Source organism: Aotus nancymaae, unplaced genomic scaffold (assembly GCF_030222135.1).
Source record: "Aotus nancymaae isolate 86718 unplaced genomic scaffold, 86718_ANA_hifiasm-v0.15.2.pri h1tg000108l, whole genome shotgun sequence".
NCBI classification, from domain to species: Eukaryota; Metazoa; Chordata; class Mammalia; order Primates; family Aotidae; genus Aotus; species Aotus nancymaae.
The window spans coordinates 17,629,875-17,701,963 of NW_026988523.1; the positions used below are offsets into that span (position 1 = coordinate 17,629,875).

The following is a 72,089-nucleotide window of genomic DNA, read 5'->3' on the forward strand; positions in this document are numbered from 1 at the left end:
CTATTGCCTATACACCCCATCTGTGAAGGCATAAAGGCATAGTTAAATGTTTACCTTGTAATAAAGCAAAAGTCTATACACATTATTCCATTTTTAATCTTCAAAAAGTCAAGTGCATTGATAAGTGGACTGTGTTTTAGAGAAGTAAACACTGATTTTTACAAAATGAAATTTTGCTAAGAGGCATATGCTATGGTTTTAATAGATATGTTCCTCCAGAATTCATATGTTAGAATGTAATATCCACTCTGAGAATATTAAGAGGTAGGGCCCATGGGGAAGCGATTAAGTCATGAGTGCTCCCAGTCTATGGTGTTTCGTCGTAACAGCAAGAATGGACTAACACTGCCTGTATTAGAATCTAACAATTGTTTTTGCAACATTAAGTCCTTCCTACTTCCACAGTAATGGAACTTTCAGGTGAGCATACCACTGCCCGAAATAATGACTAGATTTTCCATGCTCCATTGCAACTAGGCACGGCCATTTGCTGAGTTCTGGGCCCTGAGATGTGTATAGAATTGTAGAGTGGTAGCTTTGGGGGAGCGTTTATTAAAAGCTAGTCCTTTTAATAAAGCTTTTAATAAAGCACTTTGTTTTTCTCTTCCTTTTTTCCTCCTGGAATATGAATGCTACCATCTTGGAAAGTGAGTGAATAAATTGAAAGAAGAAGCCTGGTCTATAGTTGTCAGATTTAGCAAATAAAAATACAAGCTGGTGAATAAATATTGCATGGGACATACTGGTGTTGAAATGTCACTCAATGTTTACCTGAAATTCAGATTTTACTGAGTATTCTGTGTTTTAGCTGGCAGCCCTAACTGGAACCCCACCATGGAATGCAGGACTTTTATACATGAGAGAACTACCCCACCATTATATTTTTCAGTCACTTACAACCAAATAGAATTTAACAAATTCATAGCAGAAAAAGAGGCCAACCTATGTTTTCTCATCCTAGATCTCATGATTGTAGCATTTTATCACAATGCCTCTTCAGTGAAATGACTGTAGATCTGCTAAGTTCTTCAGGGTCACCAGTAACTGCAATATTTTGTATTTCATATACTCTTTCATTTTTTTAAAGAACTTTCATACTTTTGAGTTAACTATTTTCAATGATCTCACTTCTTAATTTTGCAGAGGAAGCTTAGAGATTTGCCCAGGTTCATTTAACTAGGAAGAAGTTGGTGTGGGCCTTGAATTTGGAACTTCTGACTCTGAGTTTGCTGGTCTTCCTGCTAGTTCACAGATTCCCCTCTTAAATTGGTAAATTCAGTAGGGATAAAATGGCAGAGAAGGTGCCTCCTGTTGCAGGGATTTATTGGAAGAAAAGAGAGGTCATGCTCTGTATCACACCCGGTACCACAGGTGCAGCATCTGAGTCCCCTAACGTTCATGGAGAATGAGTGTGCCACAGAAATAATGTGTTTTGCTGGGAGGGACCAGGACCTTAATTCTGTCACACTACTGCATAAAAATAGAAGTTATCTTGATTATATTATTGTTTTTACTACTTGCTAAAAGCCCTACTAACTTTTTGGTGGCTTTGAGTAAGTTCATTTTGCCCTGCAGCAAGGAAGTCATGCCTCTACACAGAAGTTTGGATCAAAACTCTAGTTTTTCTGCCGGGTGCGGTGGCTGATGCCTGTAATCCCAGCACTTTGGGAGGCCAAGATGGGCTGATCACCTGAGTTTAGGAGTTCCAAACCAGCCTGGTCAACATGGCAAAACCTAGTCTCTACTAAAAATACAAAAAAGTACCCAGGCATGGTGGTGTACACCTGTAATCCCAGCTACTTGGGAGGCTGAGACAGGAGAATTGCTGGAACTCAGGAGGAGGAGGTTGCAGTGAGCTGAGATCGCACCACTGCTTCCCAGCCTGGGTGACAGAGCAAGACTCTATCACAAACAAACAAACAAAAACAAAACTGTTTTTTCAAACCATGGTTTCTGGACAGGTGCTTTAGGGGTTCAGCAAACATTTGATTCAAACGTTGTTTTCATATTTATCTTAACCATGATATCTACAGTATTAATTAGTAGGGGCAAATAATGCTAGTTGTTGTAACAAAGACCCAAACATTAGTTGTTTAACATAAGACAAGTGTATTTCTTCTATTCCAAACCTATTGAAGATGTTCCCATCCTTCAGGTGGCTTGCTACATGGTCCTTCAGAAACCAAGCTCCTTCCATATTATAGCTCTGTCCTCCTCGAGATCCTCAGTCCTTTCCAGCCATCCAGTTGTTGAGGAAAGGGTTGGAGGGTTGCCTTGGGAGCTTTGCAGGTGCCAGGTCTGGAAGTGGTGCATGTCAGCTCTACTCACATTCACTAGCTGGAGCTCAGACAAATGGCCATAGGAAGGCTGGTAAATATGGTTGAGCTGTGAACCCAGGGAGAAAAGGAGCTGATTTTTGTTAAGAACACAGCTTTCTGTCTGTACCACAATTTTCTAAAATACCTTTTAACTCTTTGGATACTACATACAACTTATTAATATGTTGCCAATGTTAATAACTTGTTTCAGTGCAGATTTTGGAATTAAGCTTCTTTCATTTCATTTAGTTAAAGAATATCTTAAGGTTGCAAGAAAGGCTATTACAAAAACATCTGTTAGCATTTACAGTGATTTATCTGTGGAATCACTGTCATCATTGACAAAAGTCATTGCAAAAACAAAACCAAAGTAAATTATAATCTGAAACTGATGTGTAAGTCATCTATGAACTCTGATCTCCTTCATCTAAAAAAAATTCCGCGTTCTCAGTGACTGACTTTCTAACATTTAACAGATATGTGAACTTACAAAATAAACATATTAATAGAATATTTTTATCTGTCCTGGATATATTGAGGTTGCATATAGCATTTATCTTAAAAAGGATTCCATTGCTTAACAAATTTAAAACAGTAATATCTAAAGTCTCTTCTTGCTCTAACATGTATAATGTTTTCTATTTTTGTATGCCATTGGAAGGAAGACTAACTCCTGATTGCATATAAATGGTGCAGTGCAAGTTAAGTTATTTTCCTTAGTAGAAAAGTTAAGTTGCAATGGGAAACCTGCTGCATAATGTTCTTCCCCAGTTAACTGAAAGCACTTAAATACATTATTTTACAAATTCCTAGAGACTTGAAATCTCCCAAGGTATCTACCAACTGATAACCCTTGCAAATAATTTCCACAGCTTATTTGATATTTGCAAGTGAAACATGCTTTTGCTTGTTCATAATTAAGCTCATCTCTCCTGTATTAACTATAATGTCAAGTCAGGGGGGTCTGTTTAATTAAAGAGCCCCAGACCTTCCAAGGACCAGCATTGATTGTCTCCTGCTTCAGATCCCTTCTTGCTTAGGTTTAAATGTCCTTTTTGGGACCTACAGGCTCCTTTGCTGCTCCTTGAAGGGAGTAGCCCCCTGCCTACCTCACTCAGAGGCTGCCTTGGGCCTGAAATATACAACCAGACAATCGTGCTATATATCTGATATTGTGGAGGCTAGAGGTGCTATGGCTTTCATTTTCAGGGTTGCAGATGGAGATGAAGGTCGTAATTCCTTTTCCCATGACTGCTGGAGGCAGCTGCAGGGTTACTAAGGGAGCAGCCACAGACCACAGTGTGATGACAGAAGTAAACTCAGGTGACTCTGTCTTGCTTGGATAAAGCCTTAGAGTCCTGCCTTCACGGGGGCGGGTCCTTGCATAGGGCCAGCCAGGCTCCTGGAACCATCACTGCTGTCTACTAGATCAGCATAGGAGTCCTAGAAACACTGTGGGTACTTGTGATGAACTGCGTGTGAGCCTTTGAGCTCTGAGGAAGTGGCGACCACAGAACTTATCCTCAGTTCACCTCATGCACATAGCCAGTGACAGTGGCTTGCTTGGTTTAACATCTGCCTGTACTGAAACTAGTCACATCTGTGAGATCTGCCAGATGTGGGCTCTACTCAATTTGGTACACTTGCACAAAAGATACCATTCGGGGTTTGAAAGCAGATATGTTTAGATCAGAGACATGAAAAGACAAAATGGCTTTAGAATGCTGAAAAAGGCCTTGGCAACTCTGAAATGGTGTTTTCATTTAAGGCTAATTTGTATGTCAAAGCAGACTCAGGGAAGTCCATTTGAAAAAAATCCCCTTAGAAATGACTATTATTTCCATTACGATCAGTCTTTAATGTGCAGAACGCCATGGAGCTGGGACAGTGAGACTTGGGGGCCCACTTGCTTTGCCACCAAATGTGACTTTTTATGTCCCCAGAGTTAACTTCTGTCACTTTTCCCAGAATCTCTCATCATCCCCTTCTGCTTATTTTCAGTCTTTTTTTTTGACCCACGTCTCCATTTTATTTTTTATCCAACCCTCTGCAATTAATGACAAAAATGGACTACCACAGGAGAAAGTAACTTAAAACCATGAAATACACGTTTGATCTACATGTTCCTTGGAGAAAGTGTGGAACATTCAGACAAGAATAAAGAGGAAGATTAGATCCCCCTGTTTGCTGTCTGCACCCATCCTTCTCCGCTTGCTGAGTGCCTGGGGAAGCTGAGCTGCTCCAAAGGCCCCCTTGCCTTCTGACTTCCGCTGGAGTTTTGTCCTTGTGAGTGAAGTTGGGCCTCACTTCCTTCCTGTGGGGTTGCCGCTGGCTGCCTTGACTGAAGGGCACAGCTCTGTCCAGCAGCCCTCTTTCTAAAGGTTCAGGAAACCACTCCTTCCTCCAACCCCTTCTGGCTGAGGCTGCTAATACGGTTGACCCTAGGAACCTGTACCATTCTTCACCCATACCTCACAAGTAATCCCTTAAGACACTCTCCTTAAATTACTCAGTGTACGAGTTTTATCAGTTTTCTGCTGAAACCCAGGATGGTACAATCATAATCCCTACTTAGATGTAAATATGAGTAATCATGTTGGAGTATCTCCTTAGCTACCTTTATTTATTATCCTCTGGGATGAGATAAAATCATGAGTTACAGATTTAGCCTAATTCTGTGTATACATTTTTATATCTTTACATCTTACCCCTCCCACATGTAATTACTTATGAGAGTGATCCCCTATTGTTAAAATCTTCCATATCTCAAATAATGAATTATATTGACTACATTTTGTTTCACTGTATGGATAGAACTGAATTTGTTTTAGGATTCGAGAGCAACTCTGTGATCTATCTTCTGAATCCCCTCAAACTTAATGTCTCCCTACTTCTTATATGTATTTATCTGCTGGTTCAACTTTGTAAGATAGGGGGTTAGACTGGCTCAGCGTGTCACCTGCCCCCCCAGTCTAGGGTACCCCTATTAGGCGAAAGCTCAAGCTGAATTCCCTCATGGACAATTAAGCCTCTTTATGTTCATCCTTCACTGACCTCAGTGGTTAAGTGAGTTCTCCTAGTTCCCATCCTAGTAAATTGCAGAGCTGAAACTTGAACCCACGACTGCAATCTCTAAATCCAGGGCTTAACTACTCCAAGATGTATTTACCAATGTGTAAAACTCAACCTCTGCATCTAACCACAGAAACCACAGTTGTAAGTCACAGAAGAATGTCCATTTTTAAAAAATGTGTGTGGTTCAAAAGAAATGAGCTATCAAGCCACAAAAAGACCTGGAGAAAATGTCAGTGCATATCACTATATGAAAGAAGTCCATTTGCAAAGTCTACACACTGAAGGTTTCCAACTATATAAAATTCCAGAGATGGCAAGACTATGGAGACAGTGAAATGATCAGTGGTTGCCAGGGATAGAGAGAAGAGATGAATAGGTATAGCACAGAGGATTTTTAGGACAGTGAAACTACTCTGTATGATGCTGTAATGGTGGATTCATGTCACTAGACATTAGCAAAAATTCATAGACTGTACACCACTGAGAGTGATCCCAACCATAAACTATAGTCTTTGGGTGATGATGATGTGCCAATGTAGGTTTATAATTGTCACAATGGTACCATTCTCATGGGGGATGTTGACAATGGGGAGGCCGTGCATATGTGGGGAAGGGGTTATTTGGGAATCTCTGTACCTTCTGCTCAATTTTACTGTCAACCTAAAACTGCTTTAAAAACTAAGATTTCTTCCTTTTTTTTTTTTTAATGTGTGGTTCCTTTTAAATTGATATACTATTAATTTCCATTGCCAACAGATTTACTGTGTCTGACTCTAGTTTTCATTTAAGAAAAATGACCAACTTTTCTATCACAAATGTCTGCAATCAATTGACATTCCCTTCACAGAAGCTTTCTTACTAGAAACCAATTTTTCTATTATTTTAAAACAGTGTCAGCATCCGTCTCCTACATTCAGATAATGTGGACACATAGTCGATTACCAAACATAATTCTGAGGCCTACTGAAGCACTTCGCACTTGAATCTTGTAGTGAAAATATAAGAGATTGTTTTTATTTAAAGCCCTAGAGATTTAGAGGAATAAACTAGAAGCTTAATTCGAGACTCCAAATCCTGAGATCTATCCAGGCATCCATCATACATGGCAGAATGATTATACCACCTCCAGAACTAGGTGCACAAGCCCTCACTGAGTTCATCTCTTTCTATTCCAATGTATACTGCATGTATCTTTTATTCAATATATTGAGAGATTTAGAGGAACAAACTAGAGACTCCAAATCCTGAGATCTATCCAGGCATCCATCATACGTGACAGAATGATTATACCACCTCCAGAACTAGGTGCACAAGCCCTCACTGAGTTCATCTCTTTCTATTCCAATGTATACTGCATGTATCTTTTATTCAATATATTGAGTACAGAAACTTAAAGCTCATATCTTTGGCATTCTCATACATTAATTTCTTCTTGCATAAGCAACATTAAGAGATAGTCTTCATTAGAGCAAATCATAATGGACATATGTGGATACGTTTTCCTGTTGGTAGCTTTAAAAAAATGGCAAAAATACGTGTCTGTATATAAACATGTTTTCTGAAATTGGGTCAAAAGGATCCATGACTAATTTGTGCTGTGTGAGTCCTGTTGCGATGTGTGTACTGACCACTCATGCTTCCAGAACCTCCCTTCTGTTGATCAGAGATTATGAAAATGGTATTTGAGAAATTTGGTCACTTGGCTTGTAAAGTAAGGTCTCCCTGGGCAGTTTTGCTTTTCCCTTTGTCTTCTGAGGTAGATTTAGAGGCAACTCTTGTTATTTACACTAAAGGAAGGAGGAGAGAGAGAGAAAAATTTGACAAAACTGGATAATCTTAAAATCATTTTGGGGGGGTTTAGAATTCATAGTTTGTTTTAGACAACAGGTATACTTCCTTAACTTCATTTTCTTTGGACTGATTTTAGACATTTATTCCTATTACTTGAACATACAGTGGTAAAAGGCAGCAGAGGCATTTCTGAAGCATGAAGGATCACGGGGGAAGAGAATGAGATGAACATTTTGCTATGGATATTGCCATGTTGTTCTTACACAGTTAAATAGCTTAGTTCTGTGAAATTTGCTCAGAGTTGTCTTTTAAGAAGTTATATACTGTAAAATATATATGCATATGTAAATTTTGTGAATGTCTATTTCTGTATATATATATTTTTTATTCCTTTATATATAATATACTTATCTATTATATTCCTGTATATTTTTATATGCATATCAAAATATATAATTAATAATACATGTTATATAACATATAATTGTTATAGTCATTTATGTGTTATTATATGTGCTATATAATAATATATAAAGGAATAAAGTAAGTAAGGTTCTGGTTCTGGTTCTGCCATTGATTTGTTGCACAATCAGTGTGGACTGGGAGTAGGGTGACCAACCATCCCTCCTTTGCCTAGGACTGAGAAGTTTCCAGGGATGTGGGACTTCCAGTTTTAAAGCCAGGGTGAGCTGTTCAGCTGAGCTCAGGGGAGTAACCATGACTTGGACAGGAGTGAGTTTTTCTTGGTTGCCCAAGCCAAGTATATATTGCAAAAATATAGTGAGCAAAATAGTGGGTCGAGAAAAGGGCCAGAACAGAGTTAAGGAGCAAGGCTGAAGTTCACAGCCACCCAAAGTTTTGGACAATGAAGAGTGTTCTGCATGGAGCCAAATGAAATTAGAACAAGGTGGGCCCATTCTAGGTGGCTAATGAGGTACAGTTCTCCCAGGAATTCTAGCATAGGAAATTGGCCAAAATACTATTCTTTAATTTTTGCTATTCTTTTATTTTTACTATTATTTTATTTCACTAAAAGTAAGGGTCTTCTCATTCAGCTCCCTCTGCTGCAGGGACGGCCTGCTCCAGGACTTACAGAGCCCACAGAGGAAGTCAGCACTTTCCTTCAGGGACGAGTAGATTGTTTTCATTCCTATGCAAGGGATAAAGTCAACATTAGAGTTTAATAATGTTTCTTATTTTCATTTTTTTCTTATTTTCTTTTGTTTCTTTCATTTTTGAAAAGTACTGAGTCTTTAATCTTACGAGTCTACAGGAAAATTGGGTAGTATTACACGACACTCCAAAATACTTTCCCTACAGGTTACCCTACCGCGGATGAAGGCGGTCTGACAGGTGGCGGTGGTCTGAAATTTGACTCTGCCCCTTCTCTGTGAGGAGAGAGACTCAGGTTTCTTTCTGGATCTAAATGGGTAGAATATGTGTCCAGTCCCTGTGGGGTATATTGCCTCTCTCCATCCTCTGGCAGGACAGGTACTACTCTGAACTCATGGTATATTTATTTAGTGTACTATATAGATTAGCAAATTTAAAAATGTACAAAGTGGAGATTTTTGAATACAGAAAACATAGGGGTAGGGAAAGAATGGCAAATCCAGAAGTGAATCAAAATGCATGCTGAGGGGTTCTGTGTGGTAGATGGGCAAGGGCCCCAAGTTGGCTTTGTACCCAGAGGAAAACATGGTCCAATACATGAATCAGTGCCCATAAGATACAACAAGTCAGTTTCAGAAGAGAAGCTCAATGCTTCTTTGTATGAAGGCAAGGGGGAAGTTTTTCCAGCGGGTCTTCATAAGGAGGATACTTTGAAATGTAATGAGCCACATTCCCAATAGTATCTTGACAGGCATTTCATAGAAGGGCTTCCTGTAATGTTCCTCAGATAAAGGCTGATGACATAAATTCAAGCTCAATTCAATAAAAATTCCTATCTTAAATTCTTTACAGAACAAAGTAAGGTATGAATATACACATTTTAAAATGTCTTCAAAAGGTGGGAAGAACTGAACGAGACAGTCTAGGTATGAAAATCTCTGCTGGCCTGGGACAACCCAAAGACAGATTTTGGAGTATGCAGGGGCATGTCTGGATTTCCTTTCCTTCAGGCAATTCTCCATAATGGTGTTTCTAAAACAAGCTTTTGAAGTATTGAAAGAAATGAGTTTGATGAGATCCTGCCTGACACATACCTCCTGGAATTCACTCTGCTCTGTGGCCGATGATGTCCAGAGCCCATTGATAATTCTTCATGTGCATGTTGGGAATGCAAGCACAGACAACACCTAGACAGAGGCCAGCCTGCCTTTTCTTGGAGGTGGGCCAAGGAATGACTGTGGCAGTGCCAAAGCTCTTCTCCCAATTCCGATTCTTCCCCAGTGCCTGGAGAAATGGAAGGGCCCCAGCATTCTAAACCTGTAGAACATTATGGTAAGAATTGAAGTATGTGAAAAAAGTTAAACTCTTTTTGAGTTCTCTGGGTCCATGGAGAACTGGGGTTCTTTTTCGACCAGGCCTCAGATACATCTCTTTGGCTTCATTTTAACACTGTTCTCAAAATCGCTTAGAATGGTACCTGGGACCTCCATTTAACTCACTCCCTGACTTATACTTCGGTTGCTCTATGACCACCACCCCACTCTGAGCAGCTTGGCCCATGTTTTCCCTTCATCTCTCTCTTCATTTCCTTTCTTTCAGCCTCCCCTCCACTCCCCTCCCCTGCCTTCCTTCCTTCCTTCCTTATGCCTGCCTTTCCCCCACCGTAATTCATAACCTAACCTTAATTTGGCTGTTAAGCAAAATTCCGTAAGCAGAAACTCTCTGTATAATTTTTTTTCACTTGCTGCTCAACCTACCTGGTAACCCGGATCTCCGGTGTCTCATAAGAGTTACCACTACCTCTCTTGATTAAATTTCCGGGTTCATATTTTTGCACAATTATTTTCTATAAACGTGCATGAACACAAATATGATCATTTATGTTATTTATTTCAGTCAAATTACTCTGATTCTAACCAATCTGAAGACATCTCCAACTTAACCATGGTTTTGGACAAGATGGGGTTGGGAGAGCAGTACACTGTTCTTCATTATATCCTGTCTTTGACAGATATTAGGAGGCTAGACCAGTGTGGAGTTACATGCCCTTGTTAGTGACTTTTTCTTCGGATGCTTATCACATTGTACACAATCTCCTGTTGCTCTAATTTTTTTTTTTTGTAATCCATGCAAGCTGTATATTTTCTTGTAAAAAACTGGTATTTGGGAAAATACTTTTTATCCTGAGAAGTTCCCAGAAATAGATATTTTTTGAATCATATGAGCTAGGAGACATTTTTTTTGCCAAAGAAATTTTTCAAAAACTATTTTAAATGAATGCTCCATATGCATTGTGCTTAATTTTGTCAAGAGACATAGTCTTAGGAGCACTTTTGACCAAATATCTGGTGTTCTGAAGAGGTCACCTTGAAGCTGACCTCTTTCCTATTAGAGAATTAGCATTTGGCATGTTTATATGAATGAATAAAACTGCAATGCCACTTTCCATTTAAGCAATCTTTTTCACTTCTTTGCCATTTCTAGCCACTCTTTGTTTTTAACTTGTGTCCTTGAGGGAGTCATTCATTTTGGATGTTAAATATCAAGCTCTCAACGTTTGTCCTTTTAGAGACTGTGTCACGAGGCTGAACGCTAATACCAGAAAGTGATTAGAGTTTACTACTTTACAACTGTTCTGATAGTTTATCACCTGCTTGGCTTTCAGCTTGCTCTGTAAATTTAGGTATTTCATACCTGACTCTGAATAAAAGTGTTTTGAACTGTTTTAGCAATCACACAAACCATGCAGTGAGAAAGAGGTGCAGATGACTTGCTTGTGGTTATGGTTGTCAAGGAAACCATTTCCTTATATAGTGTTTAACAACAGCCTTGGTTTTTTTTAAAGGCCATAAAAACAAAACTTGCCCAGAAGCATGAAGAAGAAAGCATACAATGAAATGAGCCACAGTCAACTAGAGTTATGACAATGCATTAGATACAAATGCTAGATATCAACTGATGAGATATCTTATAACATAGAAACAAAACTCAAGAGGGATAATGTTGAAAAGTGTGGCAGAATGCGGATGGGAGCAAAATGCCCTTGTGGAAGCAAGTTCAGAGTCTCACTATGTTCTCAAAATATACTGTGTACATTTTTAGAGAAATTGTTGAATTAAACAAACAGCTTCAACTTTGCCATACGCAAACTCATGGAATGGAATTTAAACAGCTTTGATAACATAATCAGTGGAAGGTTTGAATATATTGCCCAGCAATAGAATAGACTGCCAGAGCGACAAAAGCTGCAAGAAATGGATAGCTTATTTGGGGGTTTTGTCTAGTTTGTGCTACATTTTGCTTTAAAAGAGGAGTGAACCTGGTGCATAGTGATGCTGAAGATCCTTATGGAGGAAAAAAGATTCTAAGACGTTGATTATGGATAAAGTCTATTTTGAAAGCACTTTCTCAAGGCCTATACATATAGAGCAAAACCCCAAGGAGGAAAGATGGTCGGGCACGGTGGCTCATGCCTGTAATTCCATTACTTGGAAAGACCGAGGCGGCAGATCACTTGAGGTCAAGAGTTCAAGACCAGCGTGGCCAACATGGTGAAACCCCCATCTCTACTTAAGAAAATACAATAATTAGCTGGGCATGATGGTGCATGCCTGTAATCCCAGCTACTCGGGAGGCTGAGACAGGAGAATCACTTGAACTCAGGAGGCAGAGTTTACAGTGAGCTGAGATCGTGCCACTGCACTCCAGCCTGGGCAAGAGAGCACAACTCTGTCTCAAAAAAAAAAAAAAAAAGCGAAAAGATGATGTTGGTTTGACTTTGCATCTTTTTATTCTAAAGTGTGGATTCCTAAACATAAAATGTGAGACATAAAGTATGAAAGATGTGGCGAAGTGGAACTGTAAGGCACGTGATTCTATAGAGAAAAGAGGTAAATTGAGCCTAGTCTGAAGCTATCCAACCTACAAAAAAAGAACATGTGATTTAAAAGATACATGATTTGACATGCTGGAAGTCAGATGAAAGTCTAACGGAAAAACCTGATTTCTGAAAAGATTCTAATATCTAAAAGAAATGGTTTCTTCCTTGCTTGAGTAATTTCTTTTCTTCAAAAACTATTAGGGTAGCTATTTATGTAAGCAAAAAAGTTGAGTTTATACTTCTCCCTTCCTTTTTCTTTGATATGTACAAGTAACTGCAGCATATGACATAGTAAATGTTCACTTCTTTTTTCTTTACAATTTACCACAAAGGAAATGTTGTTTGGGCAACTTATGATGTGCAAAGATAGAGCCAACTCACTACTCCCTGTTGCCTCACATTTAAGTATTACTTATTTCTAAAGATTATGAAGGACTTACTTCATCCTAATGCCTCTTTCACATTATTTCATCAGTATTTTAATACAGAGTAAGAAAAGCAAGGCAGAATTAATGTATTTTAAGGGCAAGATGACTGACCTCAGGATGACTGATTCTCTTTTATGAGAATGCTGCATGGAAGTAAGTGGGAAGTGAACTGGAGGAGGAGAACAAGGCATCACACAATGTCTTCAGCTCCTTGTGGCATTTTAGTCTGTACAAAAAGGACCTAACCTGGCTGGGCATTGTGGCTCACACTTATAATCCCAGCACTTTAGGAGGCCGAGGTAGGCAGATCACGAAGTCAGGAGTTCGAGACCAGCCTGGCCAGCACAGTGAAACCCCTTCTTTGCTAAAAATGCAAAAATTAGTTGGGCATGGTGCCAGGCACCTGTAGTCTCAGCTACTTGGGAGGCTGAGACAGGAGAATTGCTTGAACCCGGGAGGCAGAGGTTGCAGTGAGCCGAGATCACACCACGCACTCCAGCCTGGGTGACAGAGCTAGAATCCATCTCAAAATATGTTTTCAAACTCTCTCCAACTCATTTAAAAATTCCATTTAGTCTAACAGACATTTGTTTGGTTATTCCTTTCCAAGTTTTAAGATCATTTAAATGCCTATACTCTTTGGAAATCCTCCTCCATCTTTTCCTTTTCATTGAGAATTAAATTAAATTCTACTATCATTTATTGTTCACCCTCAGCATACCAAAATTGGCATCTCTGGTGATTTTCTGTTTCCATAGGAATGAAAGTGCCCTTGAGAAAATATCACCTTTCCAAGGATTACATTGAATACAGCATAGAGAATAGAGGCAACATGGAGGAAAGGGGACCACTGGGTGTGGTAACCTAGAGAAATGACAAAGCCTGGTATGGTGCAGTAGTAGTGGGGAACAGAGATACATGTAGGAAGTAAAATAACACAGGACTTAGTGATGGATTCTATGGTGGGAGAAGAAAGTGTGGGGTTTTCTGGAGCTTGGAACCAGTTCTTACTTACTCTGGTTTTGTATTCTAACTTTTCTAGACTAAAAACTCCAGAAGGATAGAAAGCATGGAGTATAATTTCTCCCTACTCATTTGGTCTGTGAAAGAACCAACATAACAATTGAGTTTGAATGACAGCTCTGTAATTTAATAACTTGGATATGGTATGAAGATACTTAATGTTTAATCAGAGCCCACTACATTTTGGGCTCTAGTAAGACAAGAGTGGTGAGAATGAAAAATCTTTACCTTTATCAAACTCTAGTTCAGAAGACAGACAATAAGGAAATACAGAAACATCAAATAAACATACACTGTTCAAGTCATTCTCCTGCTTCAGTCTCTGGAGTAGCTGGGATTACAGGCATGCGCCACCACACCCAGCTAATTTTTTGTATTTTAGTAGAGATGGGGTTTCACCATATTGGTCAGGCTGGTCTTGAACTCTTGACCTCTGGTGATCCACCCACCTCAGCCTCCCAAAGTGATGTAATTACAGGTTTGAGCCACTGCACCCAGCTCAAAGAACTTCTTGAGATATAATTTGATTAATTTTCAAAGAACTTCTTAAGATCTGGAGATCTAATTTGATTGCACTGTGGTCTGAGAGACTGTTATGATCTCAGTTATTTTGCATTTGCTGAGGAGTGTTTTACTTCCAACTATGTGATCAATTTTAGAGTAAGTGCCATGTGGTGATGAGAAGAATGTATATTCTTTTGTCTTTGGATGAAAAGCTTTGTGGCTATGTATCAAGTCCACTTGATCCAGAGCTGAGTTCAGGTCCTAAGTATCTTTGTTAATTTTCTGTCTCAATGATTTGTCTAATATTGTCAGTTGGATGTTGAAGTCTCCCACTATTACTGTGTAAGAGTCTAAATTTCTTTGTTGGTCTCTAAGAACTTGCTTTATGAATCTGGGTGCTCCTGTATTGGGTGCATATATATTTAGGATAGTTAGATCTTACTGAATGGAAGCCTTTACCATTATATAATGCCCTTTGTCTTTTTTTTATCTTTGTTGGCTTAAAAATCTGTTTCAGGCCGGGCGCGGTGGCTCAAGCCTGTAATCCCAGCACTTTGGGAGGCCAAGGCGGGTGGATCACGAGGTCAAGAGATCGAGACCATCCTGGTCAACATGGTGAAACCCCGTCTCTACTAATACAAAAAATTAGCTGGGCACGGTGGCGCGTGCCTGTAATCCCAGCTACTCAGGAGGCTGAGGCAGGAGAATTGCCTGAACCCAGGAGGCGGAGGTTGCGGTGAGCCGAGATCGCGCCATTGCACTCCAGCCTGGGTATCAAGAGCGAAAACTCCGTCTCAAAAAAAAAAAAAAGAAAAAAAAAAAGAAAAATCTGTTTCGTCAGAAACTAGAATTGTGACACATGCTTTTTTCTGTTTTCCATTTGCTTGGTGAATTTTCCTCCATCCTTTTATTTTGAGCCTATATGTGTCTTTGAACATGAGATGGGTCTCTCAAAGACAGCATACTCATGGACCTTGGCTCTTTATCCAACTTGCCATTCTGTGTCTTTTAATTGAGGCATTTAGCCCATTTATATTTAAGGTTAATATTGTTATATATGAATTTGATCCTGTCATCATGATGCTGGCTGGTTATTTTGAAGACATTTTTATGTGGTTGCTTCATAGTGTCACTGGTCTGCATACATCAGAGTGTTTTTGTAGTGGCTGGTAATGGTTTGTGTGATTTCTATTTTAATACTTCCTTTGGGAGCTCTTGCATGGCAGGCCTGCTGGTGATGAATTCCCTCAACATCCGCTTGTCTGAAAAGGATCTTATATCTCCTTTGCTTATGAAGCTTAGTTTGGCTGGATATGAAATTCTGGGTTCGAAATTGTTTTCTTTAAGATTGTTGAATATTTGCCCTCAATCTCTTCTGGCTTGTGGGGTTTCTTTGGAGAGATCTGCTGTTAGTCTGATGGGCTTCCCTTTGTAGGTGATCTGGACTTTCTCTCTGGTTGCTCTTAACATATTTTCTTTCATTTTGACCTTGGAGAATTTGAAGATTATGTGTCTTGGGGTTGATCTTCTTGTACAGTGTCATACTGGGGTTCTTTGGATTTCCTGAATTTGAATGTTGGCCTGTCTTGCTAGGTTGGAGAAGTTCTACTAGAGAATATCCTGAAGCATGTTTCCCAACTTGATTCTATTCTTCCCATCTCTTTCAGGTACTCCAATCAGTCATAGGTTCAAGCTTTTTACATAATCTCATATTTCTTTTTTTTCTTTTTCTTTTATTGTACTTTAGGTTCTGGGGTACATGTGCTGATCATGCAGGATTGTTGGATAGGTACATACTTGCCCAGGTGGTTTGCTTCCTCCATCCTCCCATTACCTGCAACTGGCATTTCTCCCCATGTTATCCTGCCCAGCCTCCCCTCCCCCCACTGTCCGTCCCTTAGCACCCCCTATACCAACCCCAGTGTGTAAAGCTCCTCTCCCTGTGTTCTCATTGTTCAACATCCGCCTATGAGTGAGAACATGTGGTGTTTGGTTTTCTGTTCTTGTGTCAGTTTGCTGAGAATGATGGTTTCCAGATTCATCCATGTCCCTACAAAGGACACAAACTTGTTGTTTTTTATAGCAGCATAGCATTCCATGATGTATATATGTTACATTTTCTTTGTCTAGTCTGTCATTGATGGGTATTTGGGTTGGTTCCAAGTTTTTGCTGTTGTAAACAGTGTCACAATGAACATACCTGTGCGTGTGTCTTTATTATAGAACAATTTATAATCCTTTGGTATATACCCAGTAATGAGATTGCTGGGTCAAATGGAATTTTTATTTCTAGATCCTTGAGGTATCACCACCCTCTCTTCCACAATAGTTAAACTAATTTACACTCCTACCAACAGTGTAAAAGTGTTCTTTTTTCTCTACATCCTTTCCAGCATCTGTTGTCTCCTGATTTTTTAATGATCAACATTCTAACTGGTGTGAGATGGCATCTCAGTGTGGTTTTGATTTGCATTTCTCTGATGACCAGCGATGATGAACATTTTTTCATATGTTTGTTGGCCTTATAAATGTCTTCTTTTGAAAAGTGTCTGTTCATATCCTTTGCCCACTTTTGAATGGGTTTGTTTGTTTTTCTTTGTAAATCTGTTTTAGTTCTTTATAGATTCTGGATATTATTAGGCCTTTGTCAGATGGGTAGATTGCAAAGATTTTTTTCTCATACTGTTGGTTGCGGGTTCACTCTAATGATTGTTTCTTTTGCTGTACAGAAGCTCTGGAGTTTAATTAGATCTCATTTGTCTGTTTTGGCTTTTGTTGCCAATCCTTTTGGTGTTTTAGTCATGAAGTCCTTGCCTATGCCTATGTCCTGAATGGTTTTGCCTAGGTTTTCTTCTAAGGTTTTTATGGTGTTAGGTTTTAAGTTTAAATCTTTAATCCATCTGGAGTTAATTTTAGTGTAAGGTATAAGGAAGGGGTCCAGTTCTCATATTTCACAGAGATTTTGTTTCCTTTTCATTCTTTTTTCTCCATTCTTGTCTTTCTGTCTTACATCGGAAAGATAGTCTTCAAGCTCAGAGATTCTTTTCTCTACTGCTATTGATACTTGTGGTTGCATTGTGAATCTCTCGTGTTGTGTTTTTCAGCTATATCAGGTCAGTTATGCTCCTTTCTATACTGGCTATTCTTGTTACCATCTCCCATATTATTTTATCATGATTCTTAGCTTCTTTGCATTGGGTTAGAACATGCTCCTTTAGTGAAGTTCATTATTACCCACTTTCTGAAGCCTGCTTCTGTCAATTCAGCCATCTCAGCCTCAGCCCACTTTCTTGCCCTTTCTGGAGAGGTATTGCAGTCATTTGGAGGAGAAGCAGCATTCTGTCTTTCTGGGGTTTCATCATTTTTGCATTGATTTTCTTTCTCATCTTTATGGGCTCATATTCCTTCAATCTTTGAGGTTGCTGACCTTTGAGTGGGTTTTTTACGGGGTCTTTTTTGTTGATGCTGTTGTTGTTGCTTTTTATATGTTTGTTTTTCTTTTGTCAGGCCACTCTTCCATAGGGCTGTTGTGGTTTGCTGGGGTCTCACTCCAGACTCTAGTCACTTCTGTTTCTCTTGCACCTGGAGGTATCATCAGTGAAATCTGCAAAACAGCAAAAATGGCAGCCTGCTCCTTCCTCTGGGAGCTCAATCCCAAGGTGGAACCAAATTGATGCCACCTGAATGCTCCTGTCGGGGGTGTCCAGAAGCCCCTGTTGGGAGGTCTCACCCAGCCAGGAGAAATGGGGTCAGGGACCCATTTGAAGAAGCAGTCTGGCTTCCCCTTGGCAGAGTGGGTGCACTGTGCTGAGAGAAACACCTCTTGACCAGACCACCCAGACTCTCTAGAGCCAGCAGGCTAGAAAGGCTAAGTCGACTGAACCACAGAGACTGCAGCCACCCCTCCCCTTAGAAGCTCCATCCCAGGGAGAGATCAGAGTTCTGGTCCTGCTTGAATTCCCTGGAGCCAACAGGCTAGAACAGCTGAGTCCAACTGCGGAGATGGAGTTCCCTCCAGCTGGGAATTTGGTCCATCTCAGGCAGTCTCCAGCCTGCTGCTGCTGGCAAGCTGGAATTCCAAGCCAGTGGGTCTTAATTTGTGAGGTGCTGTGGGAATGGGGCCTGCAGAATGACACGGCATGGCTCCCTGGATTCAGTCCGCTTCCTAGGGAAATGCATGGATGGATCGCCTACCTCGTCAGAATTCCCAGAGCTGGAGTGTGCAGAACTCCTGGATCTCCATGCATGCCCAAGTGGCCACTTCCCTGAGACTCTGCATCATTCTATGCTTCAGAACCAAGGCCCTGGTGGCATGGGCTCATGAGGGGATCTTCTGATCTGTAGGTTGCAAAGATCCGTGGGAAAAGTGTGGTTTCCCCAGCAGGGCTGCACAATCACTCACCACTTTTCTTGGCTGGGGGTGTGGGCTTCCCTGGCTCCATACAGCTCCTGGATGGACCACCACCCCACCCTGCTTTTCCTTGCTTTCCATGGGTCGAGCCTTCTGCCTAGTCAGTCCCAATGTGAGAACCTGGATACCTCAGTTGAAGGTGCAAAATTCACTCGCTCTTTTCCTTCCTCTCTCCGTGAGAGCTATGGACTGCCGCTGCTTCTCATCAGCCACCCTGGCCTGCTCCTTAATTTTTTTCAACTTAACTAAAAAATTATTTTTAAGCAGAAAGTTAATACGGTTGAACGTATACTAAAAATCATTTCTAACCTGAAATAAGTGCCAGTTGAAATCTTAAATAAGTTTTTTATTTACCCTTATCGTGGTTGCTTGGAATCTGCCCGACATGTATGTGGTTCAGAGATTTGAGCAGAATGTATACACGGAATCTGGGGCTCCACTTTCATGTCTCTCTGCTTTCTAGAATTTCTCTCGTTACTTTCCAGCTGTTATGGCTGCCTTGGACTCTATCTTCAGGTTCTTTCAGCAGTAAATCTTAATTTTCTAGCTGAGTTTTAACCCACATGATGTGACACAGACTGATGGGACTGCCTCTAGATTAAACATGAAAAAATAAGAAACCCTCTGTGTCTCTTCCTGTGAGTGTCAACTCCCCTACAGTTTCTGTCTGCTTTTGGTCACTTCACAGTGCCTTCATCAAATGGTTTTTGAATATTGGGTCCAGAATTTAGCATTGTTTTCTGCAAAAATGTTTGTCCATTAAGTGCCACTTGGTCATAACCTAAAAACTCCAATTTCTGTTCTAAGTAGTTTATACTTGTTGACTCATTAATTTTCACTACCCTATCAATACTATGAAATAGGCCATTTTATAGATGAAAGTGCTGAGGCACAGAGAAACTGAGTAGCTTGCCCAAGATCATGCAAGTAAATAGAGACGCTCCAGAGTGTGACCTTCCAACATTTCTTGAAGTTAGATGTTAGCAGTGGACACAGAACCAGGAGGACAGATATGAAAACTGTAAGAAATTAGAATTTCTCCAATTCTAATTGTCCCATGGAGAGACAAGCATGAGGGTGTGATGGAAAGGGAAGAATAGAAGTGCTTTCTAGGTTTTTGGTTTGAGCAGTGGGGTAAATGGCGATAAAATTTGTCGATGAAAACTAGAGGAACACAGATTTTGTTGTTGGAGGGGGTATTTTAGACTTGGTAAATTTTAATTTCTATTAGACATTCAAATGGAGTTGTTCAGTCGGCTGTCAGGAATATGAGTCTGGAGCTTGGGGTTAGAGCTAGATTCACAACTTTGGTAGTCACCAGCGTAAGGGTGTCCTTTAAAGCTACTGGATTGGATGAGATAACTAGACAAAAGTACAGATAGAGAAAAGCAGAAAAACATTCCAGAAGCACTCAAGAGATTGCATAGAATTTAGAAAAAGAAAGTAAGAAAAAGCAGCCAGTAATTCTGAAGATAAATCAGGAGAATGTAGTGTCATGGACGCCAAGAGAAGAGAAAGATTTCAGAAGGAGGTGATGATGTCCATGAAATTCTGATGAAAGGTTTAGAAAGGTAAGTACAGAAAGGTCTCATTTGTTACTGGATTTAGCAAAGTGGAAGTCAGTCAGGCAATAAGGTTGGAATCCAGATTGGAGTAGGTTGGAGGATGAATATTTGAATAAGGAAGTAGAGATAGCATGTTTTGAATAATTACTTAATCAGGTTTGCTGTGAGTGGGGAGCAGAGGAACGAGGAATTTTTGTAAGTGGAAATGATACAGTAGAGAGAAGACACTTATCAATGCTATTTATTAATCAAAAATAGTAGATTTAGCTAATTCGTTGGATTGTTTTGAAAAATCAAATGATTTCTGCAAAACTGTTCTATAAACTGTAAACTTCTTTAAGAATATTTTTAGGTATCTGACTTTTCTAGGCTTTATAATTTTTGTGGGTCTTTCTGTGTTTATCTTATACAGTAAATACATGGTGATTAAGGTCCACATTGGTTTTAACTTCTTTTGTGTAGTTACATAAAAGTGGATGTTTAATTAATGCTTTTTCTAAATGATTTCCTTTGGAGCTTTGAGTAGTCATTTTAGTCCCCTGGGTTTCAATTTTCCCATTCTGAAAATAGACGGTAAATGATGAAGAAATGTGTTTACTCTCATAGAGAGAGGTCCAAACATATTGCTAAGTGGAAAAAGGAGCTTAAAAAACAACATATAATATACAATTTCATTTTTATAGAACCATGTTCATACATCAGTGTATTTATTTCATATACCCGTGTCTGGAAGAATTTTTTAACAAAATATCAAAATGAAATTATATTTCTTTAAACTTAATGTAAAATAGTAAAATTAAATAAATAAATTTTAAAACCATGCAAAAGTAGATAATTTTTTCCCCATGGTAGGACAAATTTTATCATTTGTAAAGGAATAAATATCAAAACCAAGGTGGCTTACTAGAAGAAAACCCCAGCTTGGTTTATTTGAGCCTGGACCCATCAAGGACCACGCTACTGAGGAACTTTCCACTATTCCTAATTGAAGTTGGAAATCAGGCTGGACCCAGGTGTCTTTTGGTCCTTCCTTAAACTTTGTCATTTTCTATAAGTCTGTCCTTCAGCAGAACCTATTTCCATCTATGCTTTGCTAATAGTAACAACTCTACTTCCTGACCCATTTCTATAAGCAAATTATTTTGGCTCTGCCTTTGAATAATTTTGTCAATTAAATCCTGATTCCTTCTCTTTATTCAGGGCTTTATCCTAAGAATGCTCAGGAGTCCTGAGTCCCAGCCCAGTGTCAGTTTGGAACATAAATTTCCTGCCTGTCTCTGCAGGACAAATGCTGCTCTGCCAGGTTTTTTGTGGTTTTGTTCCACTGTATCTGCAGTGGCCAAAGGTAGGCGTCATGTCCTGGTGCCCTCTGATGCAGCCTGCCACTTGCTCAGCCGCACCCTGGCATATAGCCCTGTGTGCTGGGGTTCTCTGTGATGGTCCTTTTCAGATGAGAAGTGCTTTATAATAAACTGGTAACTGTGCTTATTTGGTTGTTGAAAAGGGACTCCTTTTAAAAAGGAAACTTAGTCCTTTAAAAAATCACACATACACGTTTTAAAATTTTCTAGATAGTGTTTTTTATTTCTGAAGGTCACCCGAGGGCAAAGGGGTTGAGGGACATTTTCTTGAGCTGTTTACTCTGTATTAAATGTCCTTCCCTCTTTCTCCTTATCTCATACAGCCCTGCTTTCAAGGTCCAGCTGAAGTCCCAGCCACCCTGTGAAACTTTTCTTATCACCCTTGCCTTGGAGATTTGCCCTTTCTCTGTGCTCTAGTAACGCAGAATGACTGCATTCGCTTTTTCAAACTTAGCCTACGCTGCCTGTCTGTTAAGTAGAAGCTTCGTTTTCCTGGTTAGACTATCAGCTTTGTTCTTGTACTCTCTTATTTATAGGCTTGGAGTAAGAGTGGCTGGAACCCTATCTCTATCACCTGTGAGTTGTATGACCTTGTTCAAGCCACTTCCATCACTATGCCTTAGGCTCCTTCTCTGTTCAATGTAATCATAGTACCTATCTTTTAGAGTTGCTGGGAAGATTAAATGAAATAATACATGCAATGTGTGTAGTAAAATGCCTGGCACATAGTTAGGGTTCAATAATTCATACATTTTATACTCTTGTAATTTAACTGCTACATAGTTAAAAGAACTGGTAAAACAGTTATGAAACAGGTAATAGTCTACAGAAATAGTTTCTGCTCTGCCAAACCCAGCAGGGAGCCAGAGGGCAAGAGAGTCAATTGAAGCACAACAAGAAATTGTTTTTGCCCCAGTAGAATTTACATTCTAGCATTTAATAACTAATTAGCCAATTATTTATTTAAATATGAATCTTTTCAGAAGTACAGGGTGATACAAAAATATCTTCCTTCCCCTGAAAGTTTTGGGATGATTCCCCTAAGGAAGTGGTAAATGAATTTAGATCTTAAAAGGAATAGGTATGAACCAGTTGATTGTCAGGAAGCGTATTCTTGGTAAAGGGAAGAACATGTGTGGGGACTTTGAGCTGGAGGGAAGCGTGGAGCATCTGAGGACCTGAGAGATGGCCAGTGTGGCTGGAGCATGATGGCTGAATGAGAAGAGAGGTCTGTAGAAGCCAGGCCTGGATTTTATGTCTGTCATTTTCCTAAAATCTTGTGCCTGTACATTAAGGAGCTTATTCATACTCATTAATGATTTAGTTTACATGGATGCTGGGTCATCTTATTCTTTTAGATACCAAAAGAAAGTTGTTTTCTGGGTATATGGTATATCGATAAGAGTCTGGTCAGGAAAACAGAAACTGCATTGGGCATTTCAACAGTGAGAATTTAATATAAGAAGCTGGTTAAACAGGACTGGAGAAATAAAAACCCAAAGAAGAGATGCTGAGGTCACAAAGAGAGAGCAACTGTAAGAAGCTGCTACCTCTGCAGATCAGAATCTGAAGCTTTGTCTTCATTGCCTCTGTCTCACACATCCAGTCTCTCACAAAGTCCTGTCTTCACAGCCCAGAGAGCTATAACACAGATCCTTATGTGTCAGTGGGTGGAGGGCAGCACGTGCTGGTACCTCAGGAGCTCAGAAGAGCTGGGAAGAGTTTCCAGCCAGTGCTGGTACCTGTACCTCTAAGAGGGCACATTCAGGTCAGTTCATAGAATACTGAAATAAAAGAGGAGACTGAAGCCAATTGCCCATTCCCGGATGCAGAGCTATTGCTAAGGTGTTGATAGGAACAGGAAGAAAGCAAGAAGGAGCCAGCCATTAACCTCCCTCTAGCGGCCACTATTGGCGGGAGCTGACAGGGAGTCAGCAGGTTAAGCTGATTTGCGGTCCCAGACCCAGTATCACATAAGGAAGATATGAGGGGTGAAAAATAAGAAGAATGGAGAAGGTAGGCATCGATAGCCAGATATGAAGGGTGACATGGTCTTGCTTTGGATAAAGTTTGACTCTCATTTCTGCCTTTCAACATACATTATTTTCAAAGTCTTTGCAAAAAAAAAGTATTTTATTAGCTCATTAACTCTTTGGAAAGTAGTGAAAACGAATTCTTTTGCTAACGCAGAAACATAGGGAAAACGTTTTTGTAATTTTTATGCCACTCCAGTCTCTGATTGGAGATATATATCTATCTCTATCTAGATAGAGATATAGATAGAAATTTTCACACATGCAGACATATACACTTATATATTTATTTTTAAAATTTTTGAAGAAACAAAAATTTGTAAGTTCTCACTGTTGGACTTAAAGCTGTAGGAAACTGGAATATACATTCATGAAAAGGAGACTGAGGGTCATTATACAGGTTGGTTTCAGCTCCTGAAGGGTCCTGCCATCCCAGATCTCTGAACTCCAGGGAAAAGCTCTATACTTCTACCACTCCATTGGTGATTGATTGCGAACCCCCTGGGGTTTGGAGAATCACATGTATTTTTCCTCCCAGCCTCTGCTATAGGTTTTCATTGTCTGTTGAAGCTGAGCAGGAACCACCCAGAGCTCTACCCAGAGACTTTTTTATTACCCCCCACCCCATAGTGTGAAAGATTTTTGTCACTTAAACCACAAACAATATGTTATAAATCATTTCTCAGTATTTATAATAAAAATATTCTTAAAAGTTAGATATTGTTTCAGTACCGAGTTGACTGAATTCCAACCACAAGCAACAGATGTTTTCCTCATCCCAAGCAATTCTAACAAAGATTAAACTGTGATTTTCATTTGATATTGTGGAACATTAAAAATAATTGTTGGAGTCCCCAATACTACTTTTAAGTACCTCAGGAGACACAGGCTTAGGTATAATTTTTTTTTCATGTGTACGATATTAAAAGATACATTTGCATGGAAGATTTACTTACTGCAAAAGTGTGACTTTGGGCCAGTTCCTCTTAATTCATGACAGTGCTCCATTTCAGTACTTTAGTTCTTTGATATCGACTCCTATATTTCTCCAGAGAATTTGTGAAATAAACACCTTGACTGGTGTGGAAGGAGCTGTTACTACAAATTTTTCATATAAAAGGAACATTGAAATGCTGGTTATCTAATTGGCTCATTTGTCTCAAATGTTCATTTCCTAGAAATAATCCTTCGTTCTTATCCATAATAATTGAAACCTTATTGTTTTATTTTACCTGCTTTCTTTGTTCTGATTTTCAGCATTAAAAAGCAATAATAACTTTGGCAAAAAATAATTCCTGCAGATCATTATTTTGTGGCCAGTCCTACCTGGCCTATGAGTTCCACTGTAGTGCCATGTGTTTTGATATTGTTACTTAAATCAACACCAACCAGAATTACTGGCAATCACAAACAAAAGTCTAACAATTCAGTGTTCAGTTGCAAAGCAAAATGCGTTTTAAAAAATTAAGACTTCAAAGAAAGATGGAAATAACTATATGATAAACAGATAAACATATTTATTTCTCAAAAATTTGAGTTTGTTATGGATTCCTTAAAAAATCGCCTGGTTATCAATTTTAAAAAATAAATTATGCATTATTTATGTGTTTGCTTTTCTGCTGGTAACAGTATTTCTGTGACAAACAAAACAATAAAAAACAAAAAACCTACAATGCAAACATAAACCTTTGATGAGGCTTGGAATTCTTTCTACTCTTAATCTGCCTTACATTTGCCTTCTCTTCATTGGTTCAATTATGGATTTGAAAGACTGATTCTCAAAAGCTGATTCTGTATGCTTTGCTTTCCAGTAGATATTTTGCCAAACAGTTCTGGATTTTGCCAAACAGTTGTAGAGTTGCATACTTTAACATTAATGTGTAAAAAGGTAATTTTTATTAACTTAGCAAAGCAGAAACATTGACTGTAATTATGAAACATGCTTACTATTTTTAAAGTAAGTAACAAACTTAAAACAACATTAAAAGATGTTAATAAAAACCTAAGTAGAGTTTTGTACCTTCATTGATGATCCTCAGCTACTGTCAATCAAACTTCATCTCTAGTCTATTTTAGTCTGGAAAGAAACTGCTTATCCTTAACTTGCCCAGAGATTCTTCTGGGGCTTTTCTACTATGCTGAGATTTTAATAACATTGCTAGATAGTTTTTCATTTCTGTTACAAGATTTAACTTCCTTACTGAGGCAATCTTTTGACTGTCTTCAGCTTCCTCAGTTATCACTCCTTACTTCTCTTGTGAACCTAAGTTCCATGCACCTAATCTCTTACTTTCTCCTAAATAGGGTAAAAATTGTCATTGTGACTCACAAAGCTGATGCTGACGGACAGAAATTACGGGTGTGATGTACTTCTCAGTAGTAGCACACCAACTTAGCAATCACATTTCCCCTCTCAACTATGCATAAACTTACTAGTTTTATTTGCCCCTTCTTTAAAAAAAAAAACTATTTTAAGCTACTTTTCTTTTTCCTTGGCAAACTGCTCAGTTGGGTGCCTGTAAAATGAATTGTACATCAAATACATTCCATAGCAATCCTCACATTCATGATCTATTATGGTTGATTTCTGGTCTTACCTAGACCATATACTCTAAGTTAAAACATCTAAGTAATATCAACATGTAACTTTCAGAAACACACTGGAACTCTCTAGGGAGTCAACAAAAATGCAAAGTAATTTTAAAACAAATTCAAATATTAGGGAAAATAATAACTATGTATAATGGTGCTTTCTCTGGCTAGTAAAAGGAAGCCCCTTGTAGTAGCCCTTGGTAGGCAGACCTGTTTTGGCGGGAGGAGGCAGTACATTTTGCATAAGAGTCAAGGAGACTCCTAGGACTGAAGACTCAAGAAACTGACCTCATCTCTTTTGAGTTTTAATATTATTAGACCATCACTGGTAGACAGAGTTGAGCTAACTGAAGTTCGCTTATGGGAAAGGCTCCAAAATCTCCTAAGAAATGTGTAGACGTAGTGTCCCAGTCTTAACGGCGGGTTTGCATGTTGATGGCACGTGTCTGCAATACGTGGATATGGTAGAAGCTATTCTTTACTAAGCCAGGCGTATGCTCGGAATCATGCTTTAGCTGCAATGACGGAATATGTGACCGTGACTTAAAACAACTGCAGCAAGGATCAGCAAGGAAATCACTGCAGCTGGACAAGCATCCACTGGGCACCTAGTGTTCAGTAACTACGTCAGTGTAGTTGCTCCTGAGCAAGCATGCTAGTGGTCTCATTAGACTCTGCTTCTCTCCACTTGGTGGTTTGGAAGTAGAAATGACCACCTGGGGCTGAAGAAGCATTAAGATACTTGTATAATTAACAACAAGCAGTGGTTTCTAAAGGAAAATACTGGACTTGCTAATAAGTAATTAGTTAGTATTATAATGGCAAAATAACTTTGTATTTTGAGCTGATAAAGAAGGTCATATTGGTAACATATGTTTGAAAACGTTAAGATGATCATAATTTTCTCTGAACTTCCATAGTTAGGGCATTTATCATTTTTGTTATATTAAAATTATTTTTTTCAAACGTCTTATCTCTCCAAATTTGGATTATTGAAGGCCATGACCTATCTTTATATCAATCCTTGCTTTCCCTCCCATTGTAGTACAGCAGAATGCCTCGTGCAAAGTAGAAACTAAGTTAACTAAATAAGTATTAAATCATGAAGTGAGACAGTACATTAGAAACACTGAAAATATTTCAAATACTGAAAATTCCTTTTTTTTCATGAATAGTATTTCTTTTTTTCAAGAAAGAATTTTTTTTGCGACTAAAGTTTGAGATAATTGCTGTGTTGGTAAGATGCACAGAGAAATAGTTTGAGGAGACAGGTCTAGGTACGAAAGCAAAATAATAGCTGTGCATATAGAAATTCTGATTTATATTTTGAGCTTATTGTTGGATCTTTTTTGGAAGTCTTTTGTTCTCAGTTTTTTGATTTCCTTGTTGGTTTTGTTTGCATTTACATATTTTATTTTATGTTATGTTAAATGTGCCTCTGTGGATTTATTATCAACATTTAGTTTTTAAAATTTATATTCTACTCTTGTAAAAGTTCATATTCTGCTAATGAAACAAACTATGGTGTAGCAAGATTTTCATATAGTTCCATTGTAGAAATAAATTCTCTTCTATTCTTTTCAATTTTGAAGAAATGTAGAGTATAAGAATAAATGCAGTGATTGATAAGTATGGGGAAGAGAGTGAGGCATTTGAATGTGGCATTGCTATTGTCTTCCAATATTTATTCTCCTTCTCTTAGCAATAGAACCTCTTATTTTTAGACAAACACATATCTGCTAAGAATTAAGACTGCACTTCTTATCCTCATTTGCAGCCACGTGTGGCCATTCGCCCAACCTCTGGTCAGTGGAATGTGAATGAAAGTTTGCAGCTTCCAGCAAGTGTACCTAAAGTGTCTGTGGGGTGGGAGGGGGAAGTCATGTCCTCGTTCCTCTCTTTTTCTAACAAAGGTTGGAGACATCTTGGGCAAGGAGGTGAATTTGTGAACGGAAGCCTAGTCATGCGGTGTGGCACTCCAAACTGCCCTGGACAATCTAATTCTGGTTTTTATATGAGGAAAAAACAAACTCTTAATTTGCTTCAGCCACTGTTGCACTAGGTATTAGGTATTCTATTTTTTGCAAAAAAAAAATCCCAACTGAAACTCAACTATCAGAAATTTGGAGGCTGATGTTAGTATTCTGCTCTTAAAGTAGTATTATTTAATTCTGTAAATTGGGACACCTTCTTGAAGATCTCAACCGCTTGATTGTCCTAGCAGTTGGAATGTTGAAATGAAAGTCAGTGCATAGTATCGGGTAAACTTTTAATGCTGTTCTTTAAGTTTCTGTATCCACAATGTAAAAAAAGAGAAACAAATGTGAAAGTGATGGTAATTATTTGACTGTTCATCTCTAAACAGAGGTGGGTTTCCTTTCAAATTATATCTGTCCCTATAATGATTCATTTGGGGTGTCAACTTGACTGGATTAAGACTACCTAGAGAACTGGTAAAGCATTATTTCTGGTATGTGTGTGAGAGTGTTTATGAAGGATTAGTGGTGAGTCAGCAGACTGAATGGGGAAGATCTGGGGGCGGGCTCCGTCCAATCAATTGGGGGCCTGAATAGAACAAAAAAGGCACAGGAAGGGCGATTTCCTCTCTCTGTTTCCTGGAGCCTGGGATACTCTTCTACTGCCTTTGGACATCAGGACTTCAGGTTCTCTGGCCCTTGGGCTTCAGGCCTCGCACTAGCAGCTCCTCGGGTTCTTGGGTCTTCTGAGAGTTATGCCATCAGCTTCCCTGGCTCTGAGGCTTTCGAACTTAGACTGAGCCACTCAACTGGTACCCTGTGGTCTTCGGCTTGCAGACAGCCTGTCATGGAACTTAGACTCCCTAATCATGGGAGCCAATTCACTAATAAATCTTCTCTCCTCTCATAAATCAATCAACCAGTCAATCCATCCATCCATCCATCCAACCATCCAACCATTCATTCATTCATCCATCCATCCACCCATCCATCCATCCGACCATCCGACCATCCATCCATCCATCCAACCATCTATCCATCCATCCATCCATCCATCCATCCATCCATCCATCCATCCATCCATCCATCTAGCCTATTGAACCTATCTCTGTGGAGAGCCCTGACTAATGTAGTCCTCGGCCTCACACCACTTCAGATGGGAGTGGTTCTTGAAGTAACCTAGACTTTAAAATTTTCTCTGTCCTAGGGCAATATGACATTGCTTTTACTAGGATTCTCTTATAATTTAAATTCACTCACCTCAAAGCATTCTCTATGGCTGCCATTTATTTCCTATGGTCTCTGCCTCAAATAGCCATGAGCCTGGTAACCAACTAAAAGAGGCCAGCTGTGGGTGCCCCAGAGTTGCTTGAGCCAGTTGCTTCAGACTCTCTCTCCTGTTCCCTGCATGCTCTGACTCACTGGCCTCAAGTGTTGTCTTTACAGCTGTAACTGTAACTTCAAGGCTGCCACTGACCCTTTGGATTGAATGTTCACAATTAGTTTTCATGGCTTCTTACTCTTAGCTTACCCTGAGTGATACCTTGTTTTTAACTTTCTACCATTCACATTATGAGTTGGCTTGAACCAATTGGCGTAACCCCCTCAATATCCTGGTTATGGAAGAGACAGCCATTCTAGGAAGCAGGGAAAAGGAGCTCAAAGTATGGGGAACGGTTGCCATTTTGTCACAGTCTCACTTTTTCCTTTGAGAGAAGACTCACAGCTTTCATCAGATGGGGGCAGTGAAAGATTTTAGATAGGGGAGTGAGCTGATCAAATCTGGGTCTAAAAATATGACTGGGAGCCGTATTGAAGGATGGTATTGAGGAGGAGGTATTTAAGAGAGGAATAATGAGTAGGTGGTGATTATAATAGTCTGGATGAGAGATAATAAAAGCCTAAATTAAGGCACTTAGCAGTGATTACAGAAAGAATAGGAGAGATTTAAAGGGCCATTTAGAGGGTATCGGTGAAAGGACATAGAGATTTGATGTATTGTGAAAGGAAAGGCAAAGAATCTAGAGTAACCCCCAGTTTAGGGTGTGAGAAACCACTGTGAGCTGGTCCATTCCCTAAAATAGCAAAAGAGATAAACTAGAGTAAAATTTAGGAGGAGACAATAAATTCAGCTTGTGATTTGCCCAGTTCTAGAGCCTCTGTCCGGGCTCACCCCTGTAATCCCAGCACTTTTGGGAGGCTGAGGCGGGTGGATCACTCAGCTCAGGAGTTTAAGACCAGCCTGGGCAACATGGTGAAACCTCATCTCTACAAAAAATACAAAAATTAGCCACACGTAGTGGTATGTGCTGAAGTCCCAGCTACTCTGTAGGCTGAGGTGGGAGGATCGCTTGAGCCCAGGAGGCTGCATTAGAGTGAGCAGAGATGGTGCCACTGTACTCTAGCCTGGGCAGCAGAGTGAGACCCTGTCTCAAAAAAAAAAAAAAAAAAAAAAAGTGCCTCTGGGCCATCTGGGTGGATATGCCTGGTAAGCACTTGAAAACATAAATCAGCGGGGAAATGAAAGTGGAAATCACCAGCAGATGGGTAGTAGCTGAAACCAGGGAAATGAACAAGATCACTAGGGAAAACACAGAGGCTGAGAAGAGATGAGTTCTTGCACAAGGGTAGAATCACAGACACCATCAGCTCACGAGGCAGAAGAAGATCATGCAGGGGTTGGGGAGAAGAAAGGAAAAATGATTAGAGAGGACGGACATGTTCCGAAGGGAAACAAGAGAACCGTCAGAATCTATTTTCCTTTTAGGAAAATAATTTATGCAGCTGTGGCAGACATATGTTGTGTTTAATAGTTCGTTTTTGTTTTTTCTTCTCTCCTGGGCACCGGGAGGACTATTATTTTCCAGTCCTCCGCTGCATCTGGATGGGGCCATGGGACTGAGCACGGGCAATAGAAAGGAGGTAGAGGTGGGAGTGATGTTGTGACTTCCACGCAGGCCCCTGCAGCACTGTGGGTGATGTGTGGACATGTTCTGTCCTTCCCATCCGTGTGACTGCCTGGAGCCATACAGGAGAACTTTCTGACTGGTAGTATCCACATCAGACTTAACTTGAGGTAGAAATCGGCCTGTGTTGTGTTAATCTACTGAGATGTTGAGATTATTTGTTATAGAAGTTAACACATTTTGATTGATATGACAGTTTAAAAATATTTTTAAATGGGGATTTTAAATTGTACTTTTGGCACTGGGGACACACTTTAAAAACGCAGTCATCCTGACAGTATGCATCTTTTAAGATATTCTATTTGCTGTCTTTTCAAGCAAGGATGTAATTTTCAGAGTCATTGGAATGGCATGCAAATCTTAAATTTATGTTTAAAACAGACTCATAACAGATAGTGGAACAAAAGGTTAGTACATGCAGCCACTCAGTGCTCTTGTCCTGATTCTGTTGCAGCCTAGCGAGGAGACTAGCATGCCTTTTCCCAACCGACCTTCTTGCTGCCATGAAACCATACAGGGTATGGCCTCTAGTAAAAATCCCTGGCGTCAAGGACTCTTGACATTCGTATGTGATTTCTCTGGATGGAATGTTTAAGCAGTGGCTTACTATCACAGTTGACACTTCCTGGTGCCAGGATTAGGATATAATGTATGTACCTAGCACTAGGCGTGGTGCCTCACACCTGCTCACAGTACTTTGGGAGGCCAAGGTAGAAGAATCGCTTGAGCCCAGGAGTTCGAGACCAGCCTGGGCAACATAACGAGACCTTGTCTCTACTAAAAATTAAAAAATTAGCTGGGCATGGTGGCACACACTTGTGGTCTCAGCCACTTGGGTGTCTGAGGCAAGAGGATTGCTTGAACCCAGGAGGTCAAGGCTGCAGTGAGCCGTGATTGCACCCCTGCACTCCAGCCTCGGTGACAGAGCGAGATCCTAACGCAAAACAAATGAACAAACGAAAATGTACCTGAGAAGAGATAGTAACAAGAACACACAAGGAACTTCTTCCAAGTTCGTCTTCTGGGCTAATGGGAAGGGGCCCAAAGGCAGCCTGAGGAATTCTGAGCTTCTCAGGAGGTTCTGTTCAAGAAAAATAAGTTCAACCACGAAAAGGAATTTAGGCAACAAAATAAGTGACTTTGGGATTTCAACCCAAAGTATTAAATGGGTCCATACTAATCTAAATAAATGACTAAATAAATGAATAGGATAAAAGAGACAAATCTCCCATACAAAAAAAAAAAACAACTAAATACTTTATATAGATACTGACCTCTCAAATGTGGACTACACTTAGTGTCTTGATTCCACACAACACAGAAAGGAAAGGGGAAAATAATTTTAAAACAGAGAAACCTGGCGAATACTGCCTCAGCCAGGTGATCAAAGTTAATACCATCAGTGATGAGTCTTGTACACAGCATGTACCCTTGATATGATGTACCCTTATCAAAGAATGGCATTTAAAGCCATCACCCCAGTTAAATCATAAGAAAAAAAATTAGACAAAACTAAAGTGAAGGATATTCTAGAAAACCTGAGCAATGCTTCTTTTTGTGGTTTGAATGTGTCCCTCCAAAATTCATGTAGAAACTTAATCCCCAATGCAATAATATTAACAAGTAAGGCCTTTATGGGGACTCTGCCATCATGGAAGGAATTTGTGCTCCTAAAAAAGGGATCAAGTGAATGAGTTAGGCTGTTTTGCCCCTTCTACCACGTAAAGACACAGCAACAAGGCACCATCATTGAAGACGGGAAAAAGCCCTCAACAGACACTGAATCTCCTGGCACATTGATTTAGATTTCCCAGCCTCCAGAACTGTAAGAAATAAATTTCTAACAGAAAACTGGGTTTGAGATATAAATGAACTCTCTCTACTACTTTTGCAATGATTCTCTAGACCTAAAACTATTTTAACAATTAAAAAGTTTGGTTTTTAAAGCCAGGCGCAGTGGCTCACACCTGTAATCCCAGCACTTTGGGAGGTCAAGCCAGGTGGATCACTTGAGGCCAGGAGTTCAAGACCAGCCTGCCAACATAGTGAAATCCCATCTCTACTAAAAATACAAAAAATTAGCCAGACATTGTAGCAGGCATCTGTAATCCAAGCTACTCGGGAGGCTGAGGCAGGAAGATTGCTTGAATCTGGGAGGTAGAGGTTGCAGTGAGCAACTAAATTAGTGAGGGAGGGAGTAAATATAGAACCTAACTACTGTGCTTTGTGTATTTATCCCCAAATGTATATTTAATTAGAAATCATTAAATACGAATTTTGAAGGGAATTTACTGAATATCTACTACTGTACTCTGAAGTTACACGTTAGGAATGGCTTAAGTGACCAGCCCAAATTTTATGCCGTTAATGACTAGAAGATTCATGATTATTTTATTCCTCCTCATTTTTCATGTTCTTCAAACACCAAGTTCAAATTTTTGTCATCACGCAGGAAGGCTAAAGGCTTTGATATGGTGATGCCTCTTTCCTGACAAACAAGAAACACAGAAAGAAATAAAATAGCAACTGAATACACACACACACACAAATCAGCCTGACCAAATATTATGTTGCATTCTCTTCAATTTAAAGACTTATTATAGACACATAGAGATTCACGTTCAATAAGAGGGTGTCAATATGCAGCCTGGTGACCGGCTGGATCATCCGGTGGTTACTGCCTTACAGCCTTTTGTGTCCAGAACTGTGGGACCTCTCAGTTCCATCTCTCAGGTGCATTCTTCATTAAATATACTGCAACCATGATTTTCATTAAATGTTTTAAGACCTGCAGAAAGCTAAAACTTGTTTAATCACTCTTGTCATGATCACTTCATTCATGTAATCATGCACTTATTTTTTCAGTCATCTATTCATTCATCTCAATTTGCCAGACACTGAGCTAGGTGCTGAGAATACAGAGACGCCACCATCCCTGAAGTAAAGGTGCATGCTGTCTACTAATTTAAGTGTTAGCAAAAGCAGCCTGACAGTATTTCCTGTAAAATCTCTGTGGTCTACAGAATTTCCAATTTGCTGTGCACATTAAATATTAAACAATATTTCATGACCAATAAGGTAAAGACTGGTATGGTGTCTGCAAGTAAAAACAAATGCAGAATTCTTAAAAGCTAAAGAATTCAAGAAAAGAAATAGGTTATACATTGTTTCCTCTTTTTGTTTGAAATGTAAATGTGTATATGCATGCATATATATGCAGACAATATATTTTAATTTCTAGATATTAGTTAACAAAAATTCAATATTAAAATGATTTTGTTCAAAAGAAGACATACATGCAGCCAACGAGCATGTGAAAAAAAGCTCAATATCACTGAACATTAGAGAAATGCAAATCAAAACCATAAGGAGATACTATCTCCTGAGTCAGAATGGCTATTATTAAAAAGTCAAAAATAACAGATGCTGGTGAGGTTGCAGAGAAGAGGGAAACACTTATACACTGCTGGTGGGAATGTAAATTAGTTCAACCATTGTGGAAAGCAGTATGAAGATTCCTCAAAGAGCTAAAAGCAGAACTACCATTTGCTCCAGCAACCTCATTACTGAGTATATACCCAGAAGAATATAAATCATTCTACCATAAAGGCACAGGCACACGAATGTTTGTTGCAGCACTATTCATAGCAAAGTCATAGAATCACCTTAAATGCCCATCAATGACAGATTGGATTTTAAAAATGTGGTATATTTACACCATGGAATACTATGCAGCCATAAAAAAGAACAAGATCATGTCTTTTGCAGGAACTTGGATGGAGTTGGAGGCCTTTATCCTTAGGAAACTAATGCAGGAACAGAAAACCAAATACCACATGTTCTCACTTATAAGTGGGAGCTAAATGATGAGAACTTCAGAACACAAAGACGGAAACAACAGACATTAGTGTCTACTTGAGCAGGGAGGGTGGGAGGAGGGAGTAGAGCAGAAAAGATAACTGTTGGGCACTGGGCTTAATACCTGGGTGATGAAATAATCTGTAAGACAAACCCCCGTGACATGTGTTTACTTATGTAACAAACCTTCACATGTACTCCTGAATCTAAAATAAAAGTTAAAAAAAAGATTTTGGAACATTATCCAACCAATAATTATTTTAAACATTTTTAAGTAAGAACCATAAGTTTTTCAGGTTTTCTATTCTCTGTGACTACCAAATTCGCCAATAATGCTTGCAATACTTTGTATATCCTTTATGCAGTTATAGGATACCAGGGACGTCTCAAAGGCTAAGTCAAGCTCACACAGTTCATCCTCTACTTACAATAGAAATCAGGACAGATTTTATCACTCAGTTACAAATAAGGTATGGTACTTAACATATAGCCCAGGCTCTAGGATTTATTAAAGAATGAAGTTATTTTGCCAACCTTATTTATACAACACAACATACAAGTGTATGTGCCAAATTATAAAAATTCTTGACATTAATTTATTGAACTCACTACATATTGGCTTATCTGCAAAGTCCAGCGTCAATGTGGAAATTATAAATAGTATATCTGTTTGGCAGAGCCTCTGAGATTTCTGTTATTGTCCCACAGAAGAAGAAATACTTCGAAATTATATTACAAAATTCCCACAGCTCGTCAGTCTGCTCCAATGCCGCACTCTGTTCATGGTTGCTTTTGGCAATTACAATTTCTTGCATAGTCTTTGCTGTTAGTTATGTTATTCAGTCAAGATATAATGAAACACATTCATTTATTGTCAATTACTGTTCGAAGCAAGAGGCAGAAAAAAATGTGGCAAAAAATTTTCAAACAAACTGACTGAGTTAAAGTTTTTGGTAATGACATTCTGCGAGAAACTCTTCACAAGAATAAAAATAGCAATCATCAGAGTAGCTATCATTATGCCACTTGCTTTGCATACATTATCTCATTTAAGCCTCACAAAACACCTAAGAAGCGAGTATAATTATTATCCACATTTTATGGATGAAGATTTTGAAGGCCTGAGGGATAACTTGCTTAAGTTCACACACCTCATAAATCCAATTTAAAAATGGGCAAAAGATCTGTATAGACATTTCTCCAGACAAGACACACAGCTGCCAAACAGGCATATGAAAAGGTGCTCGGCGTCACCGATCATCCAAGAAATGCACATCAAAACTACAATGAAGTATCATTTCACCACGGTTAAATGGCTTATACCCAAAAGACAGGCAATAACAAATGCTGCTGAGAATGTGGAGAAAAGGGAACCTCTTGCACTGTTGGTGAAAGGTAAAGTAACATAACCACTTTGGACAACAGTTTGGAGGTTCCTCAGAAAACTAAAAATTGAGCTACCATATGGTCCAGCAATCCCACTGCTGGCTGTATACCCAAAAGAAAGGAAATCGGTGTAGTGAAGAGACATCTACATTCCCGTGTTTCTTGCAGCACTGTTCACGATAGTCAAGATTTGGAAGCAACCTGACTGTCCATCAACAGATGAATGGATAAGAAAATGTGGTACATATACTCAATGGACTGTGTATAGTATTCAGCCATAAAAAGCAAATGAGGTTCTGTCATTTGCAACAACGTGGCTGGAACTAGAGGTCATTATGTTAAGTGAAATAAGCCAGGCACAGAAATACGAACATCACACATGCTCACTTATTCATAGGATCTAAAAATCAAAACACTTGAACTCATGAAAATAGAGATTGAAGGATGGTTACCAGAGTTAGGGAAGGGTAGTGAGGGTGAGTTGGGGAGAGGTAAGGATGGTTAATGGCTTGAAAAAAATAGAAAATATGAATAAGACCTAGTATTTGATAGCACAAGAGAGGAACTATAGTCAATAATAATTTAATTGCACATTTTAAAATAACTAAAGGAATATAATTGGATTATTTGTAACACAAAGGATAAATGCTTGAGGGGACCGATACCCAAGTTTCCATGATGTGATTATTGTGCATTGCATGCCTGTATCAAAACATCTCATGTACCCCATAAATATAGACACCTATATAACTACAAGAATTAAAAATAAAAAAAAGCATGCTGCCCTTGTAATCATTAGTTTTTAAGCGTGTTATCTTTCAAAAATAATCAGTTAAATTCTTGAAAAAAAAGGAAAGCCTACTACATAGTTATGGAGCAAGGGTGTATGTTAATCATACTTTCAGAGTCACAAAGTAGAGCTTCTCATTGGAATATCTCCTGTATTCTACTTTTAATCTTCCATTGATCATGATACAAATAACTTAAATATGTATAGACCCAGACATACTGCGTCGTTCACCAGGCTTCTGTGTCAATAGTTGAGGTTTTAAGCTGTGGCTTTTCTGTGTGCTGAGCTTTCTTCTTTCTTGGTTTTGTTCACGATCTTCTCTTAATTTGGAACATTCTTCCTCTCCCCCTTGTTAACTCCCTGTCTTTAGAAACTTGTACCACACACCTCTTCTCTCTCATCAAAAAGATCTGCTGCTTCTTTGGAAAAAAATTACCAAGGCTGTCTGACCTCAACTCAAATTAATCTGTTGTTACAGCCATTTTCAGAGCAGGGATTCTCTTTTTAGTCTAAGTAAAATTTCTCCACCTTTGATCCTCCTATCCTGCCTCTTTATCTAAAATGTTGTTTATTGATTTTTCCAGTTTTCTGCTGTAAGTTTACTTTCCTTTTCTATCGACTTTTCTCTTGCAGCGTTTAAATGTACTCACTTCTCTCCCACCTGAGAGGAAATCTTTCTAGTTCCTTTGGACTTCTCCAGTCATTGTCCTGTCATTTCCCTCTTGAAAGACACTTAATATTTAGGCTTGAATTGATTGTATGTTATTTAGGACTCTATTTGATTCCATCAATACATATGTCTATTCTTATACCATTATACTGTTTTTGTTACTGTGGTGCTACAGCAAGCCTTTTTTTTTTAGAATAAGAAATAGCATGTATTTATTTATTTATTTTTATTGTACTTTAGGTTCTGGGGTACATGTGCAGATCATGCAGGGTTGTTGCATAGGTACATACATGGCAAGGTGGTTTGCTGCCTCCATCCCCCCGTCACCTATGTCTGGCATTTCTCCCCATGTTATCTCTCCCCAACCTCCCCACCCACTACTGTCCCTCCCCTAGGCCCCCCAACAGACCTCATGTGTGATGCTCCCTTCCCTGTGTCCATGTGTTCTCATTGTTCAACACCCTCCTATGAGTGAGAACATGCAGTGTTTGATTTTCTGTTCTTGTGTCAGTTTGCTGAGAATGATGGTTTCCAGATTCAACCATGTTCCTACAAAGGACACGAACTCATCATTTTTTATGGCTGCATAGTATTCCATGGTATATATGTGCCATATTTTCCTTGTCCAGTCTCATCAATGGGCATTTGGGTTGGTTCCAGGTCTTTGCTATTGTAAACAGTGCCACAATGAACATATGTGTGCATGTGTCTTTATAATAGAACAATTTGTAATCCTTTGGGTAAATACCTAGTAATGGGATTGCTGGGTCAAATGGAATTTCTATTTCGAGATCCTTGAGGAATCACCACACTGTCTTCCAGAATGGTTGAACTAATTTACACTCCCACCAACAGTGTGGAAGTGTTCCTATTTCTCCACATCCTCTCCAGCATCTGTTGTCTCCAGATTTTTTAATGGTCACCATTCTAACTGGCATGAGATGGTATCTCAGTGTGGTTTTGATTTGCATTTCTCTAATGACCAGTGATGAGGAGCATTTTTTCATGTTTATTGGCCTCATATATGTCTTCTTTTGAAAAGTGTCTGTTCATATCCTTTGCCCACTTTTGAATGGGTTTTTTTTTCTTGTAAATCTGTTTTAGTTCTTTGTAGATTCTGGATATTTGGCCTTTGTCAGATGGGTAGATTGCAAATTTTTTTTCCTATTTTCTTGGTCGCCAGTTCACCCTAATGATTGTTTCTTTTGCTGTACAGAAGCTCTGGAGTTTAATTAGATCCCATTTGTCTATTTTGGCTTTTGTTGCCAATGCTTTTGGTGTTTTAGTCATGAAGTCCTTGCCTATGCCTATATCCTGAATGGTTTTGCCTAGGTTTTCTTCTAGGGTTTTTATGGTGTTAAGTCTTATGTTTAAGTCTTTAATCCATCTGGAGTTAATTTTGTGTAAGGAGTCTGGAAGGAGTCCAGTTTCTGCTTTCTGCACATGGCTAGCCAGTTTTCCCAACACCATTCATTGAACAGGGAATCCTTTCCCCATTGCTTGTTTTTGTCAGGTTTGTCAAAGATCAGATGGTTGTAGATATGTTGTGTTGCCTCTGAGGCTTCTGTTCAGTTCCATTGGTCTAGATCTCTGTTTTGGTACCAGTACCACGCTGTTTTGATTATTGTAGCCTTGTAGTATAGTTTGAAGTCAGATAGCATGATCCCTCAGCTTTGTTCTTTTTGCTTAGGATTGTCTTGGCTATGCAGGCTCTCTTTTGGTTCCATATGAAGTTTAAGGTGGTTTTTTCCAGTTCTGTGAAGAAGGTCATTGATAGATTGATGGGGATAGCATTGAATCTTTAAATTACTTTGGGCAGTATGGCCATTTTCACGATATTGATTCTTCCTAACCAAGAGCATAGAATGTTTTTCCATCTGTTTGTGTCCTCTCTTATTTCGTTGAGCAGTGGTTTGTAGTTCTCCTTGGAGAGGTCCTTTACATCCTTTGTTAGTTGTATTCTTAGGTATTTTATTCTCTTTGTAGCAATTGTGAATGGGAGTTCGTTCTTGATTTGATTCTCTGTTAGTCTGTTATTGGTGTATAGGAATGTTTGTGATTTCTGCACATTGATTTTATATCCTGAGACTTTGCTGAAGTTGCTTAATAGTTTCAGGAGATTTTGGGCTGAGGCAGTGGGGTCTTATAAATGTACAATCATGTTATCTGCAAGTAGAGACAATTTGATTTCCTCTTTTCCTAATTGAATACCCTTTATTTGTTTTTCTTGCCTGATTGCTCTGGCTAGAACTTCCAATACTCTATTGAATGGGAGTGGTGAGATAGGGCATCCTTGTCTAGCACTGGATTTCAAAGGGAATGCTTCCAGTTTTTGCCCATTCAGTATGATATTGGCTGTAGGTTTGTCATAAATAGCTTTTTATTATTTTGAGATATGTTCCATCAATACCTAGTTTATGAGAGTTTTTAGTATAAAGGGCTGTTGAATTTTGTCAAAGGCCTTCTCTGCATCTATTGAGATAATCATGTGGTTTTTGTCTTTGTTTCTGTTTATGTGGTGAATTACATTTATAGACTTGCGTATGTTGAACCAGCCTTATCCCCAGAATGAAGCACACTTGATCGTGATGGATAAACTTTTTAATGTGCTGTTGCAATCAGTTTGCCAGTATTTTATTGAAGATTTTTGCATGTATGTTTATCGTGGATATTGGCCAGAAGTTTTCTTTTTTTGTTGAGTCTCTGCCAAGTTTTGGTATCAGGATGATGTTGGTCTCATAAATGATTTGGGAAGGATTCCCTCTTTTTGTATTGTTTGGAATAGTTTCAGAAGGAATGGTACCAGATCTTCTTTGTACGTCTGGTAGAATTTGGCTGTGAATCCATCTGGACCTGAACTGTTTTTGGTTGGTAGGCTATTAATTGCTGCCTCAACTTATGCCCTTGTTATTGGTCTATTCAGGGTTTCAACTTCTTCCTGTTTTAGGCTTGGGAGTGTGCAAGTGTCCAGGAATTTGTCAGTTTCTTCCAGGTTTACTGGTTTATGTGCATAGAGTTGTTTATAGTAATCTCTGATGGTAGTTTGTATTTCTGTTGAATTGGTGGTGATATCCCCTTTATGGTTTTTTATTGCATCTATTTGATTCTTCTCTCTTTTCCTTTTTATTATTCTGGCTAGTGATCTATTTTGATCTTTTCAAAAAACCAGCTCCTGGATTTATTGATTTTTTGAAGGGTTTTTTGTGTCTTTATCTCCTTCAGTTCTGCTCTGATCTTAGTTATTTCTTGTTTTCTGCTAGCTTTTGAATTTTTTTGATCTTGCTCCTCTAGCTCTTTCAATTTTGAGGATAGGGTGTCAATTTTAGATCTTTCCTCGTTTGTCATGTGGGCATTTATTGCTATAAATTTCCCTCTAGACACTGCTTTAAATGTGTCCCAGAGATTCTGGTACATTGTATCTTTGTTCTCGTTGGTTTCCAAGAACATCTTTATTTCTGCCTTCATTTTATTGTTTATCCCGTCGACATTCAGGAACCAGTTGTTCAGTTTCCATGAAGTTGTGTGGTTCTGAGTTAGTTTCTTAATCCTGAGTTCTAATTTCACTGCACTGTGGTCTGAAAGACTGTTCGTTATGATTTCTGTTCTTTTGCATTTGCTCTGGCAAAGCGTTCTACCGGGGCAGATGCCTATTGGGGAGCACTTTCAGGACTCGCGTTGCCCAAGCGGGCCGGAGTCTCCCGCCAAGGCAAGGCAAACTGCCTAAGAGCTTGTCTCGGTTTTCCGCCAACTGCGATCGTTTCCCGGTCAGGAAACCAAGAAATGTAGCAGGACACGCCGCAGACAAAACCTCTTGGACACCAGGTTTGTGAAGAAAGTGGCTTTTTATTTGGCCAAGAGTCTCAGCAGACTCACGTCTCAAGAACGGAGCTCCCCAACTAGAAAATTCTGGCCTCTTTTAAAGGCTCTCAATCTTAGAGGCTACATGTGAGAGAGTAATGATCGATGAGGAAAGCCGGGGGTACGTGACTTAGGTGGGGGACTAATCGTGATTATGCAAGAACAATGCATCCCGGGGAAGATTCCTCCACACCACGCCTGTGATCTACAGATAGGATAGGAACTGGGGTTGGTGGGGGTTGATCTGTAACCTCCAGGTCTGGCTAGTGGCCCCGGTTTTGTCTCCTCCACTGCCCTTGTGCCTTCTATTTTCAAGTTTTACTTCTCCTTTTGAAATGCAATGTAGAAGGCCCAGGGGAAGTGGTCTTAGAAGCTTAAGAGGAAGGGGTCTCCTTCCTCATTAGGACTGGAATACCTTATTTCAACAAGGTCGAAATGTACTGTGAAAGGAGCCAAACATAGCTTGACTCCAGCACAGGTAGATTTCTGTGCAACAGAGGACACCGTAAAATTAAAAGACAGATGACAGGCTGGGAACAGTTGCAACTTGTAGGGGCCAAGGGAAATGTTTCCCTTTGCTCTCTGAAGGTTCCCTGAAAATCAACTGACAAAAGTCAAATTAATAGGAGAAAAGGCATACAAATATATTAATGTTCATGGGGGGAAAGTCACAAAATAATTACCCCACCATGCCATGAAGTACAGATGCGTATATATCCTTTTTCATGGGGGCAGGGGAGGTGGAGAAATAGAGACGATTATTCTGAGGGGCAGTAAATGATTACTAGGGAGAATGAATGGACCCAAGGCCGAAATTAACTTGGAAATAAATCTCTTTGGAATTTGAATGAGCCTGAGAAGCAAGCCTTATCTTGTAGAAAAGTCCATACAGGTGTGGTTGCATTCTTCTGTCTTTTCCACAATAGGTAAGGAGGTAAGGGTGGGGTGGAGGGTGGGACAGAGAAGGCAAGTGTGTGTGTCTGTGTGTGTGTGTGTGTGTGTGTGTGTGTGTGTGAGAGAGAGAGAGAGAGAGACAGAGAGAGAGAGAGAGACTGTCAGAAAGAGAGAGAGAGATTCCTCGTTTTGCTTTTTTTTTCTTGTTGTTAAGAAGCTTTCTTGGTCAGATAAGGAAATTCCAGTCTTTCCCTGTGCTAGGGGTGTGGGACCCAAGACAAGATTAGAGGAACATTGATTCTGAGGCTTATTTCTCAGGCCTTTCAATTTTCAAAAGCACTCAGCATGCCCAAGTACCATGTTTTAAGGGATCATTTTCTGCACTCCAACAAATGTCTAAGAATGTCAAGGGATTGCTGTCTAGAGCGAGGTTGTCCAACCAGTGGTCCATGGGCTGCATGTGGCCCAGGACAGCTTTGAATGCAGGTCAACACAAATTCATAAACTTTCTTAAAATGTGGGATTTTTTTGTGATTTTTTTTTTTTTTTTTTTTTTTTTTTAGCTCATCAGCTATTGTTGGCGTTAATGTATTTTATATGTAGCCCAAAACAATTCTTCCAATGTGGCCCAGGGAAGCCAAAAGATTGGACACCTCTGATTTAGAGTATGTGAGGAATGCCTGTAAACCAATGAGAACAAGACAGAAAACACGGAGAAAAATGGGGAAAGTATACGAATTGGCAAGTCATGGAAGAGGAAACCCAAATTGTTAGCACGTGTAAAAAGAGATGAGGGCCCGGCACAGTGGCTCGTATTTGTAATACCAGCATTTTGGGAGGCCAAAGGAGCAGGTCACTTGAGCCCAGGAGTTTAAGACCAGCCTGGGCAGCATGGTGAAATCTCATCTCTACAAAAACCAAAACGTTAGATAAACATGGTGGCACACACCTGTGTTCTCAGCTGCTCTTAAGCCTAGGAGGCAGAGGTTGCAATGAGCCAAGATTGTGCCACTGCGCTCCAGCCAGGGCAACAGAGTGAGACCCTGTCTCAAAAAAAAAAGAGTCAAATTCAATAGTAGTTATGAAACCACTCTGACTGGGTTAACAAGAATTAGAAGCCAGGCTTTGGGCAGAATTACAGTTAGGCATCATTCAGAGTGTGCATTGGTGCACTTTGACCCACTTTTCTGCAGCTGCTGAGAGTCATTTAGCATGCTGCCCACCTCGTACCTGCTCCCCCACTGTTCCTATAGATAGAATTTCTGATGCTAGAATGATAGCACCTTTTTGCTCAAGAGCTTATGGCATTTTCAAATTATAGCTGGTCTGAGGCCAACCAGTCTGAAGACCCCCCACCCACCCAGAAACTGACTCAGAACAACAATGTGGTTTTTTCATCTCCCTGTCTCAAGATGTCACTCTGAGCTTCTCGTCTAATTAGTGATTCCCACACTTCAACCCCCGGTAATACCTCTTAAAAACATAATCCCCAAAACTCGTGGGGAGACGTAGTTGAAGTTTCCTCCTGTCTCCTCATTCGGCTGCCCTATAATTATTAAACTCTTTCTCTGCTGTATCCCTAGTGTCTCAGTTTGTTGACTCACTGCTCATCGAGCAAATAAACCTATTACACTTACAAATAGATAAGTGAGAATTTTAAAGTTCCTAATTTACACAGAGCAGATTGACGATAAGTAGAAGGTCATATGATACCAATGCTGGTTAAGAATACACTCCACACTCTGGGCCTAGTGGCTCATGCCTTCAATGCCAGCACTTTGGGAGACCAAGTCAGGAGGATTGCTCAGCCCAGCAGTTACAGACCAGGCTGGGCAACACAAGAAGACTCTGTCTCTACAAAAAAAAATCTAAAAAGTAGCCAGGTGTGGTGGTGCATGCCTGTGGTCCCAGCTACTTGGGAGGCTGAGGTGGGAGGCTGAGGTGGGGGATTGCTGGAGCCTGGGATGGTGAGGCTGGGTGAGCTACATTTGTGCCACAATACTCCAGCCTGAGTGACAGTGAGACCTTGTATCAAAAACAAAATCAAAAGTAGGCAACAAAAATAATACACTCCTAACACTTCCCTAGAGGGTGCAGACTGAGGCCAGGCATGGTGGCTCATGCCTGTAATCCCAGTACTTTGGGAGGCCAAGGCAGGTGGATCACGAGGTCAAGAGATTGAGACCATCCTGGTCAACATGGTGAAACCCCGTCTCTACTAAAAATACAAAAAATTAGCTGGGCATGGTGGCGCGTGCCTGTAATCTCAGCTACTTAGGAGGCTGAGGCAGGAAGAATTGCCTGAACCCAGGAGGCGGAGGTTGCAGTGGGCCAAGATTGCGCCATTGCACTCCAGCCTGGGTAACAAGAGCGAAACTCCGTCTCAAAAAAAAAAACAAAAAAAACGAAAACAAAAGAGAGAGTGCAGACTGGCACAGCTATTTGGAAAAGCAATCTGGCAGTATAGATGGAAATTTGATCTGTATATACTATTTGAGCCAAAATGTACACTCCTGTTTATTTACTCCAGAGAAACACATTAGAGATCATATATTAGTATATTCAATCTGTCTTTGTGGTAGACAGCAACTAAGTGTTTATTACTAGAAAATGGATAAAGAACACATTGGAAGCATGCAATAGAATATTCCATTGCGGTCAGAAGCAATAACTTACATATACATGTAGCAACATGGATACATCTAAAAAGTCAGTTCTGAGTGCAAAATAAGAAATGGAATCTGAGCAATGATGCAGTATCATTTACCTGGATTAAAATATATAAAGATGCAAGCAGATATTTATGATTATGTACACACACACACACACACACACACACACGATATATATTAAACAAAATAGAGTGAGTGCCTCTACAGGAGGAAGGAAAACGGGAATGGGGATGAGGGTGAAGAGAAAAAATATATTAAACAAGGATGTGAGCTTTTGTGAACCTGCAGTGATAGCATGCAATGACTAAGAAGATTAACTCAACTGTGTGCATTTGAGGTTCAAAGAGGAATATATGAATCCAGCCTCCCTCTTTTTGCCTTTTTATCTGAATTGCTTACAGTTCATAAGAATTCTCCATGTGCTATTGAGGGACAAGCAGTCTCCCAATATTTCTCCCAGCCCCTAAGCTGTAACTGGGGAGATGTGCTCTTCTCCCATGCCTTCCTCACCATGCCAGAAAGTCCCAGTCCTTTACTGGGACCTATTAGCCAGAGCAGGAATCATTATCTGTATGAACATCAAGGAGGAAATCCCTCTCTGTTGCCCGTTATTTGAAGAAGAGATTAATCCCAAGGTTTGGGCAATGGAGGGACAATTTCGGTGGGCAAATAATGCTTGCCCAATTCGAATAAAGCTAAAGGATCCCACCTCTTTTCCTTACCAAAGACAGTACCCCCTAAGACTGGAAGCCAAAAAGGGGCTACAGGATATTGTAAAGAACTTAAAGCTCAGGGTCTAGTGAGGTCCTGTAACAACCCTTGTAATACTCCAATTTTAGGAGTACAGAAACCTAATGGACAGTGGAGGCTGGTGCAAGATCTCAGGCTTATTAATGAAGCTGTGATTTCTTTACACCCAGCTGTACCCAACCCATGCACCTTGCTCTCTAAAATACCAGGAAAGGCACATGGTTTACAGTCCTGGACCTTAAGGATACCTTTTTCTGTGTTCCATTACATCCTGACTCCTAGTTTCTGTTCACCTTTGAAGACCCTTTAGACCAGAATTCTCAGCTCATCTGGACAGTGTTACCCCAGGGCTTTTGAGAGAGCCCCCACCTGTTTGGCCAGGCTTTAACTCAGGACATTAGTCATTTTTCACATCCAGGCATCCTGGTTCTTCAATATCTGGATGACTTACTTTTAACTGCTAACTCAGAAACCCAGTGTCACCAGGCCACCCAGGACCTCCTAAACTTTCTAGCCACCTATGGATATAAGGTTTCCAAATCAAAAGCCCAACTTTGTAGGCAAGAGGTAAAATACCTAGGGCTTGTCTTGTCTAAGGGCACTGAGGTCCTTGATGGAGAATGTCGCCAACCCATACTGGCCTTCCCCTGTATGGGTTGGAGCTACATAATTTAGCTGGAATTCTGGCCTCTAGAGGAGGCTTATGGCTGTCTGACAACCTCTTACTCAAATATCAGTCCTTAATGCTCGAAGGGCCTGTACTTCAGCTGCGCACAAGTGCAGCCCTCAGTCCAGCTACTTAGGAAAGGACAGAGAACATGACCATCAGCAGTTATAGCCCAGAACTATGCAGCTCAAGATGATCTCTTAGAAACTCCCCTAGCCAATCCTGACCTTAACCTATACACTGCCATAAGTTCATTTATGGAAAATGGAGTTCAAAAGGCAGGATATGCAGTGGTCAGTGATCAAACAGTGCTTGAAAGTAATTCCCTTCCTCCTGGAACTAGTGCCCAACTGGCAGAACTGGTAGTTCTGAAATTAGGAAAAGGAAAGAGAATAAACATGTACACAGATTCCAAATATGCTGACCTGGTTCTGCGTGCCCATGCTGCATATGGAAGGAAAGAGAGTTCCTAACCTCGGCAGGAACTCCCATTAAATATCATAAGGAAATTTTAGACTTATTACAAGCTGTCCAATAACCCAAAGAGGGAGCAGTCTTACACTGCCGAGGTCACCAGAAAGGAGATGAGAAGGAAGCGGAGGGCAATCACCGAGCTGACCTAGAGGCAAAATGGCAGCTAGACAAGAATTTATAGAAGGACCTTTAATATGGGAAAACCCTCTCCAGGGAATAGACCTCAGTATTCATCAGAGGAGGTAGAGTGGGCAATCTCCCAGGACCATAATCTTCCTTCAGGATGGCTAGCTACTGAGGAGGGAAGAGTGCTCCTACCTGCTGCCAGCCAGAGGAAAGTACTTAAAACCCTGCATCAAACCTTCCATGTGGGTGTAGAGAATACAGATCGAATGGCCAAATCTATATTTACAAAAGTAGGTCTCTTCAAGACTGTCCAACAGACAGTCAAAGGATATGAAATATGCCAGGAAAAAAATACTTTGGCACATCACAAAGTTCCTCCTGGGGAACAGTGAACCGGTCATTACCCAGGTGAGGACGGGCAAATGGACTTTACCCATATGCCTAAGTCTCAGGGATATCAATACCTGTTGGTATGTGTAGATACCTACACAAACTAGGTTGAGACTTTCCCCTGTAGAACAGAAAAAGTCCAAAAGATAGTAAGAGTCCTGATGAATGAAATAATCCCTAGATTCAGACTCCCTCACTGTCTTCAAAGTGATAACAGCCCTGCCTTCAAAGCTGCAGTGACGCAAGGAATTTCCAAAGTGTTAGGAATACAAAATCATCTCCACTGTGCTTGGAGGCCTCAGTCCTCAGGAAAAGTGGAGAAAAATGAATGAAATTCTTAAGAGACACTTAAATAAACTGACGCAGGTAACCCACCTCCTGTGGCCCTCTCTGTTACCAATAGCACTCTTAAGAGCTCAAAACTCTCCTCAGAAAATAGGACTCAGCCCCTATGAAATGCTTTATGGATGGCCCTTTCTTACTAATAATCTTGTATTAGACAAGGAAACAGCAGATCTAATAAAAGATATAACCTCCTTGGGTAAGTACCAACAGGCTCTTGGACCTTACCTGAAGGACACCCCAGGGAAAAGGGGAAGAGTTGTTCTGCCCTGGAGACTCAGTGCTTGCTAAGTCTCTCCCCTCAGACTCTCCCTCTCTAGGTCCTTCTTGGGAAGAATGATTTTTGGTTATTCTGTCTACCCCCATGGCAGTTAAGGTGGTGGGAATTGACTGTGGATTCATCACACTCGACTGAAGCCTTGGGCGCCTCCACAGGCCCTCCACCCCACAGCCTGAAGTCCCAAGACAGCCCTTCGTACACCTGCGAGCTGTTAGAGGACCTACGTTTGCTCTTCCAATGAAATCCCCAGAAAAGTTACTACTCATGAGTCTAACTTACATCCTGGCATCTACAGGACTATCACTCTTAACTTGACTATTTGCAACCAGACTCCATGTGGTCGCCCCTACGGATTGGCCTACATCTCATAAACGCTCCTTATCCGTGTCTTACTGCCTGATTATACTTCCAATAGCTCTCCTCTTCCTCTGATATGATCACTCCCTTACCATGACCTTTCTTGTGGTTCTCATTATCCTCTTTTTAGCCCCACTCCTCCCGTCAACTCAGGCACACCCTACATGTAACTGTAAAGCTCATAGTACTAGCTATCATCTTCCTGGAGGAAGCACCCATGATTTCTCACTCGAAGACTGGTTCTGAAGGTACCATCAACCACCTCCTTCTTTCGTATCATACAGGTATATGCACCTCTGCTTTCCTGTGCACACACAACTCACACACCTACTGGACAGAGTTGTCCAGCTGCTAAGGGAACCACCACCTGTTGGACATATTTTTCCCATGTCGGAATGTAAGATGGGGGTGGAGTTCAAGATCAAGCACAGGAATGGTGTCATCGGGAAGTAGTCTCTAGTCTAAGCAAACTGCAAAGTACCCCCAGTCCCTGCAAGAGCCTGGATCTTTCTAAGTTACACGAGACCCTTCGTACACACTCTTGTATACTCAGCTTATTTAACACCATCCTCACAGGAATACACGAGGCCTCCTACAGCAACCCCACTGACTACTGGATGTGCCTTCCGTTATGCTTCAAACCATACATCCTGGTTCAGTGCTATACTCATGGAACATAACCAACTCTCCCTCAAATCATACGGGGCTTATTGGTCCCTTGGTCACCAATCTACAAATTCCATCTACCTCAAACTTCACTTGTTTGAATTCTACTAACAACTCCAGTGCTTCCCTATGCCAGAACTGGGTTGCCTGACCCCCAGGCCTCAACTGCCTAGCACCAGGCTTATTCTTTGTTTGCGGCACCTCAGCTTACCACTGCCTGAACAATACCCCTGGGGAAATATACCTCCCTTTCTTCCTAGTGCCCCCCATGACGATTTACACCGACTCTCAGGTGCAGAGTCTTCTCTTGCCAAGGCCACACCATACTTGGACCCCAATTATTCCTTTCATAGTGGGGGCCGGAATAATAGGAGGACTTGGTATTGGCATTGGAGGAATCACTTTCTGTTTTAGCTATAAGTCTAAACTCACTATGCTTGAGTATCCAGTCTTTTCTCTGGCACCCCTACAGTCTGAAAATCTCTGCTTTGTTTGGTCTGAGGAGAGAATTGCATCTTTGTTTCTCATTCTGAAATTTAGACATACTGGTTTATTTTTGTGGCTCATTTGGGGATTTCATGTTTATTTCTTTTTAAATTGCCACTAAGAGACAAAGCATAAATTTTTGTAAAGCCTCTAATGTGAATCATAATGAAGACCCATTAAACAAGAAGTTTAATGTCATAATATTATTTAGTAACGATACTTATTTGTGTTGGAGGGCATACACATGAATGTAAACATTATGTGGTCAGTTACAACAGTACAGCAAAAATGAAACTTCTGATGCTGTTCAGGATAAGCCGCTTTTTTCTTCAATATCCCATTATAAATTTTCTATGCAGTTTTCTTTGCAGACAAAATTCTGTGCCAGATTTCAGATTTGTGGTCTATTTTGAATCCTTTTACCCTTAAAATGGAGTAAGAAAAATTGGGGATGCAAGTTGAGCTTCCAATCAGCTTAAATTGGAGAATTATCACAAATTCAGAAAATAAAATGGAAATAATGGAAGAACCATTTTTCAGTTGGAATATGATGAGTGTGGTTTGGGGCAAGTTGTGTTTAAGATTCCCACAAAATACTTAAATGTTGCTGTGGTTGTGCTAGAGCAATTGGTTCAACAGGACAGAGTATGGAATAAGTTTCTATTTTGGGGGTCATCTCTGCTTCACTGAATTATCTTTATATGTAAGGCCGTACTGCAGATATACTAATCATCTTATAAGTGGGAAACTGAGGCATGGAAAGGTTGAATAAATTGCCTAAGATCCCAGAGTTAATATAAGGCAGAACTGAAATTCAAACCCAAATAGTTCTTGAGATATTATGTGGTTATCAAATAACTTTCTGGAATTAAAAAAAAAAAACACTAGCAGGTCAGAACATAGAAAGAAAAGATATGCACTTTAGTATCTACCAACACAAACATTCTATATATACTTTGCCCACTATTTATAGTGAAAGCAATTTAAGTTTTGTGCCATGGTGTGTCAGTTGATAGGATATTTTATTGAGCTACTGAAAGAATAAATCTGATTTAGTTGAGAAGTACAAGGGCTCCAATATAAATTCCGTCCCCGGTCTCCACAGCGTATTAGTCCTAGGACCTGCGGAGGCACCGCAACCCAAGGATGCTCAAATCCCTTACATAAAACGGCATAGTACAGTCATTTTATGAACATGGGATTTTGTTCTGAGACATGCATCCTTAGGTAATTTTGTAGTTGTGTGAACATCATATGTAGGTAGTATTTATCTACTTAAACATATCTAAGCATAGAAAAGGTACAGTAAAAATCTACCCTAATCTCATGGGACCACCATACTATACACGGTCTTTAGGCCCTTACCCAAATGTTGTCAGACGGGACTTGGCTGTATTTGCATGTAACCTGATCATATCTTCCTGTGTGCTTTAAATCACCTCTAGGTTACTTATAATACCTAAGGCAGTGTAAATGCTGTATAGCAGCTGTTATGCTGAATTGTGTTATTTTTACTTTTTTATTTTATTTATTTTTTAAGGCTAGTCAAATGAGGCAGTGGAGTGGAGAAGGAACAAAGAAATCTGTATTGGTTGTGATCGATTAGTCGTAAACACCACTGCATTCAGACCAGCCTATTTGTGTTATTCTTAATTGATGAATTCTTATTTTTTGATTTAGTTTTTATTTTTTTATTATTTTTTAAAGATGGGGTTTCACCATGTTGGTCAGGCTGGTCTTGAAGTCCTGACCTCAGGTGATCCGCCCGCCTTGGCCTCCAAAGTGCTTGGATTACAGGCGTGAGCCACCATGCCTGGCCTTGTTTTAGTTTTTAAACAATATTTTGGTCCAATTGTTGGTTGAACTTGCATGGATGTCGAACCTGAGGATACAAAGCGCCAATTTACGCTGATACAACAGCACAGTGGGTAATCTTGAAATGCATCATCAGAGAAATCTTCAACATTAGATTGCTGGGATGGTGAAGGTAATTCTGCAGTACGGTGTTTTCTCCATGCTATTGACAACATTGGAGAAATTAACCTTCAACAATCTCACAAATTAATCAGATTTGCTGGACTTAGGTATTGAAGCCACACTAGCCTTTTAAACTTTGGATAAGTGGATTCTTCTGTGATTGGCTAAAAAATGCCACTGTTCCCATTTCCAGTCTCTTAGTACACATATTCTGAATACTGTGGACCGTAATATCTCACTTCTGCCTCTGTATCTAGAAGACCTCCTTCTACCTTCACTGAGGAGAGGAGGCAAACCTCTGTTCTTCAGCTTGTTGTTGTTAGTTACCCCTTTCTTGGCTCTCAAGTCAATTCGGTTTTTTTTGTTTCTGTTTTCTAGGTTTTTTTTTTTTTTTAATAAGTTAATTTGTTTTACTAGCATGTCAGTGAGAAGTTGAGGATCTATGTTTGAGCCAATAAATTGTCAGGAGCCCTACAGTCCCCGCACAGGATGCTCAGTTTTGCTTGTTTTCAGATAGGTTACAGACCTCTCAACGTAGAAATCTTAGACTAGGTAATATTTGACTAAATAGACTGGAGATCAGTTTAAATAGTAAATCTGTTTCAACTTGAGGAAGGGTTGTTAGCAGTTGCTTTTCAGTGGCTTTTTACAGTACTACTGCTAGCAATCTTTACATTTTGTTTGTAGGAATCTCCTCCTATCTGCCAAAGATTTGAGAATGTGTAGATCTTCAATAATTGATATGTTTTAAGATACGGGTATTGCTATGCTGCCCAGACTGGAGTGCAGTGGCTATTCACAGACACAGTCCTGGTGCACCACAGCGTGATGCTCCTGCCGCAGCCTCCTAAGTAGCTAGAACTAGAGGTGTGCGCCACTGTGCCCAGAGGCATTTTTAATTAAATAACACTTACAGGTAAAAGTCCAATTTAAATCATGACCTAAACATTAATGGAAACTAAGATCATCCAGATAATAGCACAAGTCAACAGGGCCTTTGTAATGGTACTTGAAAAAAATTCAGCTCAGTAGTTTCCATAGGATTTATGACTGCTTGTGGTTTTTGACATGTCTAATATTTCATTTTCAAATATTCTGATAAATATCTTAAGAGAAGAAGTACAATTTTTCTCTTAAAGGACCCATATGCTTTATCAAAATCCTGAACTTTTTTGAATCTATTAGCAGTTCTAGGAAGCACAGGAATACTACCTAAATGACAGTAACAATAATATTTTTAATATCTCCTAAATTCTATCTTTGCAGAGCAGTATGCCTGTCTCCCATATCTTCTATTTCATCACAAATGCTATTCTCTATCCTAGATGTTAGCTGTAATTTTATTTTTCCTCTGTTTAACTGATTTTTAATTTGACATGTGAAAGAAAAATAAGTCTTGGGGCCCCCAAATCACTAAGCTAAAGGGAAAAGTCAAGCTGGGAACTGCTTAGGGACAACCTGCCTCTCGTTCTATTCAGTCACCCCTCTGCTCACTGAGATGAATGCATATCTGATTGCCTGCTTTGGAGAGGCTAACCAGAAACTCAAAAGAATGCAACCATTTGTCTCTTATCTACTTATGACCTAGCAGCCCCCTCCCCACTTGGAGTCTTCCTGCCTTTGCTTCCAGTTGTCCCGCCTTTCCAGACCAAACCAATGTTCTTGTTGCATGTGTTGATTGATGTCTTATGTCTCCCTAGAATGTAAATCCAAACTGTGCTCTGACGACCTTGAGTTCATGTTGTCAGGACCTCATGAGGCTATGTCAGAGGTGCACATCTTCAATAAGTGGATTCTTCTGTGATTGGCTAACAAAAGCCACCGTTCCCATTTCCAATCTCTTAGTAGAAATATTCTGAATAGTGTGGACCCTAATATCTCACTGTATATGTATAAAACCAAATTGTGCTCTGACCACTTTGAGCACATGTTGTCAGGACCTCATGAGGCTATGTCACAGGCATATATCCTCAACCTTTCCAAAATAAACTTTTTAAATAGACTGAGACCCGTCTCAGATTTTCTGGATTCACAGGCAATATTTATTTTTAATTTTTAAAATATCAATACTTTTAGTGTTTATCCTTTACCTATTATGTACTTAGTGCTGGGATGGGTGGCATAATTAAGAAATGTTATCTAATTGGAGATGTGATGTCAGAGACCAAAATAGACACCCCTTTATCAACTGAAATGAAGCCTAAGGTTAAGGAAACAAAAATTATCTACAGGCTGACAGTTCAGGGCTTGGCTGGCATGGCAACTTCCTAAATACTATGGCTACATAAACAAACTACACTCTTGCTAAACTACCCAACAATAGGAAATATCAGCCAAATTGCCAGACCTTTTCTAGCTCTGACTTACATCCCAGACCACTCCAACTCTCACTGGACAGGGGACTGGCCTTGTGAACATTCTTTTCTAATAAGCAACTGCAGACTGTAAGCCAGTCGTAGTCCATTTATAATGTCCTATAGTTCACCTTTTGATGCAAAGAGACAAACTACACCTCATTTTAATGCTGAAACCTCACTCCAAAGTGAGCATTGGATGTACATTACATGTATGTGTCCCCATTGCACCTGTGCTTGACTCCTTTCACAAATATGTATAGATTGTCCCCTAAAGCTGCCGAATATATATGTCTCTATTGACATTGTGAGGCATAAAACCCGACCTACCTGTTCCTTTTTCAAAGATGGCATTTTTGGTTCATTCTGGAGATTATCTCTTCCTGGTCTGCAAACTGACATTGCCAATAACGCTCCCCTTTCTACTATTTAGGCTCCCTGGTGGTCTTTTGGAGGACAGAGAGAAGAGATATACCTATCTTTATTAGTTAGGGTAGACTGTAACAAAGAGAACCAAAGTGTTATGTCTCAAAACAATAAAAAGTTATTTCTTTCTTGGGTAATTGTTAAGATTATTATTCATTATTCTGGGATGGTGGAAGCCTTCTGCTCAGTGTAATCATTCAGGAACCCAAGTGCTGGAAAGCCCATCATCTTCAACATGTTGCTCTGGTTTTCAGTGACACCATTCAGCTTTAGGAACAGGGAGTAACATGGAAAAAATGTGGATGGGAGGTTTTATGGGTGCAGCCTGGCAGTGGCATACATTACTTCTACTTTCTTTCCACTGGAAATAACAAAATCTTTTAGCTGCCTAACTGCAAGGGGCTACAGGAACCATGAAGGAAGGGAAGAATGGGCTTTGATGGACAGTTAGCAGACTCTGACAAAGTATCAGAGAGGTAAAGCAATGAGAAGACAGCAGGGTACATGCCACACAGAGAGGTGGAAATTGTTAAAAAAAATATTTAGGAGTTGAGAGAAAGTGGACATTGGTGTGGAATAAAGCCATTGGGAAGAGCATCACTCAGGAGATGGGACATGATGGGAAAAAGAGCATACATTGGATAAATGGAGAAGAAAGGTGAGAGATGAGGTAAGGGGTGCCTTTCCTTTGTTCCTCTGCTCTTCTTCCTTTTCATTCTTTAGAAACTAGTCAAGTGCAGTACTGAGAAGAGGGGAAGGAGTAGAGCAAGCAGCTGGATCTGTAACTGACTGAACAATTGAGATAACTCACTACCTTCGGACAGCTGGATTTTCCTCCTTTACAAATGGAATCTCTCTTCCCCTCACAATGTCTTTAATACTGCTGTCATAATAAATCAGGCAGCTATGTGTCTTCTTCTTTTTTTTTTTTAGACAGTGTCTCACTCTGTCACCCAGGCTGGAGTGCAGAGGTACAATCATGACTCACTGCAGCCTCGAACTCCTGAGCTTAAGCAATCCTCCCACCTCAGCCTCCCGAGTAGCTGGGACTGCAGGTGCATGCCACCACATCCAACTAATGTTTCTATTTTTTGTAGAGTTGGGGTTTTGCCATATTGCTCAGGCAGGCTATGTCTCTTTTTGATAATTCTTTGACCACCCTACTCAAACTGTCCTACTTTCCTCTCTTTTCCTTTCTATTTATTACTACATGCATACACACATACACCAATGTTGACTTAGAAAAATTTGTCTTTTGTTTTTGGCATTTCTTCTCTGATCTCGACTTGACAATCTATGGCCTAATGATTAAAACACCTTAAACAACTTTCATGCATTTATATGCTGGGCATGTGATATGGTTTGGCTATGTCCCCACTCAAATCTTAGCTTAAATTGTAGCTACCATAATCCCCACATCTCATAGGTGGGAACTGGTAGGAGATAATTGAATCGTGGGGGTGAGTTTCTCCTGTGCTGTTCTCCTGATAGTGAGGTCTGATGGTTTTATGAAGGGCAGTTCCCCTGCACATGCTGCCTTGCCTGCTGCCATGTAAGATGTGCCTTTGCTCCTCCTTTGCCTTCTGCCATGATTGTGAGGCTTCCCCAGCCGTATGGAACTGTGAATCCATTAAATCTCTTTTTCTTTACAAATTACCCAGTCTCAGGTATGTCTTTATTAGCAGCATGAGAACAGACTAATAGAGCATGTGTTAGGAACTGTGGGTATAAAGGTAAATGAAACAGAATTCTTGCTCTTGAGAAACATGCAAAGGGAAGCTAATAGCTCAATTCTTGAACATCATCTAATTTGGATCCTTACTCCAATTTTGTGCATTTTGCAAAATAGATATTATTTTTCTTATTTTGTTGATGAGGAACTTGGAAATCATAACTTAACTGATTTCCCCAAGCTAGGCAGAATTGTAGCTAGCAATGGAAACTTTTCCCTAGTCAGTGCTGCCCTGCTGCTGTTCCAACCTACTCAGCTTCTTTTTTTAAATTTTCTCTAAGTTGTTTTCTTGCTCATTCCTATTTATAGGTATGCCCAGTAACTAAATAATATATTTCTTTTAAAAATTTTATTTATTTATAATTATTATTAATAAAGAGGTCTCATGTTGCACATACTGGAGTGCAGTGGTGTAACCATAGCTCACTGCAGTTTCAAATTTGTCAAGTCTAGTCAGCAGACTCTGACCAAGTGACAGATTAAAAATTACGCTGATGCAGGTTTTTGCCTGAAGGAGCACAGCCAGGGGGTTAGGACTGCTTTGGTATTGCTGTAGAGTGGGTCCCGCTGTGCTGCCCTGATCAGCTGGAGAGGCTCTGCATTTATTTAATACAGATTTAATGACAAAGGTCTCAAGTAAACACCATTACTGGGTAGTTAACTTACTTTGCCAATCCCCTGAGTAGAGAACAGTTCTGCATGCAGATGATCAAAGGTCCGTCTTAGTAAACAAGCTCTTTAGATAAACTCCTATACGTTCCCTTGTTATGTGCTCTTCACTATTAGCTCAAGGTAGCAGGATTAGGCCTCCTTCAGCCATAACCCCCACCTGAGGCTTTTGTAAAACCTTGTGGCCTTCCAAGAAGGCTTGTGTCTTTTCTATAATTCTCCAACCATTCTGACCGATTTCCTGTACAAATTCCTAGGTTCAAGTGAGTTTCCCACCTCAACTCCGTAAGTGGCTGGGACTACAGGTACACACCACCATGCCTGACTAATTTTTTATCTTTTTATAGAAATGCTTTGTTGCCCAGGCTGGTCTTGAGCTCCTGGCTTCAAGTAAATCTTCCACCTTGTCTTCCCAAACTGATGGGCTTAAAGACTAAAATGATATATTTCTTGTAATCAGTTGTTATTTCTGTAAATTCACTTTAACTTTATATTTTCTTATATTCCCAGCTAAAATATTTGTACTTCAATTATTAATTAAAGCAAAGGAATATACAGAAAACAAGCACATTTTAAAGGTAAAATATGAAGAGCAGACTTCTGGAATGAAATATATATTTATCGATTATGAGCTTTGTGGGAAATTCAGAAGTTGGGATTTTAGTAGAGAAACATATTCTATTGCCAAAATTATGAAGTAGGAAAATTGTCTCACTCATGTTCCCTCCAGTTCCTCATGACAGACATCCTTCCCTCCCTCTCTCCATCTATCCATCCATCCATTCATTCATTATTTTTCCATAGCACATTTATAGTGGGTCTAGTATATGCTAGATACTGTTGTGTGTTGAAAGTATGAAGACACAGGTCTGCCCTGGAGGAGGAAGGCAAATGAACCAAAAATTACAGAATATTCTTCAGCTGCCCAGACTCCTTTTGCTTCAAGGTCAGGTCCAGGTCTAGATTCCCAAGACAGAAAACTATGTCCCAAACCTTTCCTTTCCCAGCCTATTTACTCTATCTTAAGAGATAACTTATTTTCTCTCACATGGGACATGGAACTCATTATCTCAAGAGCTGTCACAAGCTAAAAATATAAACAAACAGCTTAACAAAAACAAAAGGCTTAAGATAAATTCATGTACAATATTGATAGTAGGCTCCAAATAAAAAGCATGACACTTTAACTTCCAAAAGTTATGGCAAGAACAACCAAGCCTTTCCACGATACTTTGGAATCACTGTCACCAGGAAAACTGAGAGTGTCAATTGAAGCATGAGGAGGTTCATAGGAGGAAAGGAGAGCTTTATTTCTCATAAAGGATTGTAGCCTATAGGTGGCCTTTCTGACAGGCTTGGAAGTGTAGTCTCTGACAGAAATTGATAACAGGCACTTCAGGAAGGGAAAGTGTAAGACAGGAATTCATGCTGAATAGGGTAGCCAGATATACATATTCAGTAACCTAATGGATAAGTCATGAATATTTATGAAGGGAGAATATGCAAATATGCAATTGAACTTTATTCCTTTTCATGAGTCACATGTTCAAAAAATGGTGGTGTTAGCATGATCTGAGAGTGGAGTTTTCAGCCCTCTGATGTCAAAAGGTGAAGCAGAGGACACAAAAACCCATACTGCAGATCCTCTGTGAGTGGCCCAAAACTGGTCTAGACATGGTGGTCAGTTTTTAGGAAGAGATGCATTGTGAAACTGGTGAATCGTCATGTCAAAACTGCAAAGAGGCAGGTGGAGTCTGGTAGCAGCCTCAGAGAACTGGCAGAAGATGGTAAGGAAATGAGTTGTCTGTTTCTTGTTTTCTAGATCTGGTTTCTGCTTACTTCTTAGGAAAGAATTCTGGTTAAAGATCAATCAGGAAGGGGCTTTCTAAGGGGTGTCTGACCTCTCATCCCATCACGGTTGGGAACTCAGTGTTTAAGGTTTCTTTGGGGTCCCCTTTGTTGAGAGGGAGTCCTTTTAGTCAGTTTGGGTGTGGGGGGGCAGTTTAGGATTTTACTTTGAGTTTTCAAAAGGAACAAGAGAAAGAAAGAAATGGAGAAATAAATAAGTAAACAAATACACTTCATCAGGTTCGGCTTCCATACTAGGAAACTTAATTGACTATTTTTCTGGTTGTAACATGTAAAAAATGTCCTTTTTAGGAGAGAAAAGTATGCAAAAAAAAAAAATACTTTTGAGAACAATTGGAGATTGCTTTATTTATTATCTTAACTATGCATAGACTTGAATAATATTTTTATTAGAGTCTTTAGTGTCCTTCAAGAAAGGAAATAACATTTGAACTTAAGCATAAAAATGAGACGTATTTTAATTGATGAAGCTGAATGCAAAATGATGACAACAATGAAACCATAAAAAGATTGTGTTTTTCTAAAGCCTTAAGCTTTACAGTTGGTTGAATATTTGTCCTCTATTAGTATATTGCTGTGCTTATTTTCCTTCAGCACCTAGGTCTCTCAGCACCAGTGAGTCTGTTCCATTTGACTAGATTTAAAGTGCTAATGGATAAAGCTTCTGGATTCTGGGCCTGGTAGGCTGTTTCTTATGTTCTCTGATAAACATTGAAAAACATCTCTAAGTTCTTTTAACATGGGACACGTGCAAGATGCATTTCAGTTTTCCATGGCATTACAATTGTAGTTGCCTGACTGGTTCTTCTTGCCCACTGCACAAACAAAACTAGTTCACTGAGGGTACTGTGGTACAGAATTAATTAATGAGCACAAGCCCAGCTATGCAGAAGAACTGGGGATGCAATCATAGAGGTATGGAAAATAGTCTTTGTGCATGGAGTCTGTCTCTGGATGGACAGCAGTGGCGGGGGGTGGGGGCCCACAGGACAGATGAGTCATGAGTGACTAGTCCACGTTGTGTAAGTCTGAAAAACATCTCAAAAGAGTAATCTTAGGTTCTACAATAGTAATGTTACCTATAGGTGCAGCTGGGGAAGTGACCAATCTTGTGACCTCTGGCCACATGGCTCCTGAGCAGTAAGGGATTGTAGAAACATTACCTATATTTTAGCAGAATTCAGGCCCCTCCCATAATCCTAATCTTGGTAGCCTTCATTAGTTTTACAAACCTCTATAATAGGATTAGCTATGGCATTGAAAATCAGTGTAATACTGGTCCATCCTATTGTAGGAACCAAGGGAAAACTTCCCCTTCACCCTCTGAAGGATCACTAAAAATCAACTGACAAAAGACAGATTAATAGGAGAAAAGGCATGCAAAAGTTTATTTTAAATGCATAGCACTGGGAACCTAAGGAGAATGACTGCCTAATAACCCAATGTGGTACAGAAGCTTATATGCTCTTTTCCATAGGGGAGGGGAGAGATGGGGAATGTAGGCAATTCCTTTGAGGGACACCAAATAATTATTAGGGAGAACAACGAACTTGTAAATGATTCTCTTTGGAATTTGAATGAGCCCTAGAGGCTGGCATTATATTGTGAAAAAGTCCATCTCCCTGTGGTTGCATTCCTTAGTCTTCTTTTCTGAGACAGAGAATGAGATTTCAGGGAAGGGAGGAAGATAGTTGTATTTCTCTTAGAAAGAAGCTTTCTTGGTCAGAGAAGGAAATTTCAGGGAGAATCCCTCCCTGTGCTTGGGGCAAGAGGTGTGGGACAAGGCAAAGTTAGAGGGACCTTGATTTGGGAGCTGTGTCTAAGGCCTCTTAGCCTGTCATAGCGCCAGTGTTTGGGTTATTGCTTTCTGAGCCCTAGCATTATACTCTATCCAAAGGTTTATTTTAATTTTTTTATAAACTCTATGTCCAAACAACTGTAAAACTCATGACCTGCGATCTAAGGGTATCATAGTGAGGCTGGAGTGAACCAGTAGTCAGTGTGTAATTCCTAGGATTTCAAGGGTAAGCTCTTTCCTCTGTGGGGTATGATAGTGTAGTACACTATTTGGGGTTATGGGCAAGCTAATAGGTTTGGCAGTTCTCATTTTTTTCCCTTGGTCAAAAACTACTCAAGTTCTGAATGCAAATAAGAGATCTCAGAGCAGCCTCAAGTCCCCAGAACACTGAACATGGCAGGTCTAAAAACAACAGGGTATAATGAGCTATCCTGGTTTCCAAATTGGGTCTGGGATTTTCCGAATTTTACCCCAAATGCTGTCCTTTTGGCTTTAATTCTGTCTGTACCAGATATATTGGAATGAGAGAATCAGAGTGAAACAAACTTGCATTTCCCACACAGGGAATCAATAACCTTTTTGGAAGAAAATTTTAAAGGATATCAATCATTACAAAAAGCAAGTCTGGAAACAAGATGCGTCGCTCATTATGCAAAATTGTACTAACTCTTAAGGGTGCTTCTCAGCCCAGATTCTTCTGCTTTCAGACAGCCGCCATATTAGCTTCATTGCACAATATTCAATCTCTGTCCTTGAAGTTCACAAATTAACTTGCTCTGTGATTTCCTCCTTGTGATAGCCTCTGGCTGTGTTTTTACTGCCTTAACTGCTGCTGGCAGGCAGCTTGTCTCCCACATTCACTACAAAGTAAACAGGAATTTGGTCCCAGGGTAACTGGCTGTTCTCCAGCATAAGAATGCGAGTTATTCATGAGCTTTGTGAGCTTGCTTCTGCCTAACACAGACTGTTTTCACTAGGGAGCACAGGGGCAAAAAGAGTTGTGAAGTTTTGAATCTTCAGGATTATTCCTTTCAAGTATGTGATAACCTGTGATTCTTCAGCTGTTTTCTAACCCTCCCCGACTTTTTTCCACTTCCTTTCATTTCATGGTGACTACCAGTTTACCAAGGAAGCTGCCATGAAATAACATATTTCTTTTAGAAATACAACCGGCTCAATAGACAGATATGGGTGTGCTGTTGTTTTGGAGATACTGTAAGTTTACAAAACTTTTAAAATTAAATCTTCAGGAAATGTGTGGGTAAATGCCAAATGGATTTGTGAGAGCCTAGGTTAACAGTAATTAAAATAAAGAAAATAATGGAGAAAAAGACTTGCAGTATCAAAGATGGGAGCATACATACTTTAAATTTTGAGATGTTGAATAATAGATTTAAAGTTTACCAAAAATGAAGGGGTTTAAACATAAATTTAAAAAAAGCAAAAGAGTTACCCATTCATCATGGTTGGAAGAAGGTAAAAGTGAGAACGCTAAGCTCCTAAAAATAGGGGCACATAAAAGATTTTCCTCTTTTACTATCTTACTTGAGAGGTCCATACTGTAACACGAGATACTGTTAAACACACACTCTGAATGAAGAGACCCCGTAACCAGGCTTTGTGTGAGCCACATGGCTGTTTATTCACCTAAGTGCAGGCAGGCTGAGTCTGAAAAGAGAGTCAGTGGAGGGTGGTGGGATAGGAGTTGGTTTTATAGGTTTGGGGTAGGCAGTGGGAAGTTACAGAAGTTACAGTTTAGGCAGTTTTTGCAAACTGGGAGGGGGTTGTAAGGTCTGGAGTCATGAGGTTGACCAAGGTTGGTTACAAAGTCCAGTTGCCTTATCAGTTGAGCCAGGAATAAGGAACAATAGAAGAATGTCTCAAAGTTAATTAGGCGCTGCAGGGGTTGATCATTCTCCTTTTTGTGGTTTTCCAGTTACTTCAGACTTTCTAGTTCCAGGAACTCATCTGGAGTGTACATGCAGGTCACAGAGGTTACCATTGTCATCCATGGCATAGTCAGTCAGCCTAAAATATCTTATATTCCAATCTTTTTATATTAGTAATATAAAGGAAAAAGAAATGAAGAGTGGAGGGCAGTGGAATATTAGGAAGGCCAGCACAGAGGGGTGATGGGGTGATATTTCTCAGGGCTTCTTTGAGTGGGACTGGGGGCAGTACGGAAACCTAAAAATGGGAGAGAATTTAGACTGCTGGGAGATCTCAGGGCAAGGGGTGATATTGTGGGGTTTAGAAGGAGCATTTGCTGTATTGACTGATTGGTTATTGCTTGTATATGATTTCGTAGGAATTAAAAAGATTAATTGGAAAACACAGCGTCCAAATAAGAGAAGGAGAAAGGTATCAGAGGACTAAGGATTGGAAGAAGCCATGACACCCAGTTAGAGAGTGTCCAGCCAGTCCAGCCAGGTCCAGAATAGCCATTTGCCTGATTAGCGAGCTTTTGGACTCTGTCTTTTAATCTATTGATGGCACCATATATGAGGCCAGACTGGTTTACATAAAAACAACATTCTTCCTTTAGGAATAGGCAAAGACTTCCTTTTTCAGCAGTTGGTAAATCAAGACCTCTGTGGTTTTGGAGGACAACTGCAGCTAGGGAATTTACCTGAGCTTGAAGAAGGGACAGTGATTGAGTTAATTCTGCAATGCTAGCAGAGAAATCATTAGAGGGGCTACAGAAGGTGACAATTGAAGTGGTAAGGCCTGCTATGCCTATGCTGAGTGCAGTAGTAAGATACCATGTTTTCTAAATTTTCCTGTGAACTACACTCTCCACAAAACTCTAGTCTTTAAAATTATTGTCCCAAAATCTATTTAACAGAGACACCAACAATTGTTTGAGATTTACAAATGAGACAAATTTGTTAATTCCTTCAGTTCACTCAAAGCTGTACAATGATCAAAAGACAAAATATTAAATATACTAAGCACCCTGATTTATTTAAATTTTTATGATTACTTGCTGAAAACTCGAATGGAAAGATTTTGCTTTTTTATAACATAATTGTCGATGAAAAGAGTTAACTCTGTAAAATATTTGAAGAGATTTATTCTGAGCCAAATATGAGTGACCATGACAGGGACACAACCCTCAGGAGGTCCTGAGAACATGTGCCCAAGGTGGTCTGGGTGCAGCTTGTTTTGTACATTTTAAGGAGGCATGAGACATCAATCAAATACATTTAAGAAATACATTGATTTGATCCACAAAGGCGGTACCATTCAAAGTGGGGGCTTCCAGGCTATAGATAAATTTAAATATTTTCTGGTTGACAATTGGTTGAGTTTGTCTAAAGACCTGGGATCATTAGAAAGGAATGTCTGGGTTGCAATAAGAGGTCATAGAGACCAAAGTTTTACTATGTAGATGAAACTTTTAGCTAGCAGTCATCTAAGAAAATGATCGTAAAATGATTCTTATCAGACTTAAAGTCTGTGTTGATGTTAATACCTGGGAGATATAATGAGGCATGTTCAACCCCCACTTCCTGTCATGGCCTGAAACAGTCTCTCAGGTAAAGTTTTAAAAGCCATAACTGAGGAGGAAGTCCATCCAGATGGTTGAGGGGCCTTATAATTTTATTGTTGGTTTGTATAATTTATAAGTGGATCAGTTTTTTCACACTTCAGTTCCTCATCCTGTGGGACATCATCTCTCTTTCTCAATCATGCATCTACCTTTGAATTGGCGGTTGGCAATTATGTGGAACTCTCTGAGTAGACACATGGAGATTTGCAAAGATCTGTTTTTCTTAGATGTCTGAGGAGGATTATTAATTAACTTTACCACGCCACCTGCAGCTTTTAAACCCAGTATAGTTCACAGATCAAACACTTGCATTCTAGGTGCTGGAGCTCTAAAGTTAAATGGTTAAGATTTTTGCCCTCAAGGAGTCCTCAGTCCAGTAGAGAATCCAGATGCACAAACAAACATTGATGATGAAATATAAGTGTAGTAAAGAGGAATGTGGTAGATTGTGTAGGGGTGAAGGGAAAGCTTTCCCTGCACTCTCAGAAGGTTCTCTGAAAAATTCAATTCGCAGAAGGCAGATTCATAGGAGAAAAAGGATACTAAAAGAAACCATGGTCAAACTTATTTGACCATAGTTCATTTGATCATAGTTTCCCATGACACAGGAGCCTTCAGAATGAGGACTCAACCCCTCAGTGGGGTGCAGGAGCTTACGTACCATCTTGAAGTTCCAGGAAGAACAGGAGCTCAGAGCATAGCCCAAACCAGCTGATGGTGGTGAGTCAGGTTTTAGTGGCAATACAGGTTATGGGAGGGAGAGAAGGGGAGGCTTGGCTAGCAAAAGTGGTCTTGGTATGGAGATGAAACCTCACAGGTAGCAGCCTTCAGAGAGAATGCATGGCAAATGTTTCTTTCACATCTTTAAAGGTGGCAGACTCTCAGTTAATCTTTCCTAGATCTGGACTAGGGAAGGCCTGACTGTGTTCATGTAGACTGTCTAATGATGTAAATTTTCCCCACAAAAGACAGCTTTCCAGGGCCACTTCTGTGTGCTGACCCTCTGACAGCCATCCCAAAATATGTCAAAGAAATATATTTGGGCCCAAAATATTTTTATTTCCTTTAGCTGCCATGGGAGTGTGGGTGAGAAAGCAATTTATCTTAAAATGGAGAGTGGTTCATGTGAGCCTTAGAGAGGATGGATGTCTGAGCAGAGCCTTAAACCACATGCTGGGGAGGTGGAGTTTGGAAGGAGGAAGGCCTGATGCTGTGAGAACATGGTACTTCTGGGAGTGGTCGGGGAAAGTGGCTAGAGAAAGAGGTGGATATAGCAGAGGACCACGAGTTTTGCACTTTGGATTTCCTTCTGTAGATAGGAGTCTTCAGAGAAAGTAGCATAATCAGAGCCAGGTGCCATTTGGAATTTTATGAGAGAGGCATCCAAGCATTTGTTCAGTGCTTATAAACCAACCTCGATGGACGAATGGACTCATATACTGATTTACACACTTGGATAATGGGTTATAATGAGCCAATTATTTCTTAGAGACTGAAAAAAATTCTTAGTAACTGTAACCCTCTGCCTTGGGACATATGAAGGGCAGGATAAAAGTAATCAGGCTTAGAATGTTTCTCACCAAGATCAGTTTGAGCAAGATGAGACATTTCAATAGTCAGATCTTCTGTCTTCGGGGCAGCTGCAGCAACACAGGAAGACGCCGGTGTGAGCGCAGGGTCTGTGTAACGCCGCCTCACCAGCTGTGAACTCTTTGGCAAGCCGCTTGACTTCTTTGAGTCTCAATTTCTCTGTCTTGAACTCCCGACCTCAGGTGATCCGCCCGCCTTGGCCTCCAAAGTGCTTGGATTACAGATTGTACAGGGAAAATGTGGCACATATACACCATGGAATATTATGCAGCCGTAAAAAACGATGAGTTCGTGTCCTTTGTAGGGACATGGATGAACCTGGAAACCATCATTCTCAGCAAACTGGCACAAGAACACAAAATCAAACACCGCATGTTCTCACTCATAGGCGGGTGTTGAACAATGAGAACACATGGACACAGGGAGGGGAGCATCACACTCTGGGGTCTGTTGGGGGGAAATAGGGGAGGGACAGCGGGGCGTGGGGAGTTGGGGAGAGATAGCATGGGGAGAAATGCCAGATATAGGTGAAGGGGAGGAAGGCAGCAAATCACACTGCCACATGTGCACCTATGCAACAATCCTGCATATTCTTCACATGTACCCCAAAACCTAAAATGCAATTAAAAAAAAAATTTCTCTATCTATTAAATGAGGTGTATAATTATACCTATTTGTCTCAGAGGTTTAATCCTCTTGTGAGGATTAAACAAAATTAAATGAGCTAATATAAGCATTTTTTTTTAGATGTCATGAAGTATCGCCAGAAGCGTGGGGTTATGGTTATAACTATCAAAAGTTGAAGCCTAATTACAAAAATACCAATAATGATTATTATTTATTGAAGATTTGTTTTGTGCCAGCACTGTTCTAAATTCTTTACATATGTGATCTCATTTAATCCTTGTAGTAATCCTATAGGGGAGGTTTTTACAGAGAAGGAAGCTAAGGCTTGACAAGGCTGAACAATTCATGAGCAATAGAGCCAGAAATCAGAAGTCATATTTTCCTGACTACAAGCCTGGGCTTTTAATCACTACTTTTCAATCAATCTTTTATTTTCCTTTCTTCGTTTTTATTTTTATTTTTATAGGTGGGTCTTACCAATGTTGCCCAGGCTGGTCTTGAACTCCTGAGCTGAAGTGATTTTCCCACCACAGCTTCCTGAGTTGAATCAATCTTTCCAAAATGTCTGTTTTTATTTGAAAGTCTAGGCAACTGACAAGAAATTATCAATACATGATAATTGCAGAATTTTTAGGCTAAAGTTTATCATGTTCCTTCTTCTCACTATCAGAACTAGGAATCTAGAGATAGAAAATGTGATCCCTTGCTTTTTTTCTTATATACGAACAAGAGGTATTATTGTTGACTACAAATAAAATATGCTATGAGCTTTGTTGTCAAAATATGACTTGAAGAATAATTCAATATGAAAGTCATTTCTTTTTTTCAAAAAGGCAAAACCATACAGCTTTTCAAATTATGTTCTCTATAATTGTGTCCTTTAATGACATCACTGTTTAAGAAGAATAGAGCACAGATAACCTGGAAGAGATAACACCTCACCTCCTACTCCGACATCTAAAGATTCATCTTCCCTTGAAGAGTGAATGAAGAGGACATAGTCTGTCACTTTCAGGTCCAAGAGATACTGAGAAAACTAAAATGGGGGCAGCTGTGTTTCCATAATGTTGTTGAGTATTCAAAGGGGTTGTATAAACTGAGCTTTTACTCCAATAGTGTTGAAGTTTTAAAAAGGGGTAGACTATAACTAGTTATACATACACCGTATTAGAAACCCTGACTTTGTCTAATTATTAAGTGGGTTAAATCAAACCCAGTATCTGTTATTTGTTGATGGAAACCTTGCTGTATCTCTGGGATACAATCTCAGTGGCTTTCATCCCATCTTTTTCTAAATGGGTGTCAGTGCCCCAGCAATGACCTCGGGTACTGGAATAGACTCAGGTCTCCCCCACGCATGGTTTTGCTGCTAGGCAGTAGATGGCAGAATTGAGCTTGACTTTTGTGATCACCTTTCTTCTCACTGGCCTTCGTTGGTGGAGTTGAAATACTCTTAAACTACTTGTTGAAGTAGCTTTTTTTTTTTTAATCACAAATAATTCTGTGTCCGTTTTATTCTATTTGAATCTTATGCATTGCGTACCATATAATGCTTTTTATAAAAAAGCTTACAGGAACTATAGTTCATTTCTACTTCGTGTTCCAAGGTTTTCTAATCTCAAAAGAATACTGCCTTCATTTTAGTACCTTTTTGCCTCTATTTTCTTCTATCCAGTGTTATTAAACCTCTTTTTTTTTTTGAAATGGAGTCTCACTCTGTTGCCCAGGCTGCAGTGCAGTGACGTGATCTCAGCTCACTGCAACCTCTACCTACCAGATTCAATCAATTCTCTGCTTCAGCCTCCCAAATAGCTGGGATTACAGGCACCCACCAACACGCCCAGCTAATTTTTGTATTTTTTGTAGTGATGGGGTTTCACCATCTTGGCTAGCCTGGTCTTGAACTCCTGACCTCATGATGCACCTGCCTCAGCCTCCCAAATTGCTGGGATTACAGGCGTGAGCCATCATACTTGGTTTATTAAAGCTTTCTTTTATTATCTTCCTCATGATTTAAAAAGATCTAAAAATCAACACTAGATTTTGTTTTATGTCCTTCAAATTATTCAGACAATTCTATTGGTTTTAAGACTATAATAAAAATTTCTGTTTCCACAGTGTGGGAGAATTAAAATATACCCTGTCAAAGAAGGTGGGATCTTCTTGTGACCTATTAGGTTGGTGCAAAAGTAACCCGGTTTTTGCTACTTCAATGGCAAAAAGCCACAATTACTTTTGCATCCATCTAGTAAATGTGGGCTTTGAGAAAGCTACTGCTTTAAGGGACATACAACTTGAAGCCACAAAGAGGTGCTCAGGACAAAATCTAGGAGTTGATTGAGAAAGAACAAATGGAAAGTTTGTGAAAGCAGAAATCTTCAAGTAGGATATTTTGTTTAAAGATGAGAGTGTTATGGGAAAAGGTGGAAGCCAGTGGACTCAATCCTATTATTGAAGGCTGAAAAGAACATATATAGTTTTTAAGATCTACCATTGAAGTAATTTAGGAAAAATGACTGAGAGCTGTAAACCCCCAAAAGGCAGGAACTAACTGAGAGGAATACCTGTGCAAGAACATGTTGAGATGACTGGGGTACAAATTGGGCCTAAAATTCAATGTATAGTCTAGAGAGACTAGAAAACACTTAGTACTGTAGCATTAGTAGAACTAAAAGAAGACACTTAAACTGGCTTAGGGCAGAAATAGACGGCAAAAGCTCGGCCTTGAATAAATTAAAATTGTCAATTGTTTTACTTACTTATACATAATGTGTACCCTATATTTCTTCATCCTAGTAGATAATGTGATTTTTGCAATTTATCTGCCCTGTGAAACATTTTATGAAAGACCTCAGGTAGGAAGATTAAGAGGAAAAAAAGGCAAAAAGTACAGATATCAAGGTGGGGATAGCCAGCCAACTAGAGCCTTTCCCGTGAGACTGCCCGAGACTTCGCTTCTCTTCTTTTCCCTTTTCTTCTCTTTTCTTTTCCTTTTCCTTTTTTCTTTTCTTTCCTTCCTTCCTTCCTTCTCTTTTCTTTTTCTTTCTTTCTTTCTATCTTTCATCTTTTTTCTTTTCCTTTCTCTCTCTCTCTTCCTTCCTTTCTTTCTCTTTCTCTTTCATCTTTTTTCTTTTCCTTTCTTTCTTTTTCTTTCTCTTTCTCTTTTCTTTTCTTTCTCTCTTTCTTTTCTTTTGCTTTCTCTTTCCTTCTGCTTTCTCTTTCTTTCCTCCCCTCTCCCCCTCTCCTCCTCCCCCTCCCCTCCGCTCTCCTCCCCTCCTCCCTTCCCCTCCCCTTTCCTCTTTTTGAGACAGAACAGAGTCTTACTCTGTTACCCAGGCTAGAGTACAGTGGCAGGATCTGAGCTCACTGTAACCTCTGCCTCCTTGGTTCAAGCAGTTCTCCTGCCTCAGCCTACTAGGTAGCTGGAATTACAGGTGTGCACCACCATGCCCAGCTAATTTTTTATATGTTTTGTAGAGACAGGGTTATACCATGTTGGCCAGCCTGGTCTTGAACTCCTGACCTCAAGTGATCGGCCTGTCTCAGCCTCCCAAAGTGCTGGGATTACAGACCTGTGCTTCGGTGCCCAGCCCAAGACCTATTTCTTTGCAATAATTTACACAGTAAAATCCAAGATTAACACCTGAATTATTCCAATGCCTTTCTTCCATTTTTCTTTCCTTCCTTTTTTTTCTTCCTCCCTTCCTTCCTCCCTCCCTCCCTCCTTTCCCCTTTCCCTTCCGTTCCCTTTCTTTCCCTTTCTTCCTTCCATCTTTCCTTGTTTCCTTTTTTTCCCCTCAAAAAAAAAGGAGGGGGTTAGGAGCACCTGTGGACTATTAAAAAAATGATAAATATTGTGAGGAAGAAAATGTCCGTGAACACTATTTTAAATGTCATGTCTTAATATCAGTTTCCCATGTTATTTGCATAGCCAGTCTTTGGCAGGGAAATAGCAGTCATTTTCCTAAGGGTAAATTTAGCAGACACCCGATAACTCTGTATAGCACTTACTGATAGGAACCAAAGTAAACAAGAGTGGCTCATAGCACTGTTGTCATTTCTACTCCACTGCGTCCATGTGGCTGTGGAGATAGGAAGAATGCGACTTGATTGGAAAGGAATTTGTTGCTGAATGAGAGGTTAACCTATGTTCTGTAACTTTTAATCCTTTGTGCAAAACCTTTAAAATAATATTACAAAAGGAAAAATTAACCCAAGTTAGCCGTACTCTACCATTTCTTTTAGAGAGAAAAGACTCAGAAGAGTCATGTTTTCTTGGAGCTCCAAACTGTGGATTTCAAGACTGTTAGTTCAGAAACATTCATCTTTTGCTGCCCATTGAAATTACCCGCAGAGCTGTAAAAGGACATTGAATGCCTGGGCTGCACCTCCCGGAGGTTCTGATTTGATCAATCCAAGGGAAGGCCTGGGAAGTACATTTTTTAAACGCTCCACAGGTAGTTCCAAGTTGGGAACCATTGGTGGCTGGAGTAGAAGACAATTATTAAGTAATGGCACAACATGAGGTTTAGGACAAACTTTGTATATCGAGTGAAGAAATTTATCCTGCAGGTAATGGTCAGCCCTTGGGGTAGACAGATAAGTGCCATATTGTTAGGCTTTAAAGTGTATTGACTGGGGAACATTGAACAGCAGGCCTCAAGCGTTGCCCCATAGTTCAGCATCCTGCAGTTTGCAAGCTTGGTCTCATTCGTGCAATCGCTTTTCATGTTTGGATTCTGTCGTCCCTTTCTTGTCTTTTAAATGCAGGCAGTCTTGTTAGTACGCCCTCCCGTGTGGCTTCTCCTTCCAGGATGATTCATTCTATTCAGGACTTTCTCTAAGCTATACCATTAGAAGAGTTTCCTAGACATCAATAATTGTTTGATAATAAAGGCAAAGGCTTAAGTCTATTTAGTCTCTAAGTCTCCTCAGTTTTGAACACACACACACACACACACACACACACACACACACGCTACTCTTTTAAAAACATGTTTCTCTTTCAAATAACCTGAAACTGTTGACTCCTTTTCAAGTAAAATACAGTGAACAGATTTTTACTTTAGAAATTTATGGTTCATAAACTGGAAAGTAAAGTGGCATTGATTTTATCAAAAACATTACAATGAAAATCACCTTGAAAAAATAACTACTTAATTTAAGCCTCTAGAGAGTCCTCATTGCCTAGACCAGTACTTCCTTAAGAAGTACTGGTTTAATAAATGTGTCAGAGAAAATTATAAAAGTCTTTGAAATGAGCAAAAACACTACTAACTACTAAAAATACTGCGAAGTGTCTTTTCAATAGAATGCTGTGCTGTGTCTGGTATACCCAGAGTTATTTAAGTCTGTAAAGGTCTGTGTCTTTCATTGTTTTTGACCTGTTTTACAACTCTGTAAATTGAAAAAAACGATAGTAATGCAAATCATTTTATTCAATGGAAATGAGAATGATCTTCGTCTTGTAAAAGCCACCTCATTTGCATCTTTAATAGATGTAGATTCATTTTCAGCATTTCTGATGGCCTCATGTGTCGGGAGTCTGCAAGACCACCCTCAGGCTTCGTGCACTGAAAAGACTCACAGGACCCAGAAAAAGCTGTCAAACTCAGGTTTATGATTTATTAGAGTGAAAGGCTACAGATTCGAGTCAGCAAAAGGAAAAGGTAGACAGGCAGAGTGTGGGAGAAACAGGGCACAAGCTTCCAGGTGGCCTCTCCCAAAGGTGCAGCATGAACAGCACTTGTCTCAGCAACGATGTGCCACACATGTAAATTTTCCATCCTATG

The 72,089-nt window shown here is 39.9% G+C and overlaps 1 long non-coding RNA gene across 1 annotated transcript; it reads right to left on the minus strand.

Annotated features, from left to right (window-relative positions):
• Window positions 1-2,092: 2,092 nt before the first annotated feature.
• On the minus strand, window positions 2,093-43,745 carry LOC105711614 (uncharacterized). Its single transcript, XR_001106050.3, has 3 exons — window positions 43,676-43,745; window positions 7,022-7,180; window positions 2,093-2,385 (listed from the first exon to the last, which is right to left on the minus strand). It is a non-coding gene; the product is annotated as an uncharacterized LOC105711614 (long non-coding RNA).
• Window positions 43,746-72,089: the final 28,344 nt, after the last annotated feature.